This window comes from Citrus sinensis, chromosome 7 (assembly GCF_022201045.2).
Source record: "Citrus sinensis cultivar Valencia sweet orange chromosome 7, DVS_A1.0, whole genome shotgun sequence".
Classification (NCBI taxonomy): domain Eukaryota; kingdom Viridiplantae; phylum Streptophyta; class Magnoliopsida; order Sapindales; family Rutaceae; genus Citrus; species Citrus sinensis.
Window position 1 is genome coordinate 24,051,182 of NC_068562.1, and position 71,102 is coordinate 24,122,283.

General features: G+C 35.3%; 7 protein-coding genes and 3 pseudogenes across 12 annotated transcripts in view; 7 read left to right on the forward strand and 3 right to left on the reverse strand.

Moving 5' to 3' along the window:
• LOC107176391 (uncharacterized) overlaps nucleotides 1-1,765 on the reverse strand; it is a 2,012-nt gene extending 247 nt beyond the window's left edge. Inside the window, exons 1-5 of the mRNA XM_015528820.1 lie at nucleotides 1,623-1,765; nucleotides 1,285-1,368; nucleotides 930-1,170; nucleotides 764-835; nucleotides 1-581 (exon numbers count right to left, since the gene is read on the reverse strand). The exon at nucleotides 1-581 is cut by the window's left edge and continues 247 nt beyond it. Coding sequence (XP_015384306.1) covers nucleotides 1-581; nucleotides 764-835; nucleotides 930-1,170; nucleotides 1,285-1,368; nucleotides 1,623-1,765 — 1,121 coding nt within the window. The remainder of the gene's footprint in view (nucleotides 582-763; nucleotides 836-929; nucleotides 1,171-1,284; nucleotides 1,369-1,622) is intronic.
• Nucleotides 1,766-5,497: 3,732 nt separating this feature from the next.
• On the forward strand, nucleotides 5,498-8,367 carry LOC102621710 (probable LRR receptor-like serine/threonine-protein kinase At3g47570; annotated as a pseudogene).
• A 1,549-nt stretch (nucleotides 8,368-9,916) lies between these two features.
• Nucleotides 9,917-14,290, reverse strand: LOC102612806 (uncharacterized). 3 transcript variants are annotated; one of them, XR_003065527.2, is made up of 4 exons: nucleotides 14,003-14,280; nucleotides 13,743-13,908; nucleotides 10,837-10,961; nucleotides 9,917-10,349 (listed from the first exon to the last, which is right to left on the reverse strand). XR_003065527.2 is itself a non-coding variant. In XM_025098910.2 (4 exons), exons 2-4 carry the CDS (start codon nucleotides 13,750-13,752, stop codon nucleotides 10,097-10,099), a joined length of 342 nt encoding a protein of 113 aa, XP_024954678.1. In that variant the 5' UTR covers nucleotides 13,753-13,908; nucleotides 14,003-14,290; the 3' UTR covers nucleotides 9,917-10,096. The 3 variants fall into 3 exon arrangements, 1 of the variants encoding a protein (XP_024954678.1); XM_025098910.2 differs by having other exon boundaries at nucleotides 9,917-10,303; nucleotides 14,003-14,290; XR_001507789.3 differs by having other exon boundaries at nucleotides 9,917-11,036; nucleotides 14,003-14,270.
• A 4,856-nt stretch (nucleotides 14,291-19,146) lies between these two features.
• LOC107176465 (LRR receptor-like serine/threonine-protein kinase EFR) lies at nucleotides 19,147-20,734 on the forward strand. Its single transcript, XM_025100077.2, has 2 exons — nucleotides 19,147-19,727; nucleotides 19,828-20,734. The coding sequence occupies exons 1-2, from the start codon at nucleotides 19,147-19,149 to the stop codon at nucleotides 20,732-20,734; spliced, it is 1,488 nt and encodes a 495-aa protein (XP_024955845.2).
• A 105-nt stretch (nucleotides 20,735-20,839) lies between these two features.
• Nucleotides 20,840-22,761, forward strand: LOC102613200 (probable LRR receptor-like serine/threonine-protein kinase At3g47570). Its single transcript, XM_006464941.4, has 2 exons — nucleotides 20,840-21,827; nucleotides 22,115-22,761. Exons 1-2 carry the CDS (start codon nucleotides 20,840-20,842, stop codon nucleotides 22,486-22,488), a joined length of 1,362 nt encoding a protein of 453 aa, XP_006465004.2. The 3' UTR covers nucleotides 22,489-22,761.
• A 5,618-nt stretch (nucleotides 22,762-28,379) lies between these two features.
• On the forward strand, nucleotides 28,380-29,209 carry LOC112498632 (probable LRR receptor-like serine/threonine-protein kinase At3g47570; annotated as a pseudogene).
• Nucleotides 29,210-37,410: 8,201 nt separating this feature from the next.
• Nucleotides 37,411-38,905, reverse strand: LOC102621420 (uncharacterized). Of its 2 annotated transcripts, none has more exons than XM_015528985.3 (2): nucleotides 38,408-38,905; nucleotides 37,411-38,085 (listed from the first exon to the last, which is right to left on the reverse strand). In XM_015528985.3, the coding sequence occupies exons 1-2, from the start codon at nucleotides 38,676-38,678 to the stop codon at nucleotides 37,505-37,507; spliced, it is 852 nt and encodes a 283-aa protein (XP_015384471.1). In that variant the 5' UTR covers nucleotides 38,679-38,905; the 3' UTR covers nucleotides 37,411-37,504. The 2 variants fall into 2 exon arrangements, with proteins under 2 accessions (XP_015384471.1, XP_015384468.1); XM_015528982.3 differs by having other exon boundaries at nucleotides 37,411-38,139; nucleotides 38,408-38,904.
• Nucleotides 38,906-42,810: 3,905 nt separating this feature from the next.
• On the forward strand, nucleotides 42,811-44,044 carry LOC112498631 (probable polygalacturonase; annotated as a pseudogene).
• A 1,147-nt stretch (nucleotides 44,045-45,191) lies between these two features.
• On the forward strand, nucleotides 45,192-49,674 carry LOC102621138 (putative receptor-like protein kinase At3g47110). The gene is made up of 2 exons (XM_025094670.2): nucleotides 45,192-48,789; nucleotides 49,068-49,674. Exons 1-2 carry the CDS (start codon nucleotides 46,020-46,022, stop codon nucleotides 49,439-49,441), a joined length of 3,144 nt encoding a protein of 1,047 aa, XP_024950438.1. The 5' UTR covers nucleotides 45,192-46,019; the 3' UTR covers nucleotides 49,442-49,674.
• Nucleotides 49,675-65,250: 15,576 nt separating this feature from the next.
• Nucleotides 65,251-69,526, forward strand: LOC102612090 (probable LRR receptor-like serine/threonine-protein kinase At3g47570). Of its 3 annotated transcripts, none has more exons than XM_006464939.4 (3): nucleotides 65,253-67,670; nucleotides 68,172-68,756; nucleotides 69,079-69,526. In XM_006464939.4, the coding sequence occupies exons 1-3, from the start codon at nucleotides 66,017-66,019 to the stop codon at nucleotides 69,453-69,455; spliced, it is 2,616 nt and encodes an 871-aa protein (XP_006465002.1). In that variant the 5' UTR covers nucleotides 65,253-66,016; the 3' UTR covers nucleotides 69,456-69,526. The 3 variants fall into 3 exon arrangements, with proteins under 3 accessions (XP_006465000.1, XP_006465002.1, XP_015384445.1); XM_015528959.3 differs by having other exon boundaries at nucleotides 65,273-66,779; XM_006464937.4 differs by having other exon boundaries at nucleotides 65,251-68,756.
• Nucleotides 69,527-71,102: the final 1,576 nt, after the last annotated feature.

Here is a 71,102-nt window from a genome sequence, read left to right on the forward strand (position 1 = left end):
GAGTACCGAAGCCCCTGGTCATATTGGTTGTCAGTTTCCTTCTCCAAGTTCTCGACCTGAACCTGGTGGGAATCCCAGAGAGATTCTAGCTGAGCCTTGTACATAGCCTTCTGCCTTTGCAGATCCTTCTTGACTTTAGTAAGCTCTTCCTCAAGGGTAATGGCCTTAGCTTGAGCGAGAGATTCTCGCTCTATCAACTTTAAATTCTCGAGATTCAGATCTCCTGCTCTCTTCTCGGCAGCATCAGCTTTGGTCTTGCCCGATTGAATGTCCTCCTTCATCTTCCGGTCATAGCGGCCGACTTTCGCCTTATAGTAGATGGCCATCCAGCCGAGGTGAAAAGCGTTATACTGCATAGCTCCCACCAGCTCGCCCAGGGTGCTGCCGTCAAAGTCCTCAAAGTCCTTCTTGCTCACAAGTTTGGAAAACTCATTGATATATGGGACCAAATGCTTTGGTCGAGTGTCGGGCACGCGAGGTTTCGACCCAACTGGAGGAAAAGAGGAAGCGGGGTCAGTGGCTGCTCCGCTAGTTTCTCCGGCTTTGGTGGGAGGAGGTGGTAGAGTCCTCAAGGGGGGAACCTGCTACACAATGTTCACCCGCTTCGCAGTGGGAGGGTTTTTATTTTGATCCCACTTTGCAGCATGAGGTCAAGGACGTTTCCGATTCAGAGCCCCGATCACGGCATCCTCCATCTTATGGTCGGTGGACACCAAACGAGATTCGACCAAGTTATAAGTAGTTAACAACTCTCGGTTCAAACATGAATTGGCCAGCATAGCCTCGACCCGCTTGAGCGGCTCAGGTTTAAGCTAATAGTGCACACCCCAAGAACCTGCAATGCGAACAGATAGTGGGTTAGAGACAAATTAGCAAAGTGAGAACCACTATGGAGACAAGACGTTTAAAGCGAGCAGGCAACCTGAGACCACGAAACAGGGTGGGACGCGATAATCCTTCCCGTCAATCTGTGCAACTTGACCCCAGGGACCCTCAGCAAAAAAGAATTTTTTCTTCCAATTCCCACCACCACCACCAGTTGGAAGATCAGTTATGGGTTTCCTGGTCTTAGTACTTGATTGGAAGTAATACCAGCCGGCGTCTTTGGGCCTGCTCTTTAGCTGGTACAGGTACTTTACCTCATCAACTGTGGGCTCGCTTTGGTAACATCTATCCCACAATATGAACAGACAAGAGAGTACTCTCCACCCGTTGGGGTTCAGCTGACCAGGAGCTAAATTTAACCAATTAAGTATTCGGGCAAAATAGGGTTGCAGGGGACACCTCAGCCCAAGCTTAAAACTCTCCAGAAATAGAGTAACATATCCCCTAGGAGGCCGGATAGGGGTATCCTTCTTTCCTGGGATCCTAAGAGGTATATCATCAGGAATTTCATACCTAACCCGGAGATCAGTGAGCTCGTCTACTGTGGTCGTGCACGTGATGAAATCAATAGTGTAATGCTGTGATAGAACTCTACTGTGCTCCTCTTATCTGGTCACGATGTTCCTAGTGAGGACATTTCACCAGAATCATCTCCCTGATCCTCACTCAGGGTGTCTTCCGAACCAGAAGATCCCTCGTCGCCGCTATTGCCTCTTGAGAAGGTTATTTAGGGGGACATTCTCCTAGCACTAGTCCCAACACTATATCTAATGGGTTCTAAGGGAATCCCGAGATCAAAGGCAGGATCAGCGAGCAGACTAGGCAAGAAGTCTAACTCGTCGTCATCAATCTCAACGACCTTCTCTTTACCTTTTGACATTTCCTAAACTATAACCAGAACAATATCACCAAACGCTACCCAAGCAAACAGAAAGAAAAGAAATTGTCTACAACTATCCGAGACCGAGAAGATAGAAATAATACCTGAAGTTATGTCTGTAGTCGGAGAGAGACAAGGATGAAAGCTTTTATACCGAAACTCATTCGCCGGAGAGACAGAAATGGAGTAAAATGACGAGTTTCTCTTTTGGGGGTTTTGGGTTTTCCTAATGAGGAACAAACTCTTGGGCTGCCAGCATTTAACGGCACAAATCCCAAGAGTTTCGTAACCATCGGTTTGAAATTCAAATAGAGGGGTAGATTTCTGCCACATCACCTCATCCGCAATTAAATGCGACACGACTCTTGGCAACCTCTTCCTATCCCGCGCGAGCCAGAACCGTTGAGTTTCTACTGTCGGCTCACTACGTTACCCAACACCAGAAACTGGGAGACCAGTGTTTGGGGGATGTACTTCGACAAGACCAGCCGTGATAAGCAGATACCTGGTAGCAGGGTTCCGCGAACAGGTATATATTGCAAAAGTCTGGTAGCAGGGGAACAGGAGCAGAAATATTCTGCTCGTCCACGAATACGCCATCCGCGAGGTTGGTCTCCTATTAGAAGTATAAAGCCATTCCTGCTAAAGGTTGAGGCGAGGAGACCCGGCCAACGATAGTTGGCGAGACGTGCACCCCAACCAGAGAATCAAGGCACGAAGACCATGCAACCACCCACGATTACGGAAACGGAGCATCCACTTCTGAGAGGTGGGAAGGTAATGGGCGTGGATTGAGGGAAGGTCTGAACTCAAGAGAAGTCTATAAAAAGGTAGCCAACGAAGGTAAAATGGTTAGAATTTTTGACATTGAAATTGAGATAAAGAGAGCTCTGAATAATTGTTACTGAAAATAAGCCATAAGACTAGTGGCTAACTTTCCCAGGAACACGAAACCTACATTTCTGACTTGAGCGTCGGAGGGTTTACGCTGGGAAAATACCCGGCACGCTCTGATTTGTTTCTGTGTACGCATGAGTCTGTAGAGAAGAAGTCTTACGAGCAGAGATCCTGGTCGTGGTCGAGTTAGTTGAGGAGAGATCCTGGTCGTGGTTGAGCAGAGAACCAAAATCTTGCATCAACACAATATTTTAACTCCAACACAACTATTGATTTGGCATAGTAAACTATTTGAGGCAGACAGTATTTGGCATAGTAAAAGCTAACGAATTGGGTGTTTACAGCCAATTCCTCATCATTATGATTTATGGGGCAGAGTAAAATATGTCAATTTTAAATTTTAATGGTTGTGGAATTAAAAACTCCTATTATGAAAACCAAAATTGTTGATTGCTTCACATTAATCAATCATGTGGTTATATCCACATCTACCTTCAACAATTAAATCATGACTGTGTGCTCCAATCGATAAATAAAACTTATGCAAATATCCAAATCAATAATATTTTTCTGTAAACGTAATTAAAAATGATAAATATAGTGAGCATGTGTTCGATAGTGTTATTTTTAAAAATAATTTTTACTAAATATTTAAGTCATAATCAAAATTAAAAAGTAATATTTTAAAAAATATTATAAATTTTATTTATTTAATCTCCCTTAACTAAACAAATAGTTTATTTAAAAAATTAAACAAATTATAAAATTATATATACGCAAACATACTATAAATAAGTTAGTATTAATATTAAAAAAAGTTTTGCATTATCGTGATTCATAGACTATAATTGCGATAAATATCACAACACATAATTTAAACAATCAAATTATTACAAATACTTTTTTAACATAATAAGTTAGCTCTTAAAAGATGAAATTCTTAACGACTACTACACTCGCACATAATAATAATATTACTTTATGGCTAAATTTTCCTCCAACCCATTTAATACTACAGATATAAAATTATTGTTAGGTAAATTTTTTTTTTTTTGCAATTCTTATTTTTTCATTTTCAGTAAACAAGCACACATGTTTAAGATTAACAAAACAAAATTTTCCCTTATCTCTCATTTCTTTCCTATTTCTCTCTCTCTCTCTCTCTCTTCAGTTTCTTCATCATTATTGACATAATAATAATGTTACTAATGATTCAATTCAGCTTGAGGAACCAAATCGAACAATAATGGCGTTGGATTTGAACTTGAATAAAGATAAATCGTTGCTGGATTAATTCTCGAGGGTGGTCTCAACATGGATGATTAAAAGGTTTTGAATTTTTATTGAGATTTTTGTCGCGGGGTTTCAGATAATAAAGCAACTTTGAGAGTTGTTCATTTACATTATACGAAAAGCCCCGGGGACCCGGGGGGGTGTGAAGGATGAATCGTGTTTTCTTAAACCATGACTAATTCGTGGACTCGAATTTTATATTTTATGAATCATGTTTTTTTTTTTTTTTAAATTGCTACCGAAACACTTATTCACTTAAATTTTGAAAACAAAAATGAAAATACAATACCGAACAGATTGATTGGCTTCCTGAAATTAACTTTTTATTGAAATTTCAAGAATGGTTGGCTGCCTTTTATGTTCCAAAGCTAATCCTGTCTAATTCCTTTTCTTATTATATAGTCAATTGGCCGTCCAATCATATTCATGGCCGTGTAATTAGCATGAAGCTTCCAAAGTCTAGCTGTGCTCCTCTGCATATATATATTATTGTAAGTAGTTAAAATATCATCTCAAATACAGCCTGCTATCTGTTCACTGCTTTAACTTTTCCCTCCAAAAGCAAAAAAAAAAAGGAATCTGTGGACCGAGTGGTTAACTATTCTAGCATTGGAGCTCTTCTTTTTATTTAGAAAATCTTTTCTTAACAGTTAAAAGATAGCCAATTTGAATGTGTACGCAATAATGATAGAGTTTTTTTTAAGGATAAGAAATCTATACATGACGTATAGTTTGTGACGTGTGAGTATACGAACTAATTAAATTTGCTTATAAAAGCCTTCGCATGAACCAGAGACGATCACCCACACATCACATTTCATTGCACTTGTTTATCTGAAGAAATATGCCTAATATTTCCATTTCCATTAGCACCATTTTGGTATGGTGCTTCAGCTTGTTGCTTATTAATTCTCCTAGCTTTTCGGCTGGCGGAACCAACGAGACAGATCGACTCGCATTGCTTGCCATAAAGTCACAGCTTCACGATCCATCAGGAGTCACAAGTTCATGGAACAATGCTATAAACTTGTGCCAATGGATGGGAGTGACCTGTGGCCATCGGCATCAAAGGGTAACCGAGTTAGATTTGAGTAACCAAAGGATAGGAGGCGTCTTGTCTCCGTATGTTGGAAATCTCAGCTTCCTCAGGTACATAAACCTTGCCGACAACGGCTTCCATGGTGAAATTCCCCAAGAAATTGGTAATCTTTTAAGGCTTAAGAAACTAGCACTGCCTAACAATTCATTTTCGGGGACAATACCTGCCAATTTGTCCCGTTGCTCTAACCTCATCCACTTTCTTGTCTACAACAACAAACTGAGGGACAAATCCCCGAAGAGATAGGCAACTTGTTGAAGCTTCAAACATTGGCCCTCGCCAGCAATTAATTAACAGGACAACTCCCAGATTTCATTGGGAATCTTTCAGCACTTGGGATACTACTAATTAGATGGAATTCATTGGGCGGCCAAATTCCAACTACCCTTGGCCTACTCAGAAACTTAGTTTATCTCAACGTAGCTGAAAATCAATTCTCTGGTATGTTTCCTCGTTGGATTTGTAATATCTCTTCCCTGGAGTTGATTTATCTTACAGTAAACAGATTCAGTGGAAGTTTACCGTTTGACATTCTTGTCAATCTTCCAAACCTTAAAGAGCTCGGTGTTGGTGGAAACAATTTTGTCGGCTCTATTCCTGATTCATTGTCCAATGCTTCAAATCTTGAGCGCCTCGATCTTCCCGGCAATCAATTCAAAGGGAAAGTGTCAATTGATTTTAGCAGCCTTAAGAATCTATGGTGGTTAAATTTGGAGCAGAACAATCTGGGGATGGGGACAGCCAATGATCTTGATTTTGTGACCTCTCTAACTAATTGTAGTAGTTTGAAAAGTCTTAGTTTATATGATAATCAATTCGGAGGAGAGCTGCCTCATTCTATAGCAAATCTCTCATCAACAATGATTCAGTTCAGCATAGGAGGAAACCAAATATCTGGAACCATACCTCCTGGAATAAGAAATCTTGTCAATCTAGTTGCACTCACTATGGATTCGAACCAATTACATGGCACTATTCCTGATGTAATCGGTGAACTTAAAAACTTGCAAGTATTATTCCTGTTTAGAAACTTTTTACAAGGGAGCATTCCCCCCAGTCTTGGTAATCTTACTAAACTAGCCGATCTTGCATTGAGCTTCAATAACTTGCAAGGCAACATACCCTCATCCCTTGGTAATTGTCAGAATTTGATAAGCTTCCGCGCCTCCCATAACAAGCTCACCGGTGCCTTGCCCTATCAGCTTCTCAGCATAACAACACTTTCACTTTACCTAGATCTGTCCTATAATCTTCTAAACGGCTCTCTTCCTCTACAAGTGGGCAACCTGAAGAATCTCGTAATGTTGGACATATCTAGCAACCAATTTTCCGGTGTGATTCCTGTTACTTTAAGTACTTGTGTAAGCTTAGAATATCTTGATATTTCGAGCAATTCTTTTCATGGCGTCATTCCCTTTTCTTTGGGTTTCTTGAAAAGCATTAAAGAGTTAAATGTCTCAAGCAATAATCTGTCTGGCCAGATTCCAGAATTTCTTCAAAATCTATCTTTCTTAGAATTCTTAAATCTTTCTTACAATCATTTGGAGGGTGAGGTTCCAACTAAAGGAGTTTTTCGTAATAAAACCAAAATTTCACTCCAAGGGAATGTGAAGCTTTGTGGGGGTATAGATGAATTGCATTTACCATCCTGTCCATCTAGAGGATCAAGAAAACGAAAAATCACTCTCCTCAAAGTGTTGATTCCAGTGGCAGTGTCATGCCTGGTCTTATCCTCATGCCTTACTATTGTTTATGCTCGAAGAAGGAGATCTGCGCATAAATCTGTTGATACATCGCCAATGGAAAAACAATTTCCTATGATTTCTTATGCAGAGCTAAGTAAGGCAACAAGTGAATTTGCATCGTCAAACATGATTGGTCAAGGAAGCTTTGGATCTGTGTACAAGGGGATTTTGGCTGAAGATGAAATGATAGTTGCAGTGAAGGTGATAAATCTTAAGCAGAAAGGAGCTTTTAGGAGTTTTGTGGCTGAATGTGAAGCATTAAGAAATATTCGCCACCGAAATCTTATCAAAATCATCACTATTTGCTCTAGTATAGATTCTAAGGGGGCTGATTTCAAGGCTCTTGTTTTTGAATATATGGAAATGGAAGTTTAGAGGATTGGTTGCACCAGAGCAATGATCATCTTGAAGTTTGCAAATTAACTCTCATTCAAAGAGTGAACATAGCCATTGATGTGGCTTCTGCAATTGAATATCTTCACCACCACTGTCAACCGCCTATAGTTCACGGAGATCTAAAACCAAGCAATGTTCTGCTAGATCATGACATGGTTGCCCATGTGGGTGACTTCGGACTAGCAAAATTTCTCTCTAGTCACCAACTTGATACCGCTAGTAAAATTGCATCAAGCTCAATTGGGATAAAAGGAACGGTTGGCTATGTTGCTCCAGGTAAGTTTTTCATGTTATACACACACATCCCATCATTTTCTTATACGAATTTCCATCCTTTTTTAATCATCTGAACAAACGTAAAAGCTAAAAAGAAAAACGCGAACTCCAATTCTCTGAGAAACTAATACATTGGAGTTCGTATTTTTTCATTTGTGTCTCTTTTAGCCCAGTTCAGATTTTTTAATTTGCAGACATCTTGATATATTTATATATTAAAAAGTTTTATGCATTTATTAGATCTTAGCATTTGTTTGGCAACTAACACAATGAATCAACATGTTTAAGAGTATGGCATGGGCAGCGAAGTATGCATGACAGGAGATGTATATAGCTTTGGAATTTTGTTGCTGGAGATGTTTACCGGAAGGCGACCAACTGATTCAGCATTTACTGAAGGACTTACTCTCCATGAATTTGCCACGATGGCTTTACCAGAAAAAGTGATAGAGATTGTTGATCCTTCACTTTTATGGAGGTAATGGCGAACAACTCTATGATTCAAGAAGATAGAAGAGCCAAAACGCAGCAGTGTTTGATTGCTATAATTAGAATTGGTGTTCTCTGCTCAATGGAATCTCCATTTGAGCGGATGGAGATGAGAGATGTTGTGGCTAAGTTATGCCATACAAGGGAGACTTTTCTTGGGAGGAGGGTTTGACGTAACGGCTAGCGATGTTAAGTGCCCAAAGAGGAAATATTGATATGACATTGCAAAACGCTAAGCGCAAAAATATTATCTAAACAATCAATTTTAGATTTCTAAACTTCCAATGTAATTCAATACAATCGGATTGATTGGATTATGCGCAACTATGGAACGAATGCAAATAATAAATTTGGCTCTATAATTAGTCAAAAAAGGAAGTGACTAGAATATCAATGGTTTAATTGAACAATAATGATATGCTTACTTAGTTTATACACTTAGTTGGGATAGTTATTGATGTGTCGTCAATCTTTCAATGTATTAACTAATTTATTATTAATTAAAATCTATCATCACTCAATGAATGACACATAAGATGCCATATCAGTAAACATCCTAACTAAGTAATCTAAAGTGAGTAAACATAGCACATGAATGGCAATTGAGAGGGCAGGGGAGGGCATCCCCATACCCATCCCTGATATTTTGTAATGTCTCAGTCCCCTCTCCGTTCCCATAAGAATTGCTTGACGAGATCCCCGTCCCCTCTCTAAATAATAGCAGGGGATCCCCAAGGGTCTCCAATCCCCGAATAACCGATATATTTTTAATTTTTAAACTTAATTTAATAATATTAACATAAAAATTTTAAACAAAATTAAGGTTTGACAATATATATTACATTAACATTAATCCATTACAAAAATCACACTACAAAAAACAAATCATCAAAATAATTATTTTCATCAATCTTTATAATCCTACAATAAAAACAAAAAGAAATTATTTTTATATCAATAATGAAATAAATGAAAAGGGTATAGATACTGAAATTAATATTTTTTATAAAAGCATTTACTCTTATACCTCCTGCTACTATTGTTCCTTGAGAGATAACATCAGGTTTCAAATTTAAAACAATATAAATAATATGAGCAATATAAATCATAATCTAAAATGGATTTGAACCAAGGCCATTGGAAGGTCTGATTGAATAATAATTCAGAATTATAACTAGTTAACTAAGCCCTAAAGTTTTATAATATATTTATACAAATATTTTGAAATTTACTATTTATACTAATATTTAATATTTTATAATTTAAATTTTATTATCTATTTATTAATAATGCTAAAAAATAAAAATTAAATTAAAAATTAAAATGAGAAAATGAGGAGGGGATGAAGATTCTAGCTCATTCTCGTCCATTCCCCTAATATAAAACTAGGTAAAAAATCATTCCTATCTCTTCCCCAAAAACGAAATTGGTAAAAAATCATCCTCTTCCTTCCCCAACAAAAAAAGAAAAAATTTGGGTATAAAATCATCCTCATTCCCACTCCGAATGGATAAAATCCCTAAGGATCCCTATCCCCATAGCGATTTCTACCATCCTTAACATCACTTTTAATTGAAAATGAATATTCTATTATTATTCATATATCGTTCCTTGCTAAATCGCCTCACAAGGAATTAATCCACCTAGCGTAAATGCTTTCTTCTTCTACATAAGCCAGTGGATGTTGCATATCCAATTCATACACAAAGTGCTTTAAAAGTTTAATTTTTTTAGACCCACATCCACACGGCACAAATCACAATTGGTCCATCGCTATAGTCAGACACGAGCAAAGATCCAACTGTAATACAAGATTAAATAAACTGAATTTCAAGCTCTAAGATTAATATTAGGTTGCAAAACATGTGGAGGATTAATAAAGGAAAGGATTGGAAACCATTTTATAACCAAATGTTTTGTTATTTGGCACCAAGAGGCATAAATCAACACTGTACACTAAAATGTAAGTTTAAGATTCAGAATAAAGAAGTGATGAAAAGGTACACATGAACTGGTTCATTGGAAGCTATTCACACATTGGGCTAATGACCATTACAATAGAATCCGATAAGGATACCACTACCAGAACTCAAATAAAATTTTGCCAAGTTGTTATTATCAGACTCATCACTGCCATCAGACCATAAACTTGCAAAGATCTCCAGAGATCATCAATCTTCTACAGTATGTCTCCGTCCTTAGAGTCTTTATGCACAAATAAATGCTGTTCTCATCACTATCATCTGACTCATCACACACACAAAGATCTCCAAAGATCGTCAATTTTCTCCAAGATCTCTCCACCTCAGAAGAAATAATTTTGTACATCAATATATGCTTTTCCTGGAAATTTTCTAGAGCACTTAATCTTAACTTCCTTTATGCAATACTGCCAACATGAGAGAGGAACAAATTGGCAGTAATATAGAGTTCTCTCTCCTTCAGATATAAGCAACTTCTTATAAGAGAATTGAAACAACAGTAAGCAAATCTATTATCAACCCTTTTTTTAAAAAAAAAAAAAACACATACTATCTAGGGATCCAACTTTCAAAAGGAAAAACAAAATGAAGTCCCAAGATAAAGTTGAATATAAACGGATTAGCAATACACTAAGACCGTCCTATTAATATTACTTGCATGCTTTTAAAAATATTATGCTTCAACAATGCTAAAAGTAAGTTTAGTTATCCTTATTGGATCCTTTAATGAAAGTCAATTGAAAATACAAGGCTAATTAACAAGTAGAAGTTTAAGTATTGATTTTACATAAGATCTCATCAGGGACTTGGATGACAAAAGAAATTGATATAGCATCTCCATCTTCACAGTACAGATCAAGTCTTTAATTCCCATAAATGAAAAATACAGCCTACCTGAAAAGAAAGCTTGTACTTCCAACAATACAGATCATACTTTATTGATAAGTTCTCCATATGTGGTGAAATCCAGAGCAAGCCATCCACAAGTTTTGCAAGGGAAACTCTTCGATATTCAGAGGCTAAAAAGCACACATACTTGTCATTAACTAATGGGGGACATAAGATTTCCGCAATTCTGTTGGTATAATCACATCCTTCAGGAATTTTTTTTTTTTTTTTTTAGTAAAGAAAAAAGGGGTTAGAGTTTCAAGATGTATGCTACTAAATTATTCAAACAAGATAAAAAATTTTAGGTAAAAAAATTTGGAACAAACATGCCTCAGGATCACATTCCAACTTCAAAACTTTGGAATAATGACTAAACGGTGCAAAAAGTTCAGTCAATTTCCCGTAGCATCGATTGTCAATATTATCAAAGCTGAAAAACAGTGTAATTTCCGACAAAGCCAAAGCATTTGAAGAGAAGGATACCAAATGACCATGATATTTGATATTCTTAAATTTGGAGTGTCAAGTTTGAACTCATCCAACATATCACGACTTCTGAAAAATAATTTCCTAAGACTGCCACTTGAAATCTTAATACTCCTTAAAATCATACAAAGATGTATATGTATGCACTCCGAGAACGAAAGTTCAGAAATTAAGTTCGAAAGCCACTCATCCGTTATGAAAAGCTGGCAAAAGTTTAGTAGATTTAGATTCTTGCAAAGGGCCTCAGCATCTATTTTGTTGAATTTAAATTCTTGATAATGATTTGATAATTCTACACCGACTGTGAACTTCTCTAAACTAATAACATTCAGATGACGATTTTGCAAATTTTTTTACTAAATACTGCCGATTCCTTAACGTAGAGAAAAATCGACCACATTCTATAGTCAGACAAGAATGACAGGCATGTTCCGTGTTTTAGAGAGTATACTAGTTTGAACAACTTGTTTGTGTGGGAGGAATGAGTAAGATTATTATACAATTTGAATTCCTTAAGTTTACTAAGATTTTAGTAACACTAGATTTTTCAATCCTCGAGAAGCAATGATATTTATGGATTCAACCACTTAGATCTTTCATAACTTGATCATCTGCACAAACATGTCTTAGGTACAACTTTCACAAAGAAGATAAGGTAAGATTCCTTGTAAGTTTTATAAAAAAGAAAAAGGAAAAAAAACATTCCTTGTAGGTGACTCCAGCTTACAAGAATCTAACTCCAGCAGAACTATTGATTTTGCATAGAAATTAATTGAGGCAAAGGACAATAAACTCGAAGTTTTAACACTTTGACATTACTCCCAGCTATAACTGCATAGCTAAGGCATATGTTTATGGGGGATTCAAATCCTAGATAATTATCCGATGATTGTACATCAACCGTGAACTTCTATAAACTAATAGCATTCAGATGACAATTTTGCAAATTTTTACCAAATACTCTTGATTCCTTGACATCGACTTAGAGAAATTAAAATTGACCACATTCTATATCAAACAAGAATGCTAGAACGTTTCCATGTTTTAGGGAGTATACGAGTTTGAACAACATGTTCATATGCGAGGAATGACAGGATATGATGCAATATTGCTTCCACCAATACAGATATCTTGTCCACCTCCACATCCACATCCACAATCAGACTGGGATTGGTCTTACTCTCCATGATTTGTCCCCTCCCTCACTATTAATTAAGTAGCTGGAGGTTCAGCAAGTTTAGATATTCAGGGTATATGTAATATTTCCCACAATTCTCTTGGTATAATCACAGCCTTCAGGAAGAAAATTAAAAATTAAAAAAAAAAAAGAGCTTCATGATGTATGACAGTAATTTATTCAAAAAGGATATAAAATTTTAGGTAGAAGGGTCTGGAAGGAATAAACATACCTCATGACTACATTGCAAGTTTAAAACTTTTGAACGACTGAACTTTGCAAGAACTTCAATCAATCATACAAACCATTGATTGTTAATATTATCAGAGTTGAAAAACAATGCAGTTTCCGACAAAGAGAAAGCAGTTGAAGAGAAGGATATCAAATCACCATTATATTTGAATATACTTCAATTTGGAGTGTAAAGCTAGAACTCATCCGATGTATCATAACTTGTGAACAAAAAACTTTTCAGACAGCAACTTGAAATCTTAATACTCCTTAACTTCATGCAGTCAACTATTTCTAAATACTCAAGGAACAGAAGTTGAGGAATTTGGTCGCAAAGCCACTCATCAGTAATGAAAACTTGACATAATTATAATTTTTTTAGATTCTTGCAAGCGGCTATATTGATGTGAGGAAGTATATGCAGGGCGATGATATCTACTGAATGAGCACTCACTCCATGTATATACACCCGTTCAAGTCCATATTCATCATACACCTTGAATTCCTTAAGTTTACCAAGATTGGGTAACTCTAGATGTTTCAATCCTTGACAAGAAATGATACTTATAAACTCAATCAAAGGGCACCCAGAAAGTAGATCCTTAATCACTTGATCATCCGCACAAACATGTCTTAGGCACAATTCCATCAAACAAGATAAGATAACATTACCTCTCGGTGACTCTAGCTTACAAGAATCTAACTCCAACAGAGCCATTGATTTAGCGTAGAAAACTAATTGAGGCAAATTGTAATAGCTATCAGGATAATTACTATAAGGACAACAAAATCCCAGTTTTAACTCATTGACATTACTTTCAACTGCATATCTAAGGCATCTGTATACGCTGGATACAAATTTCAGATCATCTGATAACTGAATAATAAGCGTGAACTTTTCTAAACTAATATCACCCCGATAACGATTTAGCGAAGTTTTTAACAAGCATTTCAATATGTTCTCCGGACTCTTCGATAATAATCCATTACATTCGACACTTGAGTGAGTATGCCAGACCTGTTTCCATGTTTTAGAGAGTAGACAAGGTGAACAACTTGTTCAATCGAGAGAACTGACAGGATATGACGCAATATCGGTGCCGGCAATGCAGATATCAGGTCTGCATTGGCGGCATTGGGATTTGTCTTCCTCTCCATGATTGATGATGACTAACCCTCCCTCGCTGTTAATTAAGTAGCCATTTAATAATATTAATAAACAGAAATTAATAAATAATATGCAGAAAATAATTAAAGAGGTTTGATATGAAAAAATACCAGGCGGTGGTTTGTGGAGCCTGGCAGTGTTCAATTTTTGACACCAGTGATAATCCGGCCAGGGCAAAGAGAATGGGGATGGGCGAGTGGAGACATAAGAAATCTATTCCTGTAGTGGGTGTCTGTATAGGTCTATTAGTAAAGGAATGTACGGTCAGTGCCGACAAAAATAAATAAAGAATCAAATTTTTTAATATAAAAAATGGATTTCGATAGAGGGACGCTGTTGATTAGCTTATGGAGGGGGACGGTAGGCCGAGTAATATCGTTTTTGTGATCATCACTAGAAACCTTATAATTAGGAATATATGATCGTATAAAGTCAGGTATAAATTACCAGATAAAAAAATACAAGCTTTGATAGAGAGTATTTTATTATGTATTTTTATTAAAAATCTGTATTTTTTAAATTCATCCATAATTTTAATATAATAAGAATCTCTAATTGAAAACTCACTAATGTGATCAATACTATATTAAAAAAAAAATAAACCAGGAGTAATAAGGGGTTGTTTGTCATATATTTGAAATTTAAATTTTATAATTTCATATAATTTTTTAAAACTCGTTTGTTTATTTTTTTATAACTTATGTCAGATTCTTAAATATTTATATCTAAATAGAAAAAATAAATTTTTGCTAACTTTTATTTGAATGAAAAAAAGTCCGAATGAAAAGTAAATATTATATTATAAAAATATCTCAATAAATATATTTATTTTCTAAACTATAAAATCTAATCATTTTTTTTTATTTGCAAAGACATAAATGTAAAATAACCATTTATATATATATAAACAAATAAGATATTACTTATATTCAAACATTAAAAATATAAAAACAAACATGTTATTCAGATATTTATATTCATACCCATTCAAACTTTAAAAAAATTCAAAATCATTCAAATTTCAAACAAAAAAATAAAATTAAATACTACCTTAGTGTGGCCCATCTTTGATTGGAAGAAATGATAGAAGGGGATAGGAATAGAAAGGAAAGAGGGAAAGAGAAAATGAGTTAAAAAAATGATTAATCTCATTTTTATTGATTGCTTGGACATTAAATTTATTTTTTCCTCTTATTTTTTTTAATTAAAAGAGAAAGAACTAAAAACCAAAATTTGACATATAAGTGAAAAGGAATTTTTTTTTGAATAATATGAGACTAATGCTCAAATTACAACTCATATTTTATGAGATTTACAACTGATATTTACACTCAGATAATTATTGAGACTAATTTACATTAATTCTTATGTAGCACTGCCCATATTTTATCCCTCTTTAATATTCAAGGGGTGTCTACTCTACTCACATTTCGAAAGAAAGAAGACATAAATGCCCACCAAAAGACCACATCGTAAAAAACAAATAATTAGAAGAAAGACAACCTAACTGAAAACAGCTTAGTTGCATGGTTTGTTTGTAATAGAACTATGACTCGTCTCTATAAGTATCTACAACCATGCACGCACAGAGAGTGAGAGATCGAAAAGATTTTGTTTGATACCTCGTTTGGTGGTTGGCATTTAGTTTCAAATTGACGGGGCGACTTTTGTAGAGTAGAATGGAATAAGAAATTGAGTGGCCACTGGCAATTGGCAAAAGCAGAAGAAAAAAAAAAAAAAAAGAAGAGGAGGATGTGTTTTCCCACCAGGGGCGGACCCAGGAATTTGTATTACCCCGGGCTAAATTAAAAAATTTATATTTTAAAGTGAGCATAAAAATTTATAAGTAGAAAAAATTGCATCAAATAAGGGGGGCACGAAAAATCTTATCGCTATAAGTTATAAACAAAAATAGTTATATAAAAAGAGTAGAAAACAAAAGCAATTAAAAAAATAAAATATTATTTTACAATTATGAAATCTGACTCTAATAAAATGTAATTATACAAGAATTATATAAGGATTAATATATTAATTAAGGATTTTAAGCTGAAATAAATGAATACATGTAATTACAATCAATTAAAAATTGAAGTAAAACTTTAATGTTTGAAGTCAAGTACTTAATTATCAGGTTTCAATAAATTAAACAATTCAAATTTATTCCTCTTTTTAAATTATAAAAATATTATTAGTCAAAAGTTTCAATTATAAACTAAATTCAACCTAACAAAAATGTATTTAGGTGTTATTGTTTCTTTGCCAAACGCTCTGACTCTTTTTAAAGAACCAGTTGTTGATGATTTTTCTATCAAATGAAAGCTCCTCAAAATATTCAAATTTTATCTTAGTTAATATAACTAATAAATAAAATCTCAAAATTTACATAAAAAGTTTATGAAAATGTTGATAATTGTTACTACATGTTTTTTTTAAGTAGTTTAATACTAGTGACAATTTTATATTAGATTGACATACTTTTTTTCAATTAGAATTTCTTTAAATAAATTAAAGTAATAACATTTTACCCCCTAATGTTTTTTATCTATATAGTAAATATATAATTTACTCATTTTATAAAATAAGTCACTAATTTCAATTGGAAAAAAATATAATTGAATTAAGGACATATTTAAAAATAAAATAAAAACTCTATTATAGTATAAAATTAATGAAAATATTAGGATAATTATATTAGGGACATGTATGAAAACAAAATAAAATCTCTATTATTGTCCATAATTGATAGTAAAATAAGGGGTATGAATGATTTTTTACTAAGTTTGACCGGGCTACAGCCCGGTCTAGCCTTGCTGCAGGTCCGCCACTGTTTCCCACCGCATCGAAGAATCTACTATGGGCTCTGAGAGAGAAAGTTTTTGTTTTATGCAGTGTTTTTATTATTCTATCTTCTCTTCTCCGTCTTATCTTTAAAAGAAAATGAATGTTGAATGAATGAATATATGAATGATATTTTAAGTTGTTTTAGTGGTGAAGATGCGCCAGTGCCAGTCCATGTCCACCTAAATAATGCTTCCATGATTAAGATGCTGACCTTAACTAAACCCAACAAAATTCTCCCTATGCAATGCAACGCTTGACGCTTCTTCGTTCGTGGACCACTTTGTACACGTGTGTGTGGGTCCCCTTATTCCTCACTCCCCCCACCTAACTGTGAATTTTATTTCGTCCTTTTCCCAGAACCCATCTATCCTTTTGGTTACCCATCCAACGGCTGACAATTGACGTGTGGTTGATTCATGTAATAAAAAAGTCAATTACCACCTAATTTTTATTGATTGACCGCGTATTATTGGGAGCAAAAATTTTGCATCCTAATTTTATTGACCGATGAAACAAATATTGAACAAATTTTACACCTGCCTTGGCCTTGGGTATATTTTTTATTAAATTAAATTGTACCAGTAGAAGAACAGAAAACGCACTAAACGACAAAAGATTCAATAGAGGTCTTTCCGCGTTTTGAATCCACAGCATTTTGACTTGTTTACGTCTAAATTGGTTTACCAAATGAATTTGAACAAAGGAAATTTCTTTATCAGGTTTATTCAAGGCCGCGATATATACGTGATTTGGACTAAATCCTCCTCACTGCTTCATTCAGATCTTATCTTCTCTGCCACATGTCAACATTATAGTAGTTAATTACCCATAAGTATGCGTCTATTATCATTTTTTGGATCCTATATTTTAAAAATAAAACTAGGAACATTGTTCAGTAGACATAATTGAAAATGATAAATATACAATGTGTTTGATAGTATTATTTTTAGAAATAATTTTTACTAAACATTTAGTTAAAAAGCAATATTTAAAAAAATTATAAATTTTCTTAAATAATCTCCTTAACTAAGTAAATAATTCATTAAAACATTAAACAAATTATAAAATTATATAAATACATACACAAACATACCACACATAAGTTAGTATCAGCATTAATAAAAAAAAGTTTTACATTATCATGGTTCTTACACCATAATTATCAAATTATTATAAATATTTTTTTATAACATAACAAGTTAGCTCTTAAGAGATAAAATTCTTGGTAACTACTACAATCTCGCACATAATAACATTGCTTTATAGCTAAATTTTCCTCCAATCCATTTAAACCTACAAATATTAAATAATTGTTGGGATAAAGAAAATATTTTTTGTAATTCTTTTTTTTTTTTCAATAAACAACCACACACGTTTAAGATTAATAAAACAAAATTTTACCTTATCTCTCATTTCTTTTCTATTTCTATCTCTCTTTCTCTCTGTTTATCAGTTTCTTCATCATTGTTGCTATAATATATAATAATGTTACTAATAATTCAATTCAGCTTGAAGAACCAAATCCTTCGATAATGGCGCGGGATCTGAACTTTAATGGGGACAGCTGGACTAATTCTTGAGGGTGGTCTCAACGCGGTCAATTAAAAGGTTTTCAAATAATAAAGCAACTTTGAGAGATGGTTCATTTAGATTATAAGAAAAGAAGGGAAAAAAAAAAGGATTTTAGAGAATTGAAAGAAGAAGAAGCAAAATATTAAAGAGTCTAGGAAGTGGAAAGAGAAGGCTGTGTTAATTTAGTTCGAAGGGCATAGCTACTGTACATCTTCTTGAAGGAATAAATTACAGCTTGTTTTACGAAGCGTCCAAAACAGTTAAAATAACTACCGAACACTTAAATTAACCTTTTTTTTTTTAAAATTGAAATTTCAAGAATGGTTGGCTGACTTGCAAATTCGAAAGCTAATAATCTTACCCAATTTCTTTTGGAAACGGTCTATATTAATTGTTATTATTGCGTAGTCAATAGGCCCGTCCAATCATATTCACGGCCTTGTAATTAAGATGAAGCCTCCAAAGTCTAGCTGTGCTTCGAAACTACATATTGAGGGCTCCACTACTTCAATTTTTCCATCCAAAAGCCTAAAAAAATAAAAGAAGAAAAATCTTTGTATGACTTGTTAGCATACAAACTAATTAAATTTGCCTATAAAAGCCTTCACACGAACTAGAGACGATCACCCACACATTACATTGCATTACACTTGTTTACCTTAAGAAAAATGCCTAATATTTCCATTTCCATTAGCTGCCTTGCCATTTTGATATGGTGCTTCAGCTTGTTGCTTATTAATTCTCCTAGCTTTTCTGCTGGCCAAACCAACGAGACAGATCGACTCGCATTGCTTGCCATAAAGTCACAGCTTCATGATCCATCGGGAGTCACAAGTTCATGGAACAATTCCATAAACTTGTGCGGTTGTGCCTATGGACTGGAGTGACTTGTGGCCATCGGCATCAAAGGGTAACCGAGTTAGATTTGAGCAACCAAAGGATAGGAGGCATCTTGTCTCCTTACGTTGGAAACCTCAGCTTCCTCAGGTACATCAACCTTTCGGACAACAGCTTCCATGGTGAAATTCCCCAAGAAATCGGTAATCTTCTAAGGCTTGAGAAACTAGCACTGCCCAACAATTCATTTTCGGGTACAATACCTACCAACTTGTCCCGTTGCTCTAACCTCATCCAACTTCGTGTCAGCAAAAACAAGCTCGAGGGACAAATCCCAGAAGAGATAGGGAGCTTGTTGAACCTTCAAACATTGGCCATCGACTTCAATTATTTAACAGGACAGCTCCCAGATTTCGTTGGGAATCTTTCAGCTCTTGGGATGCTACTAATTAGATGGAATTCATTGGGCGGCCAAATTCCAACTACCCTTGGCCTACTCAGAAACTTAGTTTATCTCAACGTAGCTGAAAATCAATTCTCTGGTATGTTTCCTCGTTGGATTTGTAATATCTCTTCCCTGGAGTTTATTTATCTTACAGTAAACAGATTCAGTGGAAGTTTACCATTTGACATTCTTGTCAATCTTCCAAACCTTAAAGAGCTCTATTTGACATTTTGGTAGAAACAATTTTGTCGGCTCTATTCCTGATTCATTGTCCAATGCTTCAAATCTTGAGCGCCTCGATCTTTCCGGCAATCAATTCAAAGGGAAAGTGTCAATTGATTTTAGCAGCCTTAAGAATCTATGGTGGTTAAATTTGGAGCAGAACAATCTGGGGATGGGGACAGCCAGCTCTATTCCTGATTCATTGTCCAATGCTTCAAATCTTGAGCGCCTCGATCTTTCCGGCAATCAATTCAAAGGGAAAGTGTCAATTGATTTTAGCAGCCTTAAGAATCTATGGTGGTTAAATTTGGAGCAGAACAATCTGGGGATGGGGACAGCCAATGATCTTGATTTTGTAACCCTTCTAACTAACTGTAGTAGTTTGAAAGCGCTTAGTTTGTGTGATAATCAATTCGGAGGAGAGCTGCCTCATTCGATAGCCAATCTCTCCTCAACAATGATTCAGTTTCGCATAGGAGGAAACCAAATATCTGGAACCATACCTTCTGGAATAAGAAATCTTGTCAATCTAATTGCACTTACTATAGAAGTAAACCAATTACATGGCATTATTCCTGATGGAGTTGGTGAGCTTCAACACTTACAACAATTATACATGTTTAGAAACTTTTTACAAGGGAGCATTCCCCCCAGTCTTGGTAATCTTACTAAACTAGCCGATCTTGCATTGAGCTTCAATAACTTGCAAGGCAACATACCCTCATCTCTTGGTAATTGTCAGAATTTGAAAGGCTTCGACGCCTCCCATAACAAGCTCACCGGTGCCATACCCCAACAAGTTCTCAGCATAACAACACTTTCAGTTTACCTAGCTCTTGCTCATAATCTTCTAAACGACTCTCTTCCTCTACAAGTGGGCAACCTGAAGAATCTCGTAATGTTGGACATATCTAGCAACTAATTTTCCGGTGTGATTCCTGTTACTTTAAGTACTTGTGTAAGCTTAGAATATCTTGATATTTCGAGCAATTCTTTTCATGGCGTCATTCCCTTTTCTTTAGGTTTCATGAAAAGCATTAAAGAGTTAAATGTCTCAAGCAATAATCTGTCTGGCCAGATTCCAGAATTTCTTCAAAATCTATCTTTCTTAGAATTCTTAAATCTTTCTTACAATCATTTGGAGGGTGAGGTTCCAACTAAAGGAGTTTTTAGTAATAAAACCAAAATTTCACTCCAGGTGAATGTAAAGCTTTGTGGGGGTATAGATGAATTGCATTTACTATCCTGTCCGTCTAAAGGATCGAGAAAACCAAAACTCACTCTTCTCAAAGTGTTGATTCCAGTGGTAGTGTCATGTTTGATATTATCCTCATGCCTTACTATTGTTTTTGCTCGAAGAAGGAGATCTGCACATAAATCTGTTGATACGTCACCGGCCAAAAAACAATTTCCTATGATTTCTTATGCAGAGCTAAGTAAGGCAACAAGTGAATTTGCATCGTCAAACATGATTGGTCAAGGAAGCTTTGGATCTGTGTACAAGGGGATTTTGGGTGGTGAAGAAATGATAGTTGCAGTGAAGGTGATAAATCTTAAGCAGAAAGGAGCTTTTAGGAGTTTTGTGGCTGAATGTGAAGCATTAAGAAATATTCGCCACCGAAATCTTATCAAAATCATCACTATTTGCTCCAGTATAGATTCTAAGGGGGCTGATTTCAAGGCTCTTGTTTTTGAATATATGGAAAATGGAAGTTTAGAGGATTGGTTGCACCAGAGCAATGATCATCTTGAAGTTTGCAAATTAACTCTCATTCAAAGAGTGAACATAGCCATTGATGTGGCTTCTGCAATTGAATATCTTCACCACCACTGTCAACCGCCTATAGTTCACGGAGATCTAAAACCAAGCAATGTTCTGCTAGATCATGACATGGTTGCCCATGTGGGTGACTTCGGACTAGCAAAATTTCTCTCTCGTCACCAACTTGATAGTGCTAGTAAAACTCCATCAAGCTCAATTGGGATAAAAGGAACGGTCGGCTATGTTGCTCCAGGTAAGTTTTTCATGTTATACACACACATCCCATCATTTTCTTATACGAATGTCCATCCTTTTTTAATCATATGAACAATTGCGAAAGATAAAAAGAAAAACACAAACTCCAATTCTCTGAGAAACTAATACATTAGAGTTCGTATTTTTCATTTTTGTCTCTTTTAGCACAGTTCCGATTTTTTAATTTGCAGACATCTTGATATATTTATATATTAAAAAGTTTTATGCATTTATTAGATCTTAGCATTTGTTTGGCAACTAACACAATGAATCAACATGTTTAAGAGTATGGCATGGGCAGCGAAGCATCCATGACAGGAGATGTATATAGCTTTGGAATTCTGTTACTGGAGATGTTTACCGGAAGGCGACCAACCGATGCAGCGTTTACTGAAGGACTTACTCTCCATGAATTTGTCAAGATGACTTTACCAGAAAAAGTGATAGAGATTGTTGATCCTTCACTTTTGATGGAGGTAATGGCGAACAACTCTATGATTCAAGAAGATAGAAGAGCCAGAACACAAGATTGTTTAAATGCTATAACTAGAACTGGTGTTCTCTGCTCAATGGAATCTCCATTTGAGCGGATGGAGATGAGAGATGTTGTGGCTAAGTTATGCCATACAAGGGAAACTTTTCTTGGCAGGAGGGTTTGATGTAACGGATACCGATGTTAAGTGCCTAAAGAGAAAATATTGATATGACATTGCAAAACGCTAAGCGCAAAAATATTATCTAAACAATCAATTTTAGATTTCTAAACTTCCAATGTAATTCAATACGATCGGATTGATTGGATTATGCGCAGCTCTAGAAAGAATGCAAATAATAAATTTGGCTATATAATTAGTCAAAAAAGGGAAATGAATAGAATATCAATCGTTTAATTGAACAATAATGCTATGCTTACTTAGTTTATATACTTAGTTGGGATAATTATTGATGTATTGTCAATCATTTAATGTCATGTATATAGTATTAATTGATTTATTATTAATTATAAACCTATCATCACTTAATGGATGACACATAAGATGTCATATCATTAAACATCTTAAGTAATTCAAAGTGAGTAAACATAGTACATGGACGGCAATGGGGAGGAGAGGGGAGGGGCAGGAACCGACATCCTTGTACCCATCTCCGATATTCTGCAATGTCCCCCGTCCTCTCTTCGTCCCTATCAAAATTGCTTGAGGAGATACCCGTCCCCTCTCTGAATAATAACAAGGGATCCCCAAAGGTTCTCGATTCCCGAATAACTGATACATTTTTAATTTTTAAACTTGATTTAATAATATTAAAATAAAAAAATTTAAATAAAATTAAGGTTTGATAATATATATTACATTAACATGAATTCGTTACAAAAATCACACTACAAAAAACAAGTCATCCGAATAAAGACTTAACTTTTCGACATTGCTAGCAATTGCATAGATAAGGCACCTGTTTATGTTTGATGCGAATTTTGGATCATCTGATAAGTGTAGGCTAAGCATGAGCTTTTTTAAACCAATGGCATTCATATGACGATTTAGCAGAGTTTGTTCTAAGCTTTCAAAACCCTCTTTTGTCTACTCAAAGTAGAGTTGTATGGATCAAAGCATATAGTTGGGTATGTGTGCCAGACACGTTTCCACGTTTTGGACAGTACACTAGTTTGAGCAACATGTTCGAGTCGGAGAAATGACAGGATATGATGCAATATGAGTTGTGGCAATGACGAAATCCTGTCCACATGCACATTGGGACTTGTCTTCTTCCTCTCCATAGGAGCGAGTTACTGTTAATTAAGTAGCCTTCTAGAAAGAGTATAAACAATCAAGAATTGATACGACATCGCAAAAAATAACTAAAGAGGTTTGATTGAGAAAACTTTACCGTCTGTAACTAGGCTATGTCAGCAGCATATGGCTGCTGCGTCTGGCAGTGCTCAATTTCTGGTCACCGGCGATATCCCGGGCAAGGGAGCCAGTGAGGGGTTTACAGCAAAGAGGAGAGGAGAGAGATTGAGAGATCAGAATGGAGTAGATCCGTCGAAGGGTAGCAGAGGTTTCTTTGTGAAGTCTTTTTCTGTGTTTATGAACATTAGTTTCTTGGGCTGTTGGGCCTGGGAGCTGATAGAGCAAAAGTTAAACTATTAGCACCCCTTTAAAACACTCATGAATCCCCTTTTGTACATTTTCGATTTAAGACAACTGATATTACATAAATAGAAGGAAGATGAAGCAAAGAAGAATGTTATTTGAACCGCAGGAAGACAAAAATATGAATATTATTCATACCATAATAATATACAAACATAAAAGATAACAGTATTGTTTGTGTTACAATGATGTCATTTTTATCTTCATGTTATTCGAATGATATTTTCTGGAAGCAAAATATGTTTAGTTGGGTTGAGCCAGCGCCTTTGACTGCATGTATTTGAAAAAATGAAGTGAAAACGACGACCAAGATTCATTTTCTTATTTTCTTATGTCAAACCTAGGTAGTATTATTTAGTTATTTTTTGAGATGCAATATCAATTCTTGATTGTATTAATTAGTTCTTGCTTTCTGGGCAGCAGAAAAAATAGTAAAAGCATGCTTCAAAAACAAAGCTTTATCTGTTTGAAAATTACCAAAAAAAAAAAAGAGGGCCCCATATAACTTTTTCATTAGCCTATCTTCATAAATCAATTTTATTTTTGTGTTTATCCGCTGCTTTAGGTCGAAAAACTAAACACAAAATTTATTTAAGGAAAGAATCGAGCTATTGTCATCCACAGAAAGTTCTCTCCAAACCCCTTTACACTAAATAATTTTGAAAGTAATATCATATTATCATTTCTAAACAATACCTATTTTGATTTCATAAATACCCTTAACCCCGTCTTCACGTTTCTCTTTTGTAGCAACAATTTGCATATATTGATACACACATCAAATACTCCAAGGCCTACTTGATTGATTTTAAAGAAAATTTATTTAGTTAATTATTTGAAACTGAATCTTCGGAAACATGTTTATTTAGTTGATCATCTGAATTTAAATCCTTGGAGCGTCTCATATCTCACCTCAATTCAAACAAAAAAATTTATATTTATATTATTATTAATTTCACTGGGTTTAACTTAATCCTAAAATTCACATAGAACCGAACACCAAGAAGTAGGAAATACAACAAAAGAAATTAAAAAACAAAAAAAAAACTACAAATTTATTTTCTCATTGATATATTAAGATTCATTTTAATAATAAGGAAAAAAAATTTAATCAAGACCTGATGATAAAATAGAATATATATCGATGTCGTAATGTGAACAAAATATTGATAGAATAAATAATAATCTTAGTTTGGATTTCATTAAGGTTGTACCAGAGAGTTTGAGATTCGAACTCGTAACGAAATACAAAACATGGTTTCGTTGACTGACTTGTCACATTATAACTAGAGAAAAATGTACTCTACTGATATCGATAAAATAGACGTCAACCTCTACTTGACTGACTTGCGCCCTCAAAAAAATACAGAATTTAATTATTTTAGATGGAAGTTTATTGTCATGCTGAATTATTAAATGTAAATGATAGAGAATAGAGGCTGTGTTCGTTTTTCAACACACATTTTTTGAAATGTTAAGAGTAGTTGGCTTGCCTTAAATTAATACTCAAAAGCTGTTCGAAAAAAATAAGAAGCTGTGAATGATTGAATTAGGCCGCTTGGGTATTGTTTTTTAATAAATGAGAATAAAATAATATTTTATAATTGTTATATTTTGAATTTCAGGTGGTTTTTTTTTTAGTTTGAAATCAGAATAGATCTGAATTTATCTGAATTCTAAATAGATTTGGATGTTTGAATCCAAATAACATATTTTTTTAATCATTAAAAATGAGTATTAAGTTTTTTTTTACTAAAAAATCTTGGTTGGTCCCCATACATCACTATGAATATATTCAAGGATCTCACGAGTATCGTGATTAACTGTACCAAACTTGACCCTTGTTTTCTTGCCTACTACACAATGCTCACAGAAATTTAATTTATAGGTTTTGGTACCTTTTAAGAGTCCGTGCCTCATCAGAGTTTGTAAAGACTTCTCGCCAGCATGTCCCAGTCGTACATGCCATAGCTTGGTGGTGTCACTGTGCGCCTTAACAACATTTGCTTCATCAGTTGCCTACTACACAATGCTTACATAAATTTAATTTACAGGTTTTGGTACCTTTTAAGAGTCCATGCCTCATCAGAGTTTGCAAAGACTTCTCGCTAGTATGTCCCAGTCGTACATGCCATAGCTTGGTGGTGTCACTGTGCACCTTAATAACATTTGCTTCATTAGTTGTACCTCCCTTTAAATAGTACAGATTGTGATGCCGAACCCCTTGCAGAATCACCATAGCCCCATGTGTAAACTTTATTGTGCCATCTTCAATGGTAACCTTGTAGCCTTTAGCTTCCAAAGCACCCACAGAAATTAGATTTTTCTTTAAACCTGGAACAAATCTAACCTCTTTGAGTTCGCTGATCATTCCATCAAACATTTTGAGCTGAATTGTTCCTATCCCCATTGTGCGACAAGGTTGATCATTCCCCAACACAACTGCACCGAATTCCAGATTATGAAAATCCGTAAACCATTCCTTAATATGACACAAATGATAGGTTGCTCCATTATCAAGTATTCACTCACTCGAATTAGCCACGTATGCTGCAGGAGTAATACTTAATGAATAATCAGAATCTTCATCTTTCCGTGCCATGTTTGCTGCTGCTGGTTTTTTCCCATCTCTATTTTGAGCCTTTGGACAATCTTTCCTCCAATGACCCTTTTCATGACAAAAGACACACTCGTCTCGAGCTATATTTCTACTTCTCAATTTGGATTGAGAATTCTTTCCACCACCCTTTTTCTTTTTGTCCATCGCCCAATCTCTACTCATCAAAGCTTTAGACGATGCTCGTTCAGAATTTTTATTATTATTCCAAATCTCCAAGTTAGTCAATTCTGTGCAAACATCTTTGAAGACGATTACACTCTTCCCATATATCAAGGTAGTCACAAAATGGCTATATTCCTCTGGTAGTGAATGTAACAGAATCATAGCCTTGACTTCATCCTTAATATCTTCATCAAAATTCTTCAAATCAACAAGTAACTTTTCAAATCTTGAGACATGATCGTGCATTGACACCCTAGGCTTCATTCGAAAACTATATATTTGGCTTATTGCATGAAGACGATTTTCAAGACTTTCAACAAGTACTTCTCCTCCAATGTACGCCACAAAGTCACTGTACACTCCTCATCTTTCACCAAGTATTTCATCTCCTTGATCAAACAATATCTGATCTGACCACAAGCTTTCTCGTTCATACGATCCCAAATTTCTTCATCATACAAGTGTATTTTATTTTTCAGAACAACATCTAGATCGATTTGAATAAGGGCATCTATAACTTCGCGCCTCCACATGCCGAAGTTGATTTTCCCATCAAATTTTTCAACATCGATCTTCTGGCCTCATATAACATGTGCTGAATAGCGATTTGACAAATCTCGCCTCCCACCTGAAGTGTCTCCTGAAATAGTCTCCGTAGATCTTTCCCCAATTCTGGAAGTTTCACCTTCTACCATTTTCTCAACGAACTATTTCCACTTGAAAAACTGTCTCTATGATGTTAATTTCACGTGAATAAATACACCAGGAAAGTTCCCCGGAGACTGGACGGGAACTCGGTCCCAATTAAAAACCAGAATCCTTAGACTCTTATCGTATACGTGAACAGTACCATATCCCCCAAGTGCGAACCGTCGGCTCTAATACCACTTGTTGTGTGCGGAATGCGGAATCAAGCGCACCAAATAATTATAGAAAAATAAAGGACACAAGAATTATGTAGTTCGGTAATTAAACCTACATCCACAGAGGCAAGAAAGAATAATTGTTTATTTAACAATTAATAGAGTACAATATTTGAGTAACGAATCTCACTTCCAAAAACCCAAATATACCCAGTACTCTCACACTCTACAAGAAAGATAAATTTCCCAGACACACTTCTCTCACTTCTCTCAAAAGCTTAGAAACTTGTAAGCTTAACAATTTTTTTGGATGCTTTACAAATGAAGAATGCATCTCTATTTAGAGCAAAAAACATTGCACTATTGCACCATCCGCTTTGCAATTTGTCAATTCTCCTATCTGTCAATTTGACAAATTTTGCCAACCTTTCTCATTTTTCCTCATTTGGTGAAGGATTGTCAAAAGCCAAATATTTTACAGCTTACAATTTGGTGCCGACTTTGAAAAACAAAAGCAATGCATGTGGCTCACTTTTCTTTTTCAACCAAAACTCTTTGACTTTTCAACACTTAGAGTGTTGATTCCAGTGGTAGTGTCGTGTTTGATATTATCCTCATGCCTTACTATTATTTATGCTCGAAGAATGAGATTTGCTCATAACTCTATGGATACATCACCGATGGAGAAATAATTTCTTATGGTTTCTTATGCAAAGCTAAGTAAGGCAACTAGTGAATTTGCATCGTCAAACATGATTGGTCAAGGAAGCTTTGGATATGTGTACAAGGGGATTTTGGGTGAAGATGAAATGATAGTTGCTGTGAAAGTGATAAATCTTAAGCAAAAAGGAGCTTTTAGGAGGTTTGTGACTGAATGTGAAGCATTAAGAAATATCCGCCATAGAAATCTTATCAAAATCATTACTATTTGCTCTAGTATAGATTTTAACGGGGTTGATTTCAAGGCTCTTGTTTTCGAATATATGGAAAACAGAAGTTTAGAGGATTGGTTGCACCAGAGCAATGATCAAGTTGAAGGTTGTAAATTAAGTCTTATTCAAAGAGTGAACATGGCCGTTGATGTTAGTTCTGCAATTGAATATCTTCACCACCACTGTCAACTAGCTATGGTTCATGGAGATCTAAAACCAAGCAATATTCTACTAGATCGTGACATGGTTTCCCATGTGGGTGACTTCGGACTGGCAAAATTTCTCTCAGCCACCACCTTGATACTTCTAATCAAACTCCATCAAGCTCAATTGGGATTAAAGGAACAGTTGGCTATGTTGCTCCAGGTAATGTTTTCATGTAACACACACATATCCCATCATTTTCTTATATGAATATGCATATTTTTTAATCATGTGAACAAAGCTGAAAAAAAAAAAACTAAAACTCCAATTCCATAAAATCTAATACATTAAAGTTCTTGCTATTTCTTTTTATCTTTTAGCTCTGTTCACACTTTTTAAAATGTGGACATCTTGATATATTTATTTATTTAAAAAGTATTATAGATTTATTAGATCTTAGCATTCATTTGGCACCTAACACAATGAATCAATATGTTTAAGAGTATGGTATGTGTTTAGGGAATGAAATAGGGTGACTAAGATAAAGGTGTTTGCTCATACATTATCGTACTCTCCTCAAAGTAAAAGTGAGCAAATGGTTGAGCAGATCACCTCAATTAAGATATTATTGCTCACCTCGACTAGAATAATATGTAGTGACCTCGAGCACATCACCTCGACCAAAATGTTATTGGTCACCTCGACCAAGATGTTATTGGTCACCTCAAACAAAATAAAATGTGGTGACCTCGAGCACATCACCTCGACCAGGATATTATTGCTCACCTCGACTAGAATAATATGTGGTGACCTCGAGTACATCATCTCGACCAGGATGTTATTGGTTACCTCGATCAGAATAATATGTGGTGACTTCGAGCACATTTCCTCGACCAGGATGTTATTGGTCACCTCGACCAGGAAGTTACCAGGAAGCACGATTCAGTCAAAACATTTTCTCCGAAATATTAGGGACCATATTCTTAGTGGGCTGAAAATTAGTAGTTTTCTTGAGAATTCTAGGGGAGAGGATAAAAATCGCTATAGTTTCCTATAAAAACCCTAGGAAGGGGAAGGAAAAAGGGGGGATTCTTCTAGCTTTCTCTCTCTCTGGGTAACTGAACCCATTAGACCTTTTTCTCTATCTACCACTGGAAAATTTCTCTTCTGCTTATGATTTCTTTAAGATTAATTATTTTCCTTTAAATTTACTTAAAAGCTTTTTTGTTTAAAGCAATCATAATTAAGCCACATGAATTGTGGTATGGATTTTTCCAAGTAAGACCCAAATCGCTAACTTGATCATCGAAGGGTTCTCGCCGGAAAAACTTCCAGCACCTCCTGACTGTTGGTTGTGCTCACAGGCTCACAAGTTATCTGCTCATGGATCGTCTGCTCATGAATTGTCTGCTCATGGGTTGTTTGCTCATGGATTGTCTGCTCATAGGTTGTCTGCTCATGGGTTGTCTGCTCATGGGTTGTCTGCTCATGGATTGTCTGCTCATGGATTGTTTGCTCATGGATTGTCTGCTCATAGGTTGTTTGCTCATGGATCGTCTGCTCATGAGTTCTCTGCTCATGGATCGTCTGCTCATGGATCATCTGCTCATGGATTGTCTGCTCATGGGTTATCTGCTCATGGATCCTCTGTTCATGGATCATCTACTTATGGATTGTCTGCTCATGGGTTATCTGCTCATGGATCGTCTGCTCATGGATTGTCTGCTCATGGATTGTTTGCTCATGGATTGTCTGCTCATAGGTTGTTTGCTCATGGATTGTCTGCTCATGAGTTCTCTGCTCATGGATCATCTGCTCATGGATTGTCTGTTTATGGGTTATCTGCTCATGGATCGTCTGTTCATGGATCATCTGCTTATGGATTGTCTGCTCATGGGTTATCTGCTCATGGATCGTCTGCTCATGGATCGTCTGCTCATGGATTATCTACTCATGGATTGTCTGCTCATGGAACATGTAACATTTAAAGAAGGACTTACTCTCCATGAATATGCTAAGATGGCTTTACCAGAAAAAGTAATGGAGATTATTGATCCTTCAATTTTGATGGACGTAATAGAGAACAACTCTAAGATTCGGGAAGATAGAAGAGCCAAATTGGAGGAGTGTTTGAATGCTATAATTAGAATTGGTGTTCTTTGCTCAATGGAATCTCCATTTGAGCGGATGGATATGAGAGATATTGTGGCTAAGTTATGCCACACAAGGGAGTCTTTTCTTGGTAGGAGGGTTTGATGTAATAGTGATGTTAAGTGCCTAACGAGGAATTAGGTCCTATTTGGTATTGACGGATTGTACCTTTTAAGTTATAGTTACGATAGAAAAAAGTTATAATTATGAAATAAAAGTTAATAATTAATATCATATAATAAATACGATTTTTAAATAATAATTTTGATAAAATTAGTAAAATATAATAAATTTTTTATTATATAAGTGTAAAATCAAATCATCTTAACTTCTATGCTATAACAATTAATGTTTGATCACTTTAATACGGTAGCCTTTAAGCTACGATTGCCTAACTTCAATGCCAAATAGGGCCTTAATCCATCTATTGTAAATCCTTTCTTCTTTCCATAAGCTAGTGAGTGTTGCATATCCAATTCGTACACTAGTGTCTTATTTTTTTTTCCCCCTAGTTGACACTCACGTCCACACGGCACAAATCACTATTTGCCCTTGGGTCCGCCGCTATGATTAGGCACAAGCAATGATCCAACCAACAAACAAGATCAAATAAACTGAATTTCAAGTTCCAAGATTAATACTAGGTAGCAAAACATGTGGAGAATTAATAAAGGAAAGGAATATAAACTTTTTGTAACCAAATGTTTTCTTATTTGATACGCAAGAGAGGTATAAATCAACACTATATACTAAAAAGTAAGTTTAAGACTTAAATTAAAGAAGTGATGAAAAGGTACAATGAACAGGTTCATTTGAAGCTATAAACACATGGGGCTAGTGACCATTACAACAGAATTCGATAAAAACAACAAATATAGGCTAGCTCAAATAAAATTTTTCAAGTTATTATTACCAGACTCATCACTACCATCAGACAGATAAACATTCAGAGATCATCAATCTTCTCCAAGATGTCTCCGTCTTTAGAGTAATAACTTTGAGCATCAATAAATGTTGTTCTCATCATTATTATTTGACACATCATACACACAAAGATCTCCAAAGATCATCAATTTTCTCCAACATGCACTTTAATATATGCTTTTCTTGGAAACTTTCTAGAGCCTCAATCTTAACTTCCTTTATGTAATGCTACCAACACGAGAGAGGAACAGACTGGCAGCAATACAGAGTTCTCTCTCCTTCAGATGCGACTTCTTATAAGAGAACTGAAACAACAGTAAGCAATATAATATATATATATATATATATATATATATATATATATATATATATATATATGGCACACACTTCCTAGCATAAAGTCTGAAGATAAAGTTGAATATAAATAGATTAACAATATACTATAACCATTATATTAATATTACTTGCATGCTTTTGGAAACATTATACTTCAAAAATGCTAAAAGTAAGTTTAGTTAAAAATTTATCCCTACTAGATCCTTTAATGAAAGTTCACTGACAATACAAGGTTAACTAACAAGTAGAAATTTAAGTATTGATTTTACATAAGATCTCATCAAGGACTTGCAGGACATAAAAAATGAATACAGCGGCATTAGAATCTCCAAAATCTAAATGGCGCCGGCTTAATTATATGATTTTCCATCACTATCTAAGGTGTCTACAAATGAAAGAATAAGTTGTTTCGTAAAACTAGCATTACATAATAGAAATCCTGTTCAGTTAAATTTTCTCAGTTACCATGAGGCCTTTTGACAAGAAAGGAATAAGCATAATGAACATAATGATTTATTAAGATATTATCATCTCACATCTTCACAACATGGGTCAAGTCTTAATTTTTTGGCATACTATTGTGCAAATTTTATTGTACTTACAAGCGCACTAATCTATTATGGTATAGATTTATGTTGACGAGTATTGATCTCATAAGGAGGTAAATTTAATTATATATAGAGTTAATTTTCTAAGTATGTATGTGAATTAGCTGGAGGTGATTTTTAAGTAGTACTAAAATTTAAATTAAAATGGCGAGAATGAATTATAGATGAAATAATGCAAATGAAGTGCCTGAATCTTTGGATTCATGTTCAACATTTCACTATGAGTTTAATTTTTTTTTAATCTCTACCATTTTTTCATACTAAATAAAAAATTAATTATTAAATAATAACAGGTAATCTTCAAATTGCAAGTAAATGTATTTTTATTTTTAATTAATTGATAAATGAAAATTTATCTTAAATTGGATAAAAAAATCCCACATTCAATAATAGGATCTTTGGATTTAATATTAATGGATAAGTAATTATGTAACAAGTAATTTGCAAGTTGTGATATTTTTTCATACTTTAAATTATTTTTTATCTAATCAACTGATAAATATTATAAGTCACCAAGAAATGAAAAAAATAATTTTGGAATTGAAATTATTATGTACTACTTTACTTTACAATTTTAATTTTTTTTAAGTTTTACATTTAGTATTAGAAATACGTATAATAGCATTAAAATAAATGTAATTAATAAGTAATGTTATTTCAATAGTACTTTACATAAAGATATTACATAAAGTCTTATAATAATTTGTGTTGTACGAATGTAATTACAAAACTATTAATACTTAAAAAATGATGATAATAGAAAGCATTATGATAGTAGTTTATATATGTTTTATTAATGCTACTATATAAGTCACAACAAATGAGAAATACTTTTATTTAAATTTTAATACAAAATTAAACTATTCATTTCACGCAATTAAATAGTGGAGGATATAACACTATAAAATGTTGGTTTGACTTTCAATATCGGTCATTAGATTGTGAGAGATTAATGGCTTAAATTTTGATTTTGTGTCAAAATTTTAAGTTAAAATATCTCAAACCATGTCTTTATAATGGAAATATGAAAACATACTAGGAATTTTTTTCTCATTTTTTCTGTTTAATATTGTTGGACATAATATTTTATTTATTTTTACCATTAATTATCATAATAAAAGTAAGGACTCTTAATAACGTAAAAATTTTATAATTACAATCAAAGATGACAATAAAATTAACCTTCATGATTCATAAACTAAAGCTAATTAGGACTACACGTTAGATATAACTTTTATGAAATTAATGAAGTGATATTTGAAAATAAAATAAAAACATGCCTGTGAAACTTAAATTTTACAAGGCTTGGATAACTTCCTATCACGTAACAAAAATATAAAAATATACAAAGAATTTTTTTTTTCATTCCTTCCCATGTAAATATTATTGGAAGTAATATTTTATTTATTGTCACTATTAATTACTGTAATAAAAGTAATGACTCTTAGTAACATAAAATTTCATAAATACAATCAAATGATATCAATAAAATAATCTTTCATGATTCATAAAGCTAATTAGGAATATATGTTGGATTTAATTTTTATGAAATTAATAAAGTGATATTCAAAATAAAATGAAAATATATAGGCCTCTAAAACTTAAATTTCCTACCATGTAAGAATATTAATTGTAAGATAATAAATTCATGGAATAGTTATGCTAAATGAGTGTTAAATATAATATATATTTCATGATCAATTATACAATGGTACTTAATAATATATAAAATAACAAGTAATTTAATATGCGATATTAAATTTTATTAAAACATGCGTGAGCAAGTATTTTTGAGTTTATTGATGTAATTATGACATTAGCTTAAATATATCTTCTTAATTCTATCGTTTATTGGTAATTAAATCATATATAAACTTTACAATTGTAACGTATTTATTTGATTTGTGTTAAATAACTTACTATTGATTTTGAAACCTTTATATAAAAAAGATCATCACATTACAAATTTAAAGTAGGGTCAAAAAGTTATTTTTTAAAAAAATGATATTCAAGTGCAATTGTTTCAAACTTCAAGGGTGGTCAAAGCCGTTTTATAAAAATTCTTTACCCCCATAAACGGTTTACAAACCGGTTACAATTGTTTTTAATTTTTTTAAAAAACTTTTTCTTTAGTACAAATGTTGTATACCATTAATTAAATCTAATGGTGTACAATTAAAACATTATTGATGCCGGAAAAAAATTATGACATCATATAGGAATCCTTCAAAGAATTGTATTGCTTCTGCTTGCACCCCTTTATTATTATTATTATTATTATTTCATGACAATTACTAAAAAGGACAATTTTTTTAAAAAAATTTGAATACATTAAAAATAACTTTATTCTTTCTTCTTTAATTATAATTCATAGTAGCCATCGCTTCACACTTCACAGGATGATTAAGAACAATTATTAAGGATGGCTAGCGATGGTTGCCTACTTCTAATGATAATTAGTTAACGATGATCAATTTGGTTGAACATAAGCTAATTTCTAAATATCAACGCTAATAATTTAATTTATTTTTCGTAAGATGTTTGTCTAATCACGATTTATCATACGTTCTTATTATACATTTAACACATACAATTCATGAAATAACTCAATGAGTATGTTATTGAAAAAAAAAATCAATATTATGACATACTTAATCTTATTATCAATATTTTTTTTAATCCTTTTGCTCTTAAAAGAGCATTTGTACATGTTCGTTTGGAAATTGAAATATATTTCATTAATAATATTCTATACAAATTATATAAAAAATAATGATAATTTGAGGAAACTAAAATTACTTAACTTCACAACTGATGAAAGGGTTAAGATATGATTCTTAATGAGCTATGTCTACTTTTTCTTTTATATTTTATGTCTTTAATATTAATCTTATGATCTATTTACCCATATTCGTACTTCTCATCCATTTCATATGAAATATAATTTCTATCGCTCCTATTTCTCTTTAATATTTTTTCTTCTCTTTGTTGTTCAATCAAAAATAAAATATAATCAGTAAATTAATTGTTGAAGTTTCAATGGTTATCAAACCAAGAATCCAAAATAAACTTTGAAAAAAAAATAAAATCAAGCACCAAAACGAACAGAGGAAACTGGAAACAGAACAAAGAAAGTTGCACACAACAGCAAATTTGAAGCAAAAATTAACACGCCATTTATTGCTTAATCACTCAGAATCTGATCAAGAAACATTGTAAAACTAACGAACAAATCAAAGATCAAAGAAAATGACTTAGCAAAGAGAAAATACAAGATGACGAAACTAAGCTAACTATCGCTTAGAAAGGCAATTCTGGGTTTGTTACGGGATAACAAACTTTAACAAACTCCTTTGCCACATCGGCATCCCTTTATCACTTCATCCCTTTAACTGGATGATATTTTCACGAAAAGCCCAATAACTTCAGCAGGTTTTCGAACCGGTCCAGAAGGATTTGCAAATTAATCCATACAACATTAATTACTCAATACTTTAATCACTTGTTATCTTTTACATTAATTACTCAGTACTTTGATCACTTGTTACCTTTTTATTTAATTTATTTATTACGCACGTTATTTCTATTGAAATCTAATGAAATTTTGTCAAGTCCCTAAATTTCAAGCAATTATTTTTTAAAAATAATATTAGATCATACCCAAAAATTAATAAAAGTTAAATTACTAACATTAGCTTTAAACTAATACTTCAATATTTATAATAATCACTTGTTCTCTTAGATAATACCTGGTGAGGCCTTGTACATATTCAGAAGGAGTCGGGTGTCCCTGAGTCCCCCACCCGCCATTACTAGAAGCAGGAATAGTTGTTGAGGACGATGACGAGGTTAGACCTTCTGGACCACGGGAATACCTACTGTTTAGAGAATCACGGTTGCTTGGCCACCAGGCATGGCATGGCCTTTTTGTGGTACGTTTAGGCTAGCTGGATTTGGGGAGTCAGAATAGCTTGTTTTGAATTCTTCTCCACTTTGAGGATGGAAATTAGGACGATTTTCAGCATAGTTTGGATGCTCGAACGTACTTAGCTTACCAATATTAGGCAAATTTGTAAGTGGGGCTCAAAGGAAATCTAGGCCATGTTTGGTTTGAAGAAAGGGGAGGAGAGGAAAAGAGTAGAATGGAAGGGAAGGGAGAAGAAAGGAGTGGAGGAGAGTAGTGAAATTAGATTTCATTGTTTGGTTTGAATTATAATTAAAATATTTATCCTTTATTTTAAATATTAAACTATTTATATTAGTAATGAAATATAATCTTATATATATATAATGGTGGTCCGGCGACTTTCCGGTGATGTCCGGCGACTTTCCGACAACGTCCGACGACGTTTGGCAGAGTTCCGGAGATGTGCAGCGGCGGTCCGGCGACCTCCGGCAAAGTTCCGATGACTTTCCGGCAACATCTGGCAGAGGTCCGGTGACAATTAATTTATATTTTTATATTTTCATATTAAATAAATAAATAAGTTTATTTATTTTGTTAAGTATCTTAAATCATTTATTAAATTTAATTAATATATAATTTTTTATAATATTAAATTAATAAAATAAAACTATAAATAATAATTATTAATGGCATTAAAGAAGTTAAAAATTTAAATTTCCAACATAAGAGGAATTTAAATTCTTTGTTACTTGCTGTAGAATTCAAATTCTACATTAGGATATTAAATTTTAATGAAAATTAAATTCTTATATATTTTGTCCAAACAAACAATGGAAATAAAAATAAAATTTAAATTACCTTCCTTTCTACATTCTCTAATCCCAACCAGTCGGTTCGGGATACATGGGATAATCCAAACCAGTCGGTTTGGGAGGCATGGGGCGGAAACCATGGTTGTGAGAATTATGAGGTAGAAAATTATCCTGAGGAAAATTTGGTTGCATAGGGAAGTGATATGGCCTCGAAGGCAAAGGATGCTGATTCCGAAAACTTCTTCTGGAATTATTTCCATTACCCACTGGTGTACTTGCAGCTCTAGATATGCTAGGCTGATTTGTGCGCTTGTTTACGTGTTTACCTTTAGATTTTGTATCACCAACTCTTCCAGTATTTGTGTTTCCCATTGGTCGGCTTGCTTGAACAGGTTCATTTTCAGGGTTAAAAGTAGCGAAATCACCAGTACGAAGCAAAGATTCACCACTAGGAAGCGGGGGTCCTCCAGCTACAAGGCTCGTCCAAAGCCATACACTCTTCGCTGCTGCAACAAGTGGTGCTGATGCCTCGTGTGGTTGTGCCAAAAGAATATTATACCTCCTCATACGCAATTGATGGAGAGCATTAGAAAAATCTCTGTCTCCGGATATCAGCAGATAATTCGAGGGAGCAGGATTGTCCACTGCCCAAAATAGCATGTCAACTAAAATCTTCTTGTCACTCGCATCTTTAATACCTATTTTTTTTTTTTTTTTCATTCTTTAACAAGTCAGTTAACATCATACAACACAAGCCAAAAAGAAAAAAAAAAAAAGCTTTCAATCCATTAATTCTGAAGCAAAATCAAATATCAGGGATCGATCAATCAACAAATTAAACCAATCTTTTTTGGTATAAAATTCTACCGTCAAAGTGGAGATTCATCATCGAAGTCACATTCATAATAAAATAAATTAAAAAATTCTCAACCCAAAAAAAAAAAAATAGAGTGAAAAATGATATACCGGCGGGGACGTGATTGAGAGCAATCCCAGTACTGGAGAGCGCGTGCTGTACAGACGCGGGGATGCGATTGGTGTCGCCGTAGGCGGAGATGGAGACGGGACCACAGTAGTTCATCTTGACCAGGGCGGAGCTGATGTTCTGCGCTATCGTGTGAGGGTCACGGTTATCCGGCACCTGGCAGTTCTCTATGTCCCACCACACCGACGTCTTCGCAGTCACATACTGCTGATCCGCAGCAGACGCCATAGGCGCAGACACGGAGGCGGTCATGGTCCCGGTCTTTACCTTCTTGCTTTGTTTTGGACTTCGCGTGTAGCTTACAGAGCAATTACTGAGCAAGGGCGTTCAATCTGTCGGGCGGTGTTTTAAAGAGAAAACTTTTGTTCTGACTTACGATTTTACCCCTGATTCCTGAACGTTAAAAAAATTAGATCCTTCGTCGAATATTTGGCCGTGTTGGCAATGATATCACAATGGAGTAGTTGAAAGTGATTTCACAGGTAAATTAAAAAAAATAAAAAAGGAAAAAGAGAACTTGTAATTAGAAGTGGAAAGGATATTTGGTTTAGAAAAAGAGAAAAATTACTTTTCTGATGTCTATGTACCTTTTAATTTAGAATAAAACGATAAATATGCCTGATCAATTTGAAGGTTTTCACATATATTTCATGTATAATATATACAATGGAATAATTGTGTATATGTGAATATGTTTTTTTTTTAAAAAAAAAAAAAGGTTCTTGGAAGATAATTTCTTTCCGACATGCTCCGCTTTTAATAGTAGTTTAAAAGTTTTCAACTTTTCTACATCTTTGCTTTAATAATTGCTTTTATTTCAATTCCAACTTGATAAATTAGTGTAAGATGACACAAAAAATGGAAAAGTAGACATATACCTAACAACCAGCTTTTAACTCTTAACATAGTTATTTTCCATCTGTAAACTTGTCTTTGTTAGTCAGCATTAAAACTAATAAAAAATTAGATCATGGACATACGCACAAAAAAAAAAAAAGGGGGATAAAACCCACCAACTCTTTCGTCAGCGGACCAAATTTTTAATTTTCTCTACCCAAGCACAAGCTACGCTATGTGTGAATTAAAAGTCTCCGCATAACTTGTAATAGAAAGATGCTTAGCCAAAGGTCATAATATTTCTTCGTATAAACTATTAAGAATATGGCATATACTTAGCTGGCTTAATTAAAGGAATTTGTTCCTTTGATTGAAAGTGAGGAAGTTGATTGCCCGTTTCAACCAAGATGATATATTCCCAATGAAAATTTAATGCTCGAATTTTTCTTTTTTCTATTTGTTTTTGCCGATCTTATTCTTAGATAAATTTCTCAAATCAAAGGAAATTTTCATAATTTCAATCAAAAAGAAATTTTTTTAAAAAGAAGCAAGTGAATTATCGTTGTCTCAGTACAAAGTGAGTTATCAAAATTAAAAGCTGGCGAATTTATCTTATTCTCAATAAAAAACAAATCATTGAACAAGGAAGCAAGCGAATCATCGAGCATATTTCTCCATTTCAAAGCAAAACGATTCATCAAAATAAGAAGTAGCATAAAGAAAAGTCTCGTTACAAGTAAAGAAATATGAGACATTGTAACTCATTTAAGACATGTTGGGCCTCATGTTCGCAAAGAGCATTAATATAGAGAAAAAATAGTCGTAGTGTCACTGACCACCCAAGTGTCTAAGAGCGGCACAAATGTACCGAGCAAAATACTAATCGCGTGGTATGCTCATATTAACACATGCAAGTCCATAATGTAACTAGTTATATGCCAATTATAGGCAGATAAATGCAACATCATATATGCACAAATAAAATAAAATAAAATAAAAATATATACTGCTTAGTAAGAGAATCGTTACAGTATTATAATGTAATATAGTTATTTGCTTGCTTCAAGCAGTGCTTATATAAAGTGGGAGCTGCTTGCTTGCATTCGGTGGCCGTTCGGTCGCTCTATAAATGCAAAATTTTGACAGCTGCTTTATTTTATCAAATTGGAGCACCCAGAACAAACAAAGGAAATGGGAGAGAAATGGGAAAGTAGAGAAGAGAAAAGAAAAGAAACATAAAAGTAGAAAGAAAAGAAAGAAGCCGAGAGTTGGGAAAAGAGGAAAAGAAAGGAAAAGGAGAAAAAGAAAATTAAGAAGTTGTGAGTGGAAAATAATTTGAAAAGTGGAATTGAGGGAAATATTATGGGAAATATAATTGGATAGTTAGATCTACATTTAGGGAGTTAGTGGGTAATATTTTCATGAATTTTAAGTAGTTAGTTATGTTTTATTTTACATCATATAAGTTTTTGTATCATTTCTAATCATTAATTTTTTAACCTTGTATTTTTATAGAAATCCAAGAATCCAGAGACCCACAAGAGCCCTAACAAACCCTAGAGTGAAACAAGAGTTGTGAGTGGATACTATTATTACTATTATGTATTTTGTGAAGCATTTATGTCAGATAGTATGATTTAATATCATATTGTGATTATATGTACACATAATATATGTTTGATTGAGTCATGAGATGTCATTGCTAATCATCATATGTGTACCCTCCCTTATAGGCTCTGCGCATGTGAATTGAGAGTTAGGTTCCTCTACTCGTGTGATGTAGTTAAATTTTGCTGGGATTGAGAGGTTTTTCCCCTGCTCTACTCTTGCGATGATGATTCTAGCGAGTTTTAAGAGTTATTTCCCTTGGGTTCTATTTAGTATAGTTTTGTCATGTATATAATATATGTATGTTTGGTCATGTAATGTGTTCACTAGAGTTATGTAATATGATTATGTATAAGCACTACTACACTAGTGCATTACTTTATATATATATATATATATATATATAGTAGTTTTCCAATCCAGTATCCTGGATTGGTGTTATAATCCGGGAGACAATTTGTAGCCGTCGGATCAAATCCAACGGCAACTTATATTTTTATTTCAAATATTGATTCCAACAGTCGGGCCCACATGCAGACTTTTACAATTTTTAATATTAAAAAGTAAAGCTGCTTTTAAATGGAGTACTGATATTCCCTCCCCGGATTCTTCATCATCTGACTAAAGCCAAAAAGAACTGATACTAACAAATCACCATTTGGGATTTCCACTTTTTCATTATCCATTTTAGTACAACTTAAATCAAGGGGGAAAAAGGAATAAAACAAGCACATGATTACACATGCACACTGATTTCCATTTTGTCACCATTTCTTGCCGATGTTGCCGCCGTAATTCTTTTTTTTTTTGGTTTATCTCAAACTTTGTAATTTTATTAATATTGAGAACATAAAAAACAACGAGTTCATGATCCATCTGATTTTAGTAAATCAATCAGGTGAGCTTTGCTATTAACTTTCCTTCACCGGCAACTACAGAGAAGTGCTGGAGCAGGATCTCCATACTCCAGTCAGGCATCAACATCCATCAAAAACTCACAAAACTTTCTCTCTTAATCGCCTTTACAGACTCTTCGTTTCTCATTTTTCTCGCTTTCTTCTTCTTCGAAAGCAGCGAGCCCTTCCAATCCCTTCTTTTGTGGCTCTCCTTTTCCCTCTTCATTCGCCCCTTCGCCATCGCTCAACTCACCTGCGGTCACACTGCGTCGGTCACAGCCCAATCATTGAAACCCCTCATATCCAGATCCAAAGATTAAAAGGAAGCCTTAGAAGTCGCAAAAGAACCGATCTTTAACCCCCCCCGGTTCGGTTCTGATCGTTAAAAACTCAAATGGGTCAATTGGAATTGAGTAAAAAGAGAAGAAATTTGAAGTCTTGGAGGAATGAAATGGAGAGGATATTCAGATTCTGAAAAGCAGTGATGAAGAAACCGATGGGGAATATCAGTTCTCTCTCTAAAAATTTATTAGGCAACTTTATTTTTTTAATATTAAAAATTATAAAAGTCTGCATGTGGGCCCTTATGTTGGAATCAATATTTGAAATTAAAATATAAGTTGCCGTTGGATTTGATCCGACGGCAACAAATTGTCTCCCGGATTATAACTCCAATCCCGGATACTGGATTGTAAAACTACTCTATATATATATATATATTATATCCAGTCACCGAGCCACAAACTAACTATTTTCCTATTTACCCTATTTCTCCAAATTTCTGTTGGATTTCGTATAGTCCAATTTTTAATCAATTGAGAGCCATGACATGCATTACTGCATCACTTGTATTTTGAGCACGTTTATGTTCATATGTAAATATGCATGATGTATGTGTATATAGTGAGATGTTAAGTGTGAGGAGTTTGTATATGTTTTCAAATGAGATACATATGTTATTAAATGAATATAGTAGAGGCCTGAATTCATTTTTATATGTTCCTAAATTAAGTTTATATTATGACTTTTAGTAATCAAACCACATGATTCGCCTCGGATTTGCATATAGGTCGGGGCGGGTCGTGTTACCACAGCAATTAGCACCTTAGCATTAATGTGTGACAGAAAAAATAACACTTATGAGTCATCTACTTGAGCGCCAATAGGCAGCATTGCATTTGTTTCAGGAATGTTGTTATCAAAGGGATGACAATCTTGGCTCCTCTTAATGCGCCAAATACTGATGGTATAGACCTAGGTAGACAAATATTCTCTTTTCATTCTTATTTTCTTTATTTTCTCATTTCTTTTTCTTGGGCAGTATTGTCTCTTAAGCTTTTGAATTACAAACCTATACAAAGCATTATACAGACTCGAGCACGAATGTGTGTATTAAAGACTGTTACATTGAAAGTGGGGATGATCCGGTGGCAGTGAATAGCGGATTGGACCGCTATGGCATTGCGATGGCTCGTCCAAGTTCAAACATCGTAGTAAGGAGTGTTTCCGGCACTACCCCAACTTGTTCAGGAGCTGGAATGAATAGGTAGTGAGATGTCTGGAGGGATTTTTAATGTAACTGTAGATCATTTGCATGTTTGGGATGCAGCAGCTGGGATTCGTATAAAGACCGACAAATGAAGAGGGAGAAATATTGAAAATATTACCATAAGGAATATAAAAATGGAGAGAGTCAAGATACCTATATGGATCAGTAGAGGGTCTAATGACCATCCTGATGAAGGATGGGATCCCAAAGCTATTCCTAAAATAAAGGGTATTTCTTTTGTTAATGTGGTCAGTGTAAATACAACGAAAGCCCCAGCACCGGCAGGCATTATAGGTACACTTAATGAGATCTGCATGAAAAATGTTAGTTTATTAGGTCTGGCCCCATCGGTGAAATGGCAATGTCAATTTGTTTGAGGCTTTAACAGTCAGGTGTTCCCTTTGCCCGGGCCCCAGTTACAGAACAAAAGCTCATCTTGGTGTTCTTTTTCTTGAGTTTTCTGGGGAAGATTTGAACTTTGGGGTTCAAATGAATTGCATTTTAGGAATGGAAACTACTTTCAGCAAACTGAGAGTTCAATACTAAACTACAGCAAGATTCAATTGGGTAGAAGCGAGTGCAATAGGCATGAATGTCGTTTAAGCAAGAGGTTTAATTAATCTAGTTAATGTTCTAGCTTAGTGCAGGCTTACAATTTTGGCGAATGATGTGATTTCTTCTGCAGTCAGGACTTGCAGGTTTTGGACAGTTTTCCGCTACAAGATTAGTTTCTCTGTTAATCCTACAAATTCAGTCTCGCGATCTTAAATAGACTTATTGGATTCTGGTTAGGGGAGTATATACAGAAAAATGAAACATGTAAAAAGAAGTTGTAACTTATTGATGAATGATGAATTTAGTTCTATTTTTTCACTTATACAAGGCCCTTGTGTGCTCATTGTGAACTTTTGAAAAGAGATTTGTGTTTTTTCTTATGTTCAAAGTAGGTGACAAGCGTATCCATTTAACTCTTGCTTAGAGAACCTTTCCAATTTTCGTCCAAAACATGATGAGGATATAAAAATATTCTGAACAGCACAATATAACACACAAATAAGCACAAGTAAAGTTTCTTCAATGGAAAATTTGATACACTTTAGGGTAAAATAAAATGTTTAAACAGAGTAGTTGTCCCACTTCACCCTTTCCAGAAAAAAATTGGAACCACACTTTTATTTGTCTTTCCCTTTGCACTCCAATTCCAAATCATCAGAGATGAATGGCACTTTCTGCAAAAAATAAAATTGAAAGTTGAAAATTGAAAATAAAATTACTCAACACAAATCAACAGCAAACAAATGAATGAACAGAGCTAGAATGTGATAATAACCTTTTGCTTGGCAAGATCTTGGCAGCCTGTGAAGTTCTCAGGGAGCTTGCATGTGCCAAATTGAACATTTTCCTTTACCGCAAACCTTTTGCTTTTACCGCAAGCTGCTAACCCTTTCTCGCCGGCGGTCTCATTTCTCGGCGGACCCAACCACCCGTTGCCGCCTTTGCTACCATTTGATCAATCAAATTACCGCCTTCGCTTGCGACAGGGCCTGTTCTGTGAAACTTGGCTGAATATTACTAAGTGGAATGTTCCATCCATTAGGCCTAGAAATCATTATATAGGTTTGTTCAGTGATATTGGAATTGTTATTATGGATATCCGTGATGGATGATCATCAATTCGTTTTGTGTTGAAATAATCTTGTTACTAATTATGGATACGCTTGATGGCCGAATTCGTTCGGTTGAAAATTGAAATGCTGTTTACGCTATTAATTTGCTCATATGTAGTTCTATTTTCAAATCTGTATATTCAAAATTATTAATTTTTTTGAAGGACCCGAATATTCAAAATTATTAACTCAATCCTCATATTATTAATTTGCTCATATGTAGTTCTATTTTGTGTAGTAGCAATACATATTATACGCAGTACTGCAAAGAAAAAGCCGTCTAACTCAATCCTCGTCTCCACGTGTTTCTTCATGTGCACAGTTACCTCAATGCATGCGCAACACACAATAAAAAAAGTCATAAAGCTATTAAATCTTTACCAAAAAGAAATTATAAATTACTTTCGATGAGTCCCCACGTCGCGTGAATATCGGCTCTTTCCACGGCTTTTCTGTACAAAAACACAAACTTATAGACCAACAATCTATAGCCACGCAGTCCAATTAAACAAGACCATACTTACGTGTCAATAAACAATAGGAATTAATGTTAGAGAGTAGTACGACCGGCGACACGCTAGTCAAATCCCAGCCCCCATACCGTACAAACCGGATCGAAGTTTTTCTTTGTAGTGTCTGAACCGGAGAGACACGTCACACGTTTTCAGCGTTAGCATACTGAATACCTTTTTCTCTGCAGATTGAGATTCCCTCTGTCTCCCCCTTTTTCTCTTTCTTTTACAATGCTCGTTGCTCCCTCCCGCCCCACCGTCCCTCCACTTTCCTTCTTCTTCTCCTTCTCTTTTTTTCTGACGCCTGGCCCCTCAACTTTCTCTCTTCTTCTCCTTTCTTTCACACCGAACTTCCTTTCCCCTTTTTCTCTTTCTATATTGTTCTCACCACATAGTCATTTGGCTGTCCAATCATATTCATGGCCTGGAAACTAGGATGAAGCTTCCAAAGTCTAGCTGTGCTTCTGCATTTAAGAGCTCCACTGCTTTAATTTGTGACGTGTGAGTATACAAACTAGTCAAATATGCCTATAAAAGGCCTTCACTTTTTGATATGTGTGAGTATACAATCACCCACACATTCCATTGCATTACACTTTTCCACCTTAAGAAAAATGCCTAATATTTCCTTTTCCATTGGCTGCCTTGCCATTTTGATATGGTGCTTCAGCTTGTTGCTTATTAATTCTCCTAGCTTTTCTGCTGGCCAAACCAACGAGACAGATCGACTCGCATTGCTTGCCATAAAGTCACAGCTTCATGATACATCAGGAGTCACAAGTTCATGGAACAATACCATAAACTTGTGCCAATGGACGGGAGTGACTTGTGGCCATCGGCATCAAAGGGTGACCCGGTTAGATTTGAGTAACCAAAGGATAGGAGGCATCTTGTCTCCTTACGTTGGAAATCTCAGCTTCCTCAGGTACATCAACCTTTCGGACAACAGCTTCCATGGCGAAATTCCCCAAGAAATTGGTAATCTTTTAAGGCTTGAGAAACTAGCACTGCCCAACAATTCATTTTCGGGTACAATACCTACCAATTTGTCCCGTTGCTCTAACCTCATCCAACTTCGTGTCAGCAACAACAAGCTTGAGGGACAAATCCCAGCAGAGATAGGCAGCTTGTTGAAGCTTCAGACATTGGCCGTCGGCAAAAATTACTTAACAGGTCGACTCCCAGATTTCGTTGGGAATCTTTCAGCTCTTGAGGTATTTTCTATTACAGGGAATTCATTGGGCGGGAAAATTCCAACTACCCTTGGCCTACTTAGAAACTTGGTTGATCTCCACGTAGGCGGAAATCAATTCTCTGGTACGTTTCCTCAATCAATTTGTAATATCTCTTCCCTCGAGCGGATTTATCTTCCATTCAACAGATTTAGTGGAACTTTACCATTTGACATTGTTGTCAATCTTCCAAACCTTAAATCGCTCGCTATTGGTGGAAACAATTTTTTTGGCTCTATTCCTGATTCATTGTCCAATGCTTCAAATGTTGAGATCCTTGACCTTGGCTTCAATCAATTCAAAGGGAAAGTGTCAATTGATTTTAGCAGCCTTAAGAATCTATCGTGGTTAAATTTGGAGCAGAACAATTTGGGGATGGGGACAGCCAATGATCTTGATTTTGTAACCTTTCTAACTAATTGTAGTAGTTTGAAAATACTTAGTTTAGCTGCTAATCAATTCGTAGGAGAGCTGCCTCATTCTATAGCAAATCTCTCATCGTCAATGATTGAGTTCCGCATAGGAGGAAACCAAATATTTGGAATCATACCTTCTGGAATAAGAAATCTTGTCAATCTAATTGCACTCGGTATGCAATCAAACCAATTACATGGCACTATTCCTGATGTAATTGGTGAGCTTAAAAACTTACAGGGATTATTCCTGTATAAGAACGTTTTACAAGGGAGCATTCCCTCTGGTGTTGGTAATCTTACTAAACTGGCCAAACTTGTTATGAGCTACAATAGCTTGCAAGGCAATATACCCTCATCCCTTGGTAACTGTCAGAATTTGATAGGCTTCAACGCCTCCCATAATAAGCTCACTGGTGCCTTGCCCCAACAACTTCTCAGCATAACAACACTTTCAGTTTACCTAGATCTGTCTAATAATAATCTAAACGGCTCTCTTCCTCTACAAATAGGCAACCTGAAGAATCTTGTAAAATTGATCATATCTAGCAACCAATTTTCTGGTGTGATTCCTGTTACTCTAAGCACTTGTGTAAGCTTAGAATATCTTGATATTTCGAGCAATTCTTTTCATGGCGTCATTCCTCATTCTTTGGGTTTCTTGAAAAGCATCAAAGTGTTAAATTTCTCAAGCAATAATTTGTCTGGCCAGATTCCAGAATTTCTTGAAAATCTATCTTTCTTAGAATTCTTAAATTTTTCTCACAATGATTTGGAGGGCGAGGTTCCAACAAAAGGAGTTTTTAGTAGTAAAACCAAACTTTCACTCCAAGGGAATGTGAAGCTTTGTGGGGGTACAGATGAATTGCATTTACCAACCTGTCCATCTAAAGGATCAAGAAAACCAAAAATCACTCTCCTCAAAGTGTTGATTCCAGTGGCAGTGTTATGCATGGTCTTATCCTCATGCCTTACTATTGTTTATGCTCGAAGAAGGAGATCTGCGCGTAAATCTGTTGATACATCGCCGAGGGAAAAACAATTTCCTACGGTTTCTTATGCAGAGCTAAGTAAGGCAACAAGTGAATTTGCATCGTCAAACATGATTGGTCAAGGAAGCTTTGGATCTGTGTACAAGGGGATTTTGGGTGAAGATGAAATGATAGTTGCAGTGAAGGTGATAAATCTTAAGCAGAAAGGAGCTTTCAAGAGTTTTATGGCTGAATGCAAAGCATTAAGAAATATTCGTCACCGAAATCTTATCAAAATCATCACTATTTGCTCTAGTATAGATTCTAAGGGGGCTGATTTCAAGGCTCTTGTTTTTGAATGTATGAAAAATGGAAGTTTAGAGGATTGGTTGCACCAGAGCAATGATCATCTTGAAGTTTGCAAATTAACTCTCATTCAAAGAGTGAACATAGCCATTGATGTGGCTTCTGCAATTGAATATCTTCACCACCACTGTCAACCGCCTATGGTTCATGGAGATCTAAAACCAAGCAATGTTCTGCTAGATCATGACATGGTTTCCCATGTGGGTGACTTCGGACTAGCAAAATTTCTCTCTAGTCACCAACTTGATACTGCTAGTAAAACTTCATCAAGCTCAATTGGGATAAAAGGAACGGTTGGCTATGTTGCTCCAGGTAAGTTTTTCATGTTATACACACACATCCTATCATTTTCTTATATGAATGTCAATCTTTTTTAATCATGTGAGCGAAGCCAAAAGATAAAAAGAAAAACACGAACTCCAATTCCATAAGAAGCTAATACATTAGAGTTCATGCTTCTTGTTTTTGGCTTCTAACTCTGTTCACAAATGGGGACATCTTGATATATTTATTTATTTAAAAAGTATTATACATTTTATTGGATCTTAGCATTCGTTTGGCAACTAACAAAATGAATCAACATGTTTAAGAGTATTGCATGGGCAGCGAAGCGTCCATGACTGGAGATGTATACAGCTTTGGAATTCTGTTGCTGGAGTTGTTTACCGGAAGGCGACCAACCGATGCAGCGTTTACTGAAGGACTTACTCTCCATGAATTTGCCAAGATCGCTTTACCAGAAAAAGTGATAGAGATTGTTGATCCTTTACTTTTGATAGAGGTAATGGCGAACAACTCTATGATTCAGGAAGACATAAGAGCCAAAACGCAAGAGTGTTTGAATGCTATAATTAGAATTGGTGTTCTCTGCTCAATGGAATCTCCATTTGAGCGGATGGAGATGAGAGATGTCGTGGCTAAGTTATGCCATACAAGGGAGACTTTTTTTGGCAGGAGGGCTTGAAGTAACGGCTAGCAATGTTAAGTGTCTAAAGAGGAAATATTGATACGACATTGCAAAGTGCTAAGCGCAAAAATATTATCTAAACAATCAATTTTAGATTTCTAAACTTCCAATGTAATTCAATACAATCGAATTGATTGGATTGTGCGCAGCTCTAGAAATAATGCAAATAATAAATTTGGCTATATAATTAGTCAAAAAAGGAAATGACTAGAATATCAATGGTTTAATTTGAACAATACTGCTATGCTTACTTAATTTATATACTTAGTTGGGATAGTTATTGATGTGTCGTCAATCATGTAATATCATGTATATAGTATTAATTAATTTATTATTAATTATAAACCTATCAACACTTAATGGATGACACATAAGAAGCCACATTAGTAAACATCCTAACTAAGTGAGTATACATAGCATTACTTTTAATTGAAAATAGATATTATATTATTATTCATATATCGTTCCTTGTTAAATTGCCTCACAAGGAATTAATAGATATTATATTATTATTCTTCTTCTGCATAAGGCAATGAGTGTTGCATATCCAATTCATACACAAAGTGCCTTAAAAGTTTTTTTTTTTACCCACATCCACACGGCACAAATCACAATTGGTCCATCGTTATAGTCAGACACAAGCAAAGATCCAACTGTAATACAGGATCGAATAAACTGAATTTCAAGCTCCAAGATTAAAATTAGGTAGCAAAACATGTGGAGGATTAATAAAGGAAAGGATTGGAAACCATTTTATAACCAAATAATTTGTTATTTGGCACCCAAGAGGCATAAATCAACATTGTATACTAAAATGTAAGTTTAACATTCAGATTAAAGAAGTGATGAAAAGGTACACATGAACTGGTTCATTGAAAGCTATAGACACATTGGCTAATGACCATTACAATAGAATCCGATAAGGATACCACTACCAGAATCTCAAGACACAAAAGCAACAAATATAGGCTCAAATAAAATTTTGCCAAGTTGTTATTATCAGACTCATCACTGCCATCAGACGCATAAACATGCAAAGATCTCCAGAGATCATCAATCTTCTACAATATGTCTCCATCCTTAGAGTAATACCTTTATGCACAAATAAATGTTGTTCTCATCACTATCATCTGACTCATCACACACACAAATATCTCCAAAGATCATCAATTTTCTCCAAGATCTCTCCACCTCAGAAGAATAATTTTGTACATCAATATATGCTTTTCTTGGAAATTTTCTAGAGCACTCAATCTTAACTTCGTTTATGCAATACTGCCAACATGAGAGAGGAACAGATTGGCAGTAATATAGAGTTCTCTCTCCTTCAGATATAAGCAACTTCTTATAAGAGAACTGAAACAACAGTAAGCAACATCTATTACCAACCCTTTTTTTTTTTTTAAAAAAAACACATATTATCTAGGGATCCAACTTTCAAAAGGAAAAAGAAAAAGAAGTCCTAAGATAAAGTTAAATATAAACGGATTAGCAATACACTATGACCGTCCTGTTAATATTACTTGCATGCTTTTAAAAATATTATGCTTCAACAATGCTAAAAGTAAGTTTAGTTATCCTTATTGGATCCTTTAATGAAAATCCATTGACAATACAAGGCTAATTAACAAGTAGAAGTTTAAGTATTGATTTTACATAAGATCTCATCAAGGACTTGGATGACAAAAGAAATTGATATAGCATCTCCATCTTCACAGTACAGATCAAGTCTTTAATTCTCATAAATGAAAAATACGGTTTACCTGAAAAGAAAGCTTGTACTTCCAACAATATAGATCGTACTTTATTGATAAGTTCTCCATATGTGGTGAAATCCAGATCAAGCCATCCACAAGTTTTGCAAGGGAAACTCTTCGATATTCAGAGGCTAAAAAGCACACATACTTGTCATTAACTAATGGGGGACATAAGATTTCCGCAATTCTCTTGGTATAATCATAGCCTTCAGGAATTTTTTTTTTGGTAAAGAAAAAAGGGGTTAGAACTTCAAGATGTATGATACTAAACTATTCAAACAAGATAGAAAATTTTAGGTAAAAAAATTGGAACAAACATACCTCAGGACCGCATTCCAAGTTCAAAACTTTGGAACAATGACTAAACGGTGCAAAAAGTTCAGTCAATTTCCCGTACCATCGAGTGTCAATATTATCAGAGCTGAAAAATAGTGTAGTTTCGGACAAAGCCAAGGCATTTGAAGAGAAGGATACCAAATTACCATGATATTTGATATTCTTAATTTGGAGTGTCAAGCTTGAACTCATCCAACATATCACGACTTCTGAAAAATAATTTCCCAAGACTGCCACTTGAAATCTTAATACTCCTTAAAATAATTTCCCAAGTAGACATATACCTAACAATCAGCTTTTAACTCTTAACATAGTTATTTTCCATCTGTAAACTTGTCTTTGTTAGTCAGCATTAAAACGAATAAAAAATTAGATCATGGACATACGCACAAAAAAAAAAGGGGGATAAAACCCACCAACTCTTTGGTCAGCGGACCAACTTTTTAATTTTCTCTACCCAAGCACAAGCTACGCTATGTGTGAATTAAAAGTCTCCGCATAACTTGTAATATAGTTATTTGCTTGCTTCAAGCAGTGCTTATATAAAGTGGGAGCTGCTTGCTTGCATTCGGTGGCCGTTCGGTCGCTCTATAAATGCAAATTTTTGACAGCTGCTTTATTTTATCAAATTGGAGCACCGAGAACAAACAAAGGAAATGGGAGAGAAATGGGAAAGTAGAGAAGAGAAAAGAAAAGAAACATAAAAGTAGAAAGAAAAGAAAGAAGCCGAGAGTTGGGAAAAGAGGAAAAGAAAGGAAAAGGAGAAAAAGAAAATTAAGAAGTTGTGAGTGGAAAATAATTTGAAAAGTGGAATTGAGGGAAATATTATGGGAAATATAATTGGATAGTTAGATCTACATTTAGTGAGTTAGTGGGTAATATTTTCATGAATTTTAAGTAGTTAGTTATGTTTTATTTTACATCATATGTATAAGTTTTTGTATCATTTCTAACCATTAATTTTTTAACCTTGTATTTTTATAGAAATCCAAGAATTCAGAGACCCACAAGAGCCCCAACAAACCCTAGAGTGAAACAAGAGCTGTGAGTGGATACTATTATTACTATTATGTATTTTGTGAAGCATTTATGTCAGATAGTATGATTTAATATCATATTATGATTGTATGTACACATATTATATGTTTGATTGAGTCATGAGATGTTATTGCTAATCATCATATGTGTACCCTCCCTTATAGGCTCTGCGCATGTGAATTAAGAGTTAGGTTCCTCATGTGATGTAGTTAAATTTTGCTGGGTATTGAGAAGTTTTTCCCCTGCTCTACTCTTGCGACGATGATTCTAGCGAGTTTTAAGAGTTATTTCCCTTGGGTACTATTTAGTATAATTTTGTCATGTATGTGTATATGTATGTTTGGTCATGTAATGTGTTCACTAGAGTTATGTAATATGATTATGTATAAGCACTAGTGCATTACTTTATATATATATATATATATATAGGAATCAATGTAATATTTCCTTTTTGGTATCAGAGCCAGGGGGAGGATAGTGTAATATAGGATAGAGACTTTGTGTTTAAAGACTTATGTTTTGATGATTGAAAATTGTTTGTGTGGTGAGTGTTTACCTCTGGATGCCTTGGTAGCATTTGGTCGTAAGTCCCGATTTGGTTGAAGGGCAGTAAAACCAATTCTTAGCCTTGGATTGTAGCCATACCTACAGGACTAAAATTAGAATATAGGTTTTTATCCATGGACTCTCTACTCTGTAGAGCATCATCCTTTTCTAGCTCTTCCTCCGGGAAGACTAGTGATTCAAAGAATGCTGTTAATTCAGAAGAATTTGTTATTGAAGACTTTAATAAAGCAATTGATAATTGGGAATTACGAAAGATTTCTAAAGAAATGATTTATAAAACAAAAAAGCTTGATTTCTTAAAAAATGATTATGTAATAAAGACTGAAGAACTTGATATCATTCTTTCAAAGCCTTTTGAAACAATTCACTTGTTTTCAGAACAATCTTTAAAAAAGTTAAAAGATAAAAATTTTAATTATGTTCATATCGGCTTAATACAAGTCGGCATAAAACCTCTCACTAAAGAAGGATTAAACACTTCCATCCTTGTTGTCCTAAGAGATGGTCGATTCATCTCTTTTGATGATTCTTTACTAAGTAGTAGAGAATCAAGTCTTTGTGAAGGACCCATTTCATTTAATTGTTACCCGAATATGACAATTTCTCTAAAAGACAAAAATATTTTAAAAAGCATGATTTTACAAATCAAGACTCATAACTATCATATGATAGAAGGATCTGTCCCTGTTGCCTTAATTTTTAAAATCTCATACAAAGTTATGATTTCTGCATTTAGCACACAACATAAATTTCAGTCAAAAAGAGATGAGACTCTTCTCTTACAGACTGATCTATCTAAAGCCAACACTGTTATTCCAAAACCAATCCAATGGAAAGATGTCAATCTTCCAGATGAATGAATTCTTGAAGGAGCCACTGCTCCAGTGATTCCTAAACAACTTGAGCCTAATACAGAGTTACAAAATGTGACTCAGTATTCTGATGGTAAAGTCAAATTATCTTTTAAAAGATCTATTTCGTCTAGATTTTCAGATAAAGACTCTGTCTCTAGTATCCCCTCATTGGAAAGGAAATTTTCCAAAATTCCTTCTGTAATAAATCTTCCTTTTCAAAGTCAACCTAAGTTTTCCACATCGGATATACCTAGTTCTTCTATACATTCCGTTGACTATACTACTAGTGTCCCTCATCCTATCTATACTAGTAGTCAACATAAACAGGAAGAGAAAGAACCTTCTCCTCCAACTTCTCCCTCATTTTCAGCTGTCACTGAAAATGTAATCAATGTTCTCGAAAAAGATTTCGAATTAGATAAAACTCTTCTCCATAATGATTTTTATTCTCATTTGAATAAATAAAAAAGACTTTGGTTTTTTAAACATTTCTTAAACCAAAGAAAAGAAATTCAACAAGTTTATTATGAATTTGTTAATATGCATAAAGTCCATATATTGTTTTTTGATTGGTTTGAAATGTATGCTTCAGATAACAACATTTCTTATCCTTTTAAAGAATCAAACCCTATTACTGTTAGAAAGAAAATCACCGAGTGGAATCTTTCTAATAGTAATAAACCACAGAGTCTGAACATCCGCCTCTTAGGAGTTTAACCATTACCCATGGTGAACCTCCTGTTCACATTAGAGCTTCACCTTATAAAATCCATAAAGATCCAGAAATAGATTTAGATAGCATTATTCAACAGAATAATTTCTGTGATGCTAATATAAATACAATAGGAAAATAGTTGACTAGGTTAGAAAACCAATTCCAGAAGTCAACCATAGAAGTTTCTCCTATAGCAAAACCAATCCATTCAAAATCGGATTCTGACAAAAAGCTTAAAGAGCCTATTTTCAAACCTTTTCAGGTTTCGAAAACTAGTCAAAAGCTTGTTCAAGAGTCAAAATCAGATTTTGCTAAAGTCATTAGAGAACAACTAGATAGAATAGAGGCTTCTTCTTCTTCGTCTAGTAAGGTTCAAATAGCCCCAGATAGTGCCCAATCTAGTAAGATTGGTGTACTAGAACAAGACCAGTTGTCTATAGCCTCTTCTGATATGGAAGCCTTTACAGAAGAACCTATTCCTAAAGCCAATAAAATTCATTGGGAATTAGCCCTACCTACTGTCAAGTCTCCACTCGACTTAGCCATAGACAATAGGCCTAGTGCATTAAACCAATCACGATTTAATGCATCTTCTGTCTATAAGTGGAATATTGATGGTATGTCTGAATATAACATCCTAGGATTGTTGCAACAGATGACCATGGCAGCCAATGCCTATAAAACTCAGTCGGGAACTTCTGACAAAGCTATTGCAGAAATTCTCATTGCTGGTTTCACTGGTCAACTTAAAGGTTGGTGGGATCATCTTCTCACCAAACAGCAACAATTAGATATTCTAAATTCTATTCAAACTGATGAGAATAGAGCTCCCATTCTTGATGAGTTCAATAGTTCGATTCAGGATGCTGTTGCTACCCTGATTCTAACTATATCCCTTCATTTTATAGGTGATCCTTCACATCTTAGAGATAAGAATGCTGAGTTACTACACAACTTGAGATGTAGGAAACTTAGTGAATTCCAAAGCTATAAAACCACATTTTTCACTAGACTTTTCCTTAGGGATGATGCAAATCATATAACTTGGAAAGAAAAATTCCTTGCAGGTTTACCTACCCTACTAGGAGAAAAGGTCAGGAATTCTATCAAAGCCCTTTATGACAATCGTATCCCTTATGATGAGCTCACCTACGGTGAACTTGTCAGCTTTGTTAATAAAGAAGGTTTAAAGATATGTCAAGACTTGAAATTACAGAAACGACTAAAATGGGAGCTTAGGAAATCTAAGCAAGAATTAGGCAGTTTCTGTAAGCAATTCAATTATGACCCCTTTAAAACTTCTACCTCTAAAGATTGTAATGGTAAGTGTTCTTCAAAACCTTACAAGAAACATTACAAATCCAAAAGTCATAGAAAACCCTTTTAAGATTTTAGAGAACCTTCTTATAAGAAATCTTCGAAGCCTTATAAGAAGCCCAACTTCTCTAAAAAGAAGAAGTTTAGAGCCAAACAAAAAACCCCTTTTAACTACAAAGAAGCCACATGTTATAGATGTGGAAAGAAAGGCCATACTGCAAAGTTTTGCAGAATGAATAGAAAGCTCCATGAGCTTGGCCTTGATGAAGAAATACTGTCTAAAGTTGCTCCATTGCTTATAGAGTCTTCTGACTCTGAGTCTTCCATGACGGGAGATAGTGATCCTCTACAAATTGATGAGTTAATTGACTCAGATACATCTGTATCCAGTGATCGTGATTCTGGCGCAGAATCTTATTTAAAGAAAATCAATGTGTTGACTAAAGAACATGAAACTTTTTTTGAACTAGTTAAACACATTTTTGATCCCACCCTTCAAAAAGAATATCTTGATAAGCTTTTAAAAACACTAGAATTGAATGATAAAGCAGAAACTTCTAAAGCCCCTTTTAAAAAAAAATACATATGACTTAACTGAAATCTTGGATAAAAAGAAAATGAAGAAAACAACTCCAAATATCTAAGACCTTCAAAAGGAAATTAAAGAAATTAAACTTGAGATAAAGGAATTGAAAGAAAAACAAAAGAATGATTCCGAAACCATTCAACTCCTTTTGCAAAAACAATTGCAAGAGAATTCTGATAAAGAATCTGATGATAGTGATAATGAAGAACAAAATCTTGAAAACATTGAATCTATACCCAATGATTTTCTGTTTGTCTTAAAGCAAATCACCACAAGAAAATATTTAATCAAAATTACTTTGATTTTCTCTAAAGATTTTGAAATTGACACCATTGCCCTTTTTGACATTGGTGCGGATTGGACCGCTATGGCATTGCGATGGCTCGTCCAAGTTCAAACATCGTAGTAAGGAGTGTTTCCGGCACTACCCCAACTTGTTCAGGAGCTGGAATGAATAGGTAGTGAGATGTCTTGAGGGATTTTTAATGTAACTGTAGATCATTTGCATGTTTGGGATGCAGCAGCTGGGATTCGTATAAAGACCGACAAATGAAGAGGGAGAAATATTGAAAATATTACCATAAGGAATATAAAAATGGAGAGAGTCAAGATACCTATATGGATCAGTAGAGGGTCTAATGACCATCCTGATGAAGAATGGGATCCCAAAGCTATTCCTAAAATAAAGGGTATTTCTTTTGTTAATGTGGTCAGTGTAAATACAACGAAAGCCCCAGCACCGGCAGGCATTATAGGTACACTAAATTAGATCTGCATGAAAAATGTTAGTTTATTAGGTCTGGCCCCATCGGTGAAATGGCAATGTCAATTTGTTTGAGGCTTTAACAGTCAGGTGTTCCCTTTGCCCGGGCCCCAGTTACAGAACAAAAGCTCATCTTGGTGTTCTTTTTCTTGAGTTTTCTGGGGAAGATTTGAACTTTGGGGTTCAAATGAATTGCATTTTAGGAATGGAAACTACTTTCAGCAAACTGAGAGTTCAATACTAAACTACAGCAAGATTCAATTGTGTTGAAAGTCATGGCTGGCGCCGGCCATCTAGATGGCCGGTGCCAACCATTCAACATTCAACACGGCCCGCCATTGTTGGTGGTGCCGTGTTGAATGACTCCAATAAAAAAAAAAAAAAGAGCCAAAATTTTGGCTATATAAAGAGGGCTTCCCACCCTCATTTTTAATCCAATCTTGAGAGAACAATTTAGGGAGTTGAGAGAGAGTTTAAGAGCTTGCATTTATAAGCTCTTATTTTAGTGATTTGAGAGTTTGGGTGTATTAGTGTTTTGGGTAGAGAGCTAAAATACTACAATACTTGTAACTCCTTTTCACTAGTAAAATATTTCCTTCTGTCTTCGCCCGTGGATGTAGGCTAAAAGCCGAACCACGTAATTTCTGGTGTCCTCTATTGTGCTTGTTCTTTATTTTATTTCCAATTTCATTTTAGCTGCGGTCCTGCTTCACCCACCAATTTCCTAACAGTGGTATCAGAGCTATTGGTTGTATTTTTGGAGTCAGGAACTGTTCACGTAAGGGGTACTATTCACGTATACGGCACCGTACACGTATACGGTACTGTTCATGTACACAGTGTTGTTCACATAGACTGAACTATTCACGTATACGGTACTATTCACGTGAAGCGGTGGAAGCGATCCAAGAATTTTGCGGTGCAAAGCAGGGAATAGTGGTGTGAGTAAAGCAACTGTGTGGTTTTGTACATGTCTAGGAAAGTTCTGTCACAAAGGCGATAAGAGCTTAAGGAGTCTGGGTTTTAAGTGGGACCATTGTGACCCCTCCAGTCTTTCCTGGGAACTTTCCTGGTGTGCATTCTTACACATACTCACAACTATTCAAGGTGGTATACTTGCTTGTGTGCAGTATTTATCAACAAAATGGCGGCAAAGTATGAAATTGAGAAATTTAACGGAAATAATTTTTCGTTGTGGAAAATGAAGATGAAAGCTGTATTGAGGAAAAATAATTGCTTGGCAGCAATTGGAGAAAGACCCATGGAGATAACTGATGACAAGTGGAACGAGGTAGACGGCAATGCCATTTCTGATCTACACTTGGCACTTGCGGATGGAGTATTATCCAGTGTGGCAGAGAAAAATACGGCGAAGGAAATATGGGATACTCTCACAAAATTGTACGAGGCCAAGTCACTACACAATAAAATCTTCTTGAAGAGGAAACTCTATACTCTTCGAATGGCGGAATCTACAATGGTGACCGACCACATCAACACATTGAAGACTCTATTTTCACAACTCACAACGTTGGGTCATAATATAGAGGAAAATGAACGTGCAGAGCTTCTACTTCAAAGTCTACCAGATTCGTATGATCAACTCATCATCAACCTGACGAACAACAATCCAGTGGAGGGTCTAGTTTTCGACGATGTTGCAGCCTCCGTATTAAATGAGGAGAGCAGGCGAAAAAACAAGGAAAACAGACAAGCAAGTTCGCAGCAAGCGGAGGCGCTATCGGTGACGAGAGGAAGATCAACAGAACGTGGCCCCAGTGGGAGTCAAAATCATGGTAGATCAAAATCCAGAAGTAAGAAGAATGTTAAATGCTACAACTGTGGCAAGAAAGGGCACGTCAAAAAGGAGTGTTGGAGTAACCAGAAGAAAAGAGAGGGCAAAGAACCTGAGTCATCAAATGCTCAGGGGTGTGTAGCAAGTACCTCAGATGATGGCGAAATTCTCTACAGTGAGGCAACAACTGTTTCAGAAGGCAGAAAACGACTTTCTGATGTCTGGCTTATAGACTCAGGAGCTACCTGGCACATGACCTCTAGGAGAGAATGGTTCCACACATATGAACCTATCTCAGGAGGATCTGTATATATGGGTAACGATCATGCCTTGGAGATCGCTGGTATTGGTACTATCAAAATAAAAATGTTTGATGGTACAATTCGCACAATTGGAGAGGTAAGACATGTCAATGGCCTGAAGAAAAATCTATTGTCTTTGGGACAAATGGATAGTCATGGGTACAAAACTCATGTGGAGAATGGAATTATGAAGATCGTTAAAGGCGCGCTTGTATTGATGAAGGCAGAAAAGATCGGTGCTAATCTATTCATGCTTAAAGGAGAAACACTACAGGAGGCTGATGCGTGTGTCGCATCAAATGGAGAAGAGTCAACGATGATGTGGCATCTCAAACTTGGCCACATGTCGGAACAAGGTTTGAAGATTCTCTCTGAGCGAAAATTGCTTCCAGGGCTCAAATCGGTAAGTTTACCATTTTGCGAGCATTGTGTTACAAGTAAGCAGCATAGATTAAAATTCAGTAGATCTATTGCTAGAAGTAAATGCATTCTCGACTTGATTCATTCTGATGTTTGGGAATCACCGGATATATCCATGGGAGGTGCAAAGTACATGGTGACTTTCATTGATGATTATTCCAGAAGATGTTGGGTGTATCCAATTAAGAAAAAGTCAGATGTATTTCCTGTGTTTAAAGAATACAAAGCGTGGGTGGAACTTGAATCTGGTAAAAAGATCAAGTGCTTGAGGACAGATAATGGTGGAGAATATACAGACGGTGAGTTTCTTGCTTTCTGTAAGCAAGAAGGTATTCAGAGACAGTTCACGGTGGCATACACTCCTCAACAAAATGGAGTGGCAGAACGGATGAACAGAACTCTTACAGAAAGAATAAGAGCTATGTTGAGGACTGCTGGTCTACCCAATTCATTCTGGGCAGAAGCAGCCAAAACTGCCTGTTATATAGTAAATCGGTCGCCATCTACAGCTATTGGGTTGAAGACAGCGATGGAGATGTGGACTGGAAAGCCAGCTGATTATTCCTACCTACATGCATTTGGATGTCCTGTGTACGTGATGTACAATGCCCAAGAAAGAACAAAGCTGGATGCAAAATCTAGAAGATGTATCTTCTTGGGGTATGCTGATGGAGTAAAGGGGTATCGTCTGTGGGACCCCACTGCCCATAAGATCGTCATCAGCAGAGATGTTATCTTTGTAGAAGATCAACTGCAAAGAAAAGATAGAGATGATGGCACTGTAAAAGAAAAGTCTGAGACTGTGCCAGTATATGTCGAAAATAATCCAGAAGATTCAGATTCTTCTGAAGTAGCATCAGAGCACGAGGAACAAGAACCAGTTGAGTCCGAGGCTCCAGAAGTTCGTCGGTCAACTCGTGAGAGACGACCGCCAACGTGGCACTCGGAGTATGTCACAGAGATCAACGTTGCATACTGTCTTCTAACAGAGGATGGAGAGCCTTCAACTTTCCATGAAGCTTTAAACAGCTCAGATGTTGCTTTGTGGATGACAGCAATGCAGGAAGAAATTGAAGCTCTACACAAGAACAAGACATGGGAACTTGTACCACTACCACGTGGAAGAAAAGCCATTGGAAACAAATGGGTCTACAAGATCAAACGTGATGGCAATGACCAAGTGGAGCGGTATCGTGCGAGACTGGTAGTGAAAGGATATGCTCAGAAAGAAGGTATTGACTTCAAGGAGATATTTTCTCCGGTGGTTCGACTCACAACAGTCAGAATAGTCTTGGCAATGTGTGCTACATTTGACCTACATCTAGAGCAGTTAGATGTTAAAACTGCATTTCTTCATGGAGAACTTGAAGAAGAAATATATATGCTCCAACCAGAAGGTTTTGCAGAAACAGGAAAGGAGAACTTGGTTTGCAGGTTGAACAAATCTCTATACGGTCTCAAACAGGCGCCGAGGTGTTGGTATAAGAGATTTGATTCCTTCATTATGAGCCTTGGATACAACAGACTCAGTTCAGACCATTGTGCATATTACAAGAGGTTTGAAGATAATGATTTCATCATTTTGCTGTTGTATGTGGATGACATGTTGGTAGCAGGTCCCAACAAAGATCGAATCCAAGAATTGAAGGCACAGTTGGCTAGGGAGTTTGAAATGAAGGACTTGGGACCAGCAAACAAGATTCTAGGGATGCAAATTCACCGAGACAGAAATAACAGGAAGATTTGGCTCTCACAGAAGAATTATTTGAAGAAAATCTTGCGGCGCTTCAACATGCAAGATTGTAAGTCAATTTCTACCCCACTTTCTGTTAATTTCAAATTATCCTCAAGTATGTGTCCTAGCAATGAAGCAGAGAGGAAGGAGATGTCTCGAGTACCGTATGCATCAGTAGTGGGAAGTTTAATGTTCGCTATGATATGTACAAGACCGGACATTGCACAAGCAGTGGGAGCAGTCAGTCGATACATGGCGAATCCTGGCGGAGAGCATTGGATAATTGTAAAGAGGATTCTGAGATACATCAGAGGAACCTCAGATGTTGCATTATGTTATGGAGGGTCAGAGTTTACTGTCAGGGGCTATGTGGATTCAGATTTTGCAGGAGACCTTGATAAAAGGAAATCCACTACTGGTTATGTGTTTACACTTGCGGGAGCAGCTGTAAGCTGGGTTTCGAAACTGCAGACCGTTGTGGCTTTATCTACAACAGAAGCAGAATACATGGCAGCTACACAAGCTTGCAAGGAAGCTATCTGGATACAAAGATTATTGGAGGAGCTCGGGCACAAACAACAGAAAATTCCTATGTTTTGTGACAGTCAGAGTGCCTTGCACATTGCAAGGAATCCAGCTTTTCATTCCAGGACAAAGCACATAGGAGTTCAGTATCACTTCGTTCGAGAAGTAGTGGAAGATGGAAGTGTGGATTTACAGAAAATCCATACGAAGGAGAACCTAGCAGATGTTTTGACCAAGCCGATAAATACTGATAAGTTTGTCTGGAGTAGATCCTCCTGTGGCCTAGCAGCAACGTAGGCAACATGACTATGGCGAAGCAGAAAGGATGGTGTGGAGATTGATTGGTCCTCAATCAAATCTCCAAGTGGGAGAATGTTGAAAGTCATGGCTGGCGCCGGCCATCTAGATGGCCGGTGCCAACCATTCAACATTCAACACGGCCCGCCATTGTTGGTGGTGCCGTGTTGAATGACTCCAATAAAAAAAAAAAAAAAAGAGCCAAAATTTTGGCTATATAAAGAGGGCTTCCCACCCTCATTTTTAATCCAATCTTGAGAGAACAATTTAGGGAGTTGAGAGAGAGTTTAAGAGCTTGCATTTATAAGCTCTTATTTTAGTGATTTGAGAGTTTGGGTGTATTAGTGTTTTGGGTAGAGAGCTAAAATACTACAATACTTGTAACTCCTTTTCACTAGTAAAATATTTCCTTCTGTCTTCGCCCGTGGATGTAGGCTAAAAGCCGAACCACGTAATTTCTGGTGTCCTCTATTGTGCTTGTTCTTTATTTTATTTCCAATTTCATTTTAGCTGCGGTCCTGCTTCACCCACCAATTTCCTAACAAATTGGGTAGAAGCGAGTGCAATAGGCATGAATGTCGTTTAAGCAAGAGGTTTAATTAATCTAGTTAATGTTCTAGCTTAGTGCAGGCTTACAATTTTGGCGAATGATGTGATTTCTTCTGCAGACAGGACTTGCAGGTTTTGGACAGTTTTCCGCTACAAGATTAGTTTCTCTGTTAATCCTACAAATTCAGTCTCGCGATCTTAAATAGACTTATTGGATTCTGGTTAGGGGAGTTTATACAGAAAAATGAAACATGTAAAAAGAAGTTGTAACTTATTGATGAATGATGAATTTAGTTCTATTTTTTCACTTATACAAGGCCCTTGTGTGCTCATTGTGAACTTTTGAAAAGAGATTTGTGTTTTTTCTTATGTTCAAAGTAGGTGACAAGCGTATCCATTTAACTCTTGCTTAGAGAACCTTTCCAATTTTCTTCCAAAACATGATGAGGATATAAAAATATTCTGAACGGCACAATATAACACACAAATAAGCACAAGTAAAGTTTCTTCAATGGAAAATTTGATACATGGTAGGGTAAAACAAAATGTCTAAAGAGAGTAGCTGTCCCACTTCACCATTTCCAGAAAACATTGGAACCACACTTGTATTTGTCTTTCCCTTTGCACTCCAATTCCAAATCATCAGAGATTAATGGCACTTTCTGGAAAAAATAAAATTGAAAATTGAAGTTGAAAATTGAAAATAAAATTACTCAACACAAATCAACAGCAAACAAATGAATGAATAGAGCTAGAATGTGATAATAACCTTTAGCTTGGCAAGATCTTGGCAAACTGTGAAGTTCTCAGGGAGCTTGCATGTGCCAAATTGAACATTTTCCTTTAACGCAAACCTTTTGCTTTTACTGCAAGCTGCTAACCCTTTCTCACCGGCGCTCTCATTTCTCGGCGGACCCAACCACCCGTCGCCGCCTTTGCTACCATTTGATCAATCAAGATAATTTTAGAAATTACCGCCTTCGCTTGCGACGGGGCCTGCTCTGTGAAACTTGGTTGAATATTACTAAGTGGAATGTTCCATCCATTAGGCCTAGAAATCATTATATAGGTTTGTTCAGTGATACTGGAATTGTTATTATGGATGTCCTTCATGGATGATCATCAATTCGTTTTGTGTTGAAATAATCTTGTTACTAATTATGGATATGCTTGATGGCCGAATTCATTCGGTTGAAATGTTGTTTACGCTATTAATTTGCTCATTTGTAATTTTATTTTCAAATTTATATATTTAAAATTATTAATTTTTTTGAAGGACTCGAATATTCAAAATTATTAACCTAAAAAAATAAATAGGGATCATGTTCTCATTTTAATCCCACCCCCATTTAGAGATTATTTGTGATAGATCTGAACTACCGCCAATTAAAATTTTTTAATTATGGAGATTGCTTCCAGATTGAGTTCACTCATGGTCCCCTTTCCTAACCCGCTCCATTTCCATCCCTGGTAATATGATATTTCGCCCTTTCTTTTTTTTTTTTTTTTTTTTTTTTGTTTCTTTGAATGAACTCCAAAAAGTTTTCATGGGCTATTCTCTGTTTGGATATTTTTCATGAAAGGGTGTTTACCAATTTATTTTTGTATCATGTTGCCCTAAATATTTGTTTCCTCTAATTCTAATCTTGCTTGTTGACTAATTTGAAGGTCATGGATTTGACGATGGTTCGTGCAATATCTACCAGTTTGGTTTTGGCTACTAAAGATTAGAGATTCTTTCACTGTGGCCGTAGAATTGCTTGGGTTTTAGCTGCATATATTTTAATTGCCAATATTCCAATGTAATTTATTTTTTATTTTTAACTATATCACCTTTTTTCTTTTTAGCTTTGCAAGCCATTGTATAATTCATTAATTTTTTTTTTATATTAACGTAATGCATATAGTTGTAGCAAGAACTGTATAGTATTATCACATTTTGGGTCCCCACATGAAAATCATCTTAAAGGCCTGAAACATGTAAGTGCTATACCACAAGCAAAACAACAATAATTAGATTTCTTCTTACAGTTCTTTCCTTCTTAAGATGTCAACAAACAACATATCGACTGGTAACAATAGTTTCAAGGCCATCTAAAAAAAATTAGCAGCATATATCCCACAAGCAATTCGAAATAGATGTAGCAATTCCATCACACAATTCACAAGCAATTTGAAATAAATAAAAATATAAAATACAACAGCATTTTGGATAGTAGCAATACAAATTATATCCAGTACGGCAAAGAAAAAGCCATCTAACTCGATCCTCGTCTCCACGTGTTTCTTCATGTGTACAGTAACCTCAATGCGTGCTCAACACACAATAAAGAAAGTCATAAAGCTATTAACTCTTTACCAAAAAGAAATTATAAATTATTTTCGATCAGTCCCCATGTCCCGTGAATATCGGCTCTTTCCACGGCTTTTCTGTACAAAAACACAAACTTACAACCAACAATCTACAGCCACGCAGTCCAATTAAACAAGACCCTACTTACGTGTCAATAAACAATAGGAATTAATGTCAGAGATTAGTACCCCCGGCCACACACTAGTCGAATCCCTCCATACCGTATAAACCGGATCGAAGTTTTTCCTTTGTAGTGTCGGAACCGGAGAGACACGTCACACGATTTCAGCGTAGTCAACACTCAACCGCCTCTGCTGCAGATTGAGATTCCCTATGTCTCCCCCTGTTTCTCTTTCTTTTACAATGCTCGTTGCTCCCTCCCGCCCCACCTTCCCTCCACTTTCCTTCTCCTTCTCCTTTTCTTTTTTTTCTCACGCCCGGCCCCTCAATTTTCTCTCTTCTTTTTCTTTCACACCAAACTTTCTTTCCCCTTCTCCTCTTTCTATATTGTTCTTACCACATAGACATTTGCCCGTCCAATCAAATTCATGGCCTTGTAATTAGGATGAAGCTTCAAAGTCTAGCTGTGCTTCTGCTTTAATTTGTGACGTGTGAGTGTACAAACTAGTTAAATTTGCTAATAAAAGGCCTTCACTTTTTGATATGTGGAGTATACAATCATCCTCACATTCCATGGCATTACACTTTTGTACCTTGAGAAAAATGCCTAATATTTCCATTTCCATTAGCTGCCTTGCCATTTTGATATGGTGCTTCAGCTTGTTGCTTATTAATTCTCCTGGCTTTTCTGTTGGCCAAACCAACGAGACAGATCGACTCGCGTTGCTTGCCATAAAGTCACAGCTTCATGATCCATTGGGAGTCACAAGTTCATGGAACAATACCATAAACTTGTGCCTATGGACTGGAGTGACTTGTGGCCATCGGCATCAAAGGGTAACCGAGTTAAACTTGAGTAGCCAGAGGATAGGAGGCGTCTTGTCTCCTTATGTTGGAAACCTCAGCTTCCTCAGGTACATCAACCTTGCGGACAACGGCTTCCATGGTGAGATTCCCCAAGAAATCGGTAATCTTTTAAGGCTTGAGAAACTAGCACTGCCCAACAATTCATTTTCGGGTACAATACCAACCAATTTGTCCCGTTGCTCTAACCTCATCTACTTTCATGTCGGCAACAACAAGCTCGAGGGACAAATCCCAAAAGAGATAGGCAGCTTGTTGAAGCTTCAAACATTGGCCCTCTACTACAATTATTTAACGAGACAACTCCCAGATTTCATTGGGAATCTTTCAGCTCTTGAGGTAATTGATATTACAGGGAATTCATTGGGCGGCAAAATTCCAACTACCCTTGGCCTACTTACAAACTTGGTTGATCTCAACGTAGGTGAAAATCGATTCTCTGGTATGTTTCCTCAATCAATTTGTAATATCTCTTCCCTCGAGTGGATTTATCTTGCATTCAACAGATTTAGTGGAAGTTTACCATTTGACATTGTTGTCAATCTTCCGGACCTTAAAGAGCTTGCTATTAGTGGAAACAATTTTTTTGGTTCTATTCCTAATTCATTGTCCAATGCTTCAAATCTTGAGATCCTTGACTTTGCCCGCAATCAATTCAAAGGGAAAGTGTCAATTGATTTTAGCAGCCTTAAGAATCTATCGTGGTTAAATTTGGAGCAGAATAATTTGGGGATGGGGACATCCAATGATCTTGATTTTGTAACCTTTCTAACTAATTGTACTAGTTTGAAAGTGCTTAGTTTATATGATAATCAATTCAAAGGAGAGCTGCCTCATTCTATAGCCAATCTCTCGTCGACAATGATTCACTTCCGCATAGGATCAAACCAAATATATGGAACCATACCTCCTGAAATAAGAAATCTTGTCAATCTAATTGCACTCACTATGGAAATAAACCAATTACATGGCACTATTCCTGATGTAATTGGAGAGCTTAAAAACTTACAAATATTATCCCTGTCTGGAAACTTTTTACATGGAAGCATTCCCTCCGGCCTTGGTAATCTTACTAAATTGGCTAACCTTGAATTGAGCTCCAACAGCTTGCAGGGCAATATACCCTTGTCCGTTGGTAATTTTCAGAATTTGATAGGCTTCGATGCCTCCCATAACAAGCTCACCGGTGCCTTGCCCCAACAACTTCTCAGCATAACAACACTTTCACTTTACCTAGATCTGTCTCATAATCTTCTAAACGGCTCCCTTCTTCTACAAGTGGGCAACCTAAAGAATCTCGTATTGTTGGACATATCTGGCAACCAATTTTCTGGTGTGATTCCTGTTACTCTAAGTATTTGTGTAAGCTTAGAATATCTTAATATTTCAAAGAATTTTTTTCATGACGTCATTCCCCTTTCTTTGGGTTTCTTGAAAAGCATTAAATTGTTAGATGTCTCATGCAATAATTTGTCTGGCCAGATTCCAAAATTGCTTGACAAACTATCTTTCGTGGAATTCTTAAATCTTTCTTACAATCATTTTGAGGGTGAGGTTCCAACAAAAGGAGTTTTTAGTAATAAAGCCAAAATTTCACTACAAGGGAATGCAAAGCTTTGTGGGGGTATAGATGAATTGCATTTACCATCTTGTCCATCTAAAGGATCAAGAAAACCGAAAATTACTCTTCTCAAAGTTTTGATTCCAGTGGCAGTGTCATGTTTCATCTTATCCTCATGCCTTACTATTGTTTATGTTCGAAGAAGGGGATCTGTACGTAAACCCATTGATACGTTGCCGATGGAAAAACAATTTCCCATGGTTTCTTATGCAGAGCTGAGTAAGGCAACATGTGAATTTTCACAGTCAAATATGATTGGTCAAGGAAGCTATGGATCTGTATACAAGGGGATTTTGGGTGAAGACGAAATGGTAGTTGCAGTGAAGGTGATAAATCTTAAGCAGAAAGGAGCTTTCAGGAGTTTTGTGGCTGAATGTGAAGCATTAAGAAATATTCGCCACCGAAATCTTACCAAAATCATCACTATTTGCTCTAGTATAGATTCTAAGGGGGCTGATTTCAAGGCTCTTGTTTTCGAATATATGGAAAATGGAAGTTTAGAGGATTGGTTGCACCAGACCAATGATCATCTTGAAGTTTTCAAATTAAGTCTCATTCAAAGAGTGAACATAGCCATTGATGTGGCTTCTGCAATTGAGTATCTTCACCACAATTGTCAACCACCTATGGTTCACGGAGATATAAAACCAAGTAATGTCCTGCTAGATAACGACATGGTTGCCCATGTGGGTGACTTCGGACTATCAAAATTTCTCTCCAGTGACCATCTTGATACTGCTAGTGAAACTCCATCAAGCTCAATTGGGATAAAAGGAACGGTTGGCTATGTTGCTCCAGGTAACGTTTTCTTATTTTGCACACACATCACATTATTTTCTTATATGAATGTCCGTCTTCTTTATTCGTACATACAAAGCTAAAAGACAAAGAAAAACACAAACTCTCATTCCATAAGAATAAGTAGCTATTACATTAGAGTTTGTGCTTTTTTTTTGGTCTTTTAGTTCTATTCATATTTTTTAAAACGCAAACATCTTGATATATATATATTCATTTTTTAAAATACGAATATCTTGATATATATATATTTAAAAAGTAATATATTTATTAGATCTTAGCATTCGTTTGGGAACTAACACAATAAATCAACATGTTTAAGAGTATGGCATAGGTAGTGAAGCGTCCATGATTGGAGATGTATACAGCTTTGGAATTTTGTTGCTAGAGATGTTTACTGGAAAGCGACCAATCGATGCAACGTTTAGTGAAGGACTCACTCTCCATGAAATTGCCAAGATGGCTTTACCAGAAAAAGTGATGGAGGTTATTGATCCTTCAATTTTGATGGAGGTAATGGCGACCAACTCTATAATTCAGGAAGACAGAAGAAGAGTCAAAGTGGAGGAGTGTTCGAATGCTATACTCAGAACAGGTGTTCTTTGCTCAACGGAATCTCCATTTGAACGGATGGAGATGAGAGATGTTGTGGCTAATTTATGCCACACAAGGGAGACTTTTCTTGGCAGGAGGGTTTGATGTAACGGTGATGTTAAGTGCCTAACGAGGAATTAATCCATCTAGCGTAAATCCTTTCTTCTTTTGCATAAGCCAATGAGTGCTGCATATCCAATTCATACACAAGTGCCTTAAAGTTTTTTTTTTTTTTTTTCCCAATTGACAGTCCCATCCGTACGGCACAAATTACAAGTTGTTCTAGGGCCTATCGTTATAGTCAGACGCAAGCAAAGATCTAATTAAAATACATGATCAAATAAATTGAACTTCAAGCTCCAAGATTAATGTTAGGTTGCAAAACATGTGGAGGATTAATAAAGGAAATGATTAGAAACCATTTTACAACAAAATGTTTTGTTATTTGGCACCCAAAAGGCATAAATCAACATTGTGTAGTGAAATGTAAGTTTAAGACACAGATTAAAGAAGTGATGAGATAGTACACATGAACTGGTTCATTTAAAGCTATAAACACATTGGACTAATGACTATTACAACAGAATTTGATAAGGATACCATAATCCTAGGATACAAAAACAACGAATATAGGCTAGCTCAAAAAATTTTTTCCAAGTTGTTATTATCAAATTCATTTAATACAATCAGACACATAAACATGCAAAGATCGATCATCAATCTTCTCCAAGATGTCTCCGTCCTCAAAGTAATTACTTTGTCTGTCAATAAACATTGTTCTCATCACTATCATCTAACATATATCACACACAAAGATCTCCAAATATCATCAATTTTCTCCAAGATTTCTCCATCCTCAGAGGAATAAATTTGTACGTCAGTGTATGCTCTTCTTGGACATTTTCTAAAGCGATGAATTTTCACTTCCTTTATGCAATGCTGCCAACATGAGAGAGGAATAAACTGGCAACAATATAGAGTTCTCTCTCTCAGATATAATCAACATCTATTTTCAACCTTAGGAATACACACACACACACACACACACACACACACACATGTACATATACATATACTTAACATACACGATCTACAGATGTCAAAAGAAAAAAGAAAATAAAGTCTACAGATAAAGTTGAATATAAGTAGATTAACAATATACAATGAGATTCTATTAATATTACTTGCATGCTTTAAAAAACATTATGCTTGACAATGCTAAATGACATTCTATTAGTAGGCATGCTTTAAAAAACATGCATACTTTAATGACAATTTATTGACAATACAAGGGTAAGTAACAAGAAAAAATTTAAGTTTGATTTTACATAAGACCTGATCAAGGACTTGCATCACATAAGAAATTTATATAGCCTCCAAAATCAAAATGGCGCCGGTTCAATTACATGATTTTCCATCACTAATGACTTTATATAAGGCACCTACTAATGAAAGAATAAAATGCTTCTAAAGCTACTATTATATAATAGGAATCCTGTTCACTTATTCTCAGTCACCACTAGGCCTTTTAACAAGAAAGTCATGAACATAGTGAAAAAAAGGATTTATTAATGTACTATCACATCACATCTTTAGGATGTGGATCTAGTCCTTAATTCTCATCAATGAAAAATGCAGCGTACCTAGAAAGAAAGCTTGTACTCCCGACAATACTGGTCATTCGTTATTGATAAGTTCTCCGCATGTGGTGAAATCCAAAGCAAGCCATCCATAAGTTTTGCGAGGGTAACT

What these genes read in the sequence shown, in the direction of transcription:
- LOC102612806 (XM_025098910.2), bottom strand. An exon ending in AGTACAAGCTTTCTTTTCAG is followed by an intron (nt 10,304 to 10,836) that starts GTAGGCTGTATT and finishes GAAAATTTCCAG; the next exon opens with GAAAAGCATATATTGATGTA.
- LOC107176465 (XM_025100077.2), top strand. Translation starts at nt 19,147, where the DNA reads ATGGAACAATTCCATAAACTTGTGCGGTTGTGCCTATGGACTGGAGTG. An exon ending in TGTAATATCTCTTCCCTGGA is followed by an intron (nt 19,728 to 19,827) that starts GTTTATTTATCT and finishes ACATTTTGGTAG; the next exon opens with AAACAATTTTGTCGGCTCTA.
- LOC102613200 (XM_006464941.4), top strand. Translation starts at nt 20,840, where the DNA reads ATGAAAAGCATTAAAGAGTTAAATGTCTCAAGCAATAATCTGTCTGGC. An exon ending in GGTCGGCTATGTTGCTCCAG is followed by an intron (nt 21,828 to 22,114) that starts GTAAGTTTTTCA and finishes AACATGTTTAAG; the next exon opens with AGTATGGCATGGGCAGCGAA.
- LOC102621420 (XM_015528982.3), bottom strand. Translation starts at nt 38,678, where the DNA reads ATGACCGCCTCCGTGTCTGCGCCTATGGCGTCTGCTGCGGATCAGCAG. An exon ending in TCTCAATCACGTCCCCGCCG is followed by an intron (nt 38,140 to 38,407) that starts GTATATCATTTT and finishes AAAAAAAAATAG; the next exon opens with GTATTAAAGATGCGAGTGAC.
- LOC102621138 (XM_025094670.2), top strand. Translation starts at nt 46,020, where the DNA reads ATGCCTATAAAAGGCCTTCACTTTTTGATATGTGTGAGTATACAATCA. An exon ending in GGTTGGCTATGTTGCTCCAG is followed by an intron (nt 48,790 to 49,067) that starts GTAAGTTTTTCA and finishes AACATGTTTAAG; the next exon opens with AGTATTGCATGGGCAGCGAA.
- LOC102612090 (XM_006464937.4), top strand. Translation starts at nt 66,017, where the DNA reads ATGTGGAGTATACAATCATCCTCACATTCCATGGCATTACACTTTTGT. An exon ending in GGTTGGCTATGTTGCTCCAG is followed by an intron (nt 68,757 to 69,078) that starts GTAACGTTTTCT and finishes AACATGTTTAAG; the next exon opens with AGTATGGCATAGGTAGTGAA.